The 71265-nt window shown below is 46.3% G+C and overlaps 3 protein-coding genes and 2 pseudogenes across 3 annotated transcripts; 3 read left to right on the forward strand and 2 right to left on the reverse strand.

The window, feature by feature from the left end:
- The first annotated feature begins 45 nt into the window (after positions 1 to 45).
- On the forward strand, positions 46 to 1474 carry LOC148805259 (fish-egg lectin-like). The gene is made up of 4 exons (XM_088909748.1): positions 46 to 94; positions 480 to 725; positions 903 to 1245; positions 1333 to 1474. Exons 1-4 carry the CDS (start codon positions 46 to 48, stop codon positions 1472 to 1474), a joined length of 780 nt encoding a protein of 259 aa, XP_088765874.1.
- Positions 1475 to 29698: 28224 nt separating this feature from the next.
- LOC148805260 (maestro heat-like repeat-containing protein family member 1) lies at positions 29699 to 31656 on the forward strand. Its single transcript, XM_088909749.1, has 5 exons — positions 29699 to 29719; positions 29935 to 30054; positions 30842 to 30964; positions 31194 to 31273; positions 31620 to 31656. The coding sequence occupies exons 1-5, from the start codon at positions 29699 to 29701 to the stop codon at positions 31654 to 31656; spliced, it is 381 nt and encodes a 126-aa protein (XP_088765875.1).
- Positions 31657 to 41968: 10312 nt separating this feature from the next.
- LOC148805261 (uncharacterized) lies at positions 41969 to 43947 on the reverse strand (annotated as a pseudogene).
- Positions 43948 to 43990: 43 nt separating this feature from the next.
- LOC148805262 (uncharacterized) lies at positions 43991 to 46265 on the reverse strand (annotated as a pseudogene).
- A 20060-nt stretch (positions 46266 to 66325) lies between these two features.
- On the forward strand, positions 66326 to 70895 carry LOC148805263 (fish-egg lectin-like). The gene is made up of 6 exons (XM_088909747.1): positions 66326 to 66346; positions 66408 to 66480; positions 69894 to 70139; positions 70314 to 70447; positions 70489 to 70631; positions 70832 to 70895. The coding sequence occupies exons 1-6, from the start codon at positions 66326 to 66328 to the stop codon at positions 70893 to 70895; spliced, it is 681 nt and encodes a 226-aa protein (XP_088765873.1).
- The last annotated feature ends 370 nt before the right edge of the window (positions 70896 to 71265 follow it).

Raw genomic sequence — 71265 nt, forward strand, 5'->3', positions numbered from 1 at the left:
GGGCTGCTTATACTATACATAAGGTTTGTGTGATCATTCATCAACATGGAAGGGAGAAGCTGTGTGTTGTGTTTGCTTGTGGGATTCTTTCTAGGTAAGGTTTGGGTTTATTGCTTTGACTAAAAGGGGCAGCACAAAGGCAGATGGGAGGATTAACTGCATGCTGCTAGTATTTAAGGATTTCAGTATAGTTATTTGATCTTGAGTAGAGATGTTGCCTGAGTGTTAAATCCATGACTTGGATGTTTGTGTGCTCTTGAAATTCTGCAAGCCTTTGATTCTCTGTGCATTGAGCTCTGTTCACTTGTGGCTGTTGCTGATTCATTAATGCCCTATTGGCTTGTTACTTCTGTCCTCGTATATTGACTTAGTCCCTCAGTGTCAGATGCTTATGATCCCTTAAATGTTGCCTTAATGCTGCCTTAAACCCAGGCTGCTTCCACGTGATCATTGACCCAGTGGTGTCCTCTCCTCCCCAGTGTCTGTAGCTGAAGCCCTGCAGTGTCGGGCTGTGCCTGGCAGTCTGAAGCAGATAGATGCTGGTGCTGGAAGAGTGTGTGGAGTCGACAATGCAGACAACCTGGTCAGCTACCAGGGCAACAGCTGGGTCTCTCTGGCCATGAAGGGGAAACATGTGAGTGTGGGGCCAGCAGGACTCTGGAGTGTGAGTCTCTCAAGCCTTGTGTTCAAGTGGCTTCGGGTAAGGTGGATCCAAGTGCAACCAGGTGAGGCTGCAGCTGATCTATATAGGTTAGAAATGATAGCTTTCATGTTTATCCATGGATAGTGGCTGCTTTCAGCCAGAACATCTTTCACTCCTCAAGTGTTCATGACCTCATACTGAGGAATGAGCACTGCACTACCCCCTGCTGAGAACAGCTGTTTCTTGCTCTCCTCTGCAGGCTCCCTCATCCAGATTGATGCTGGTGGAGACAAGTTTGTGGTTGGTGTCAATGCTGCCAATTCCATCTTCTGCCTGAACAGTGGGCCTGTGCTGCAGTATGCTGGCCAGGGCAACATCCCCTGGATTCCTGTTGTGGGCTCCCTCAAGTACTATTCCTGTGGGCCTTTTGGCTGCTGGGGAGTGAACAGGTTGGACCAGATCTTTGTCAAGCTGGATGTGAGTGGGGATTCCTGCAAAGGCTCCGACAGGTGGTACCCCATCCAGGGCTCCCTGTCCCTGGTGGAGGTGGGCTCAGATGGCAGTGTGTATGGGGTGGACAGGAATGGAGTGGTCTTCAAGAGGTGAGCTGGGGGAGGGGTTAATGCACATGGTTGCATGAACGACTGTCCTAATTCTAGGCTGCTCTAACCCTGTTCCTTTTCCTGCAGGGTTGGTATTGATGCCTGTAACCCCTTTGGCAGGAGGTGGTGGGCTCTAAGGGCAGCTGGTGTGGCCAGGCATGTGTCCTATGACCGAGGAATCCTCTGGGTTGTGTGCAAAGATGGCCGAGTCCAGAGGTGCCAGGTCTGAGCAGCCTGGGTGGTCTGGTCCTGAGTGGGAAGTGACAGACATGACTAGGCTGCATGAAGGATTCCGAGTGGAATGAGGCATTAATGCCCGTCTTGTTATTCTGTGCTGCAATAAAAATGCCTGGAAAACCCTGTTCTTCTGTGGTGTCTAATTCATTAACTTCAAATTGGTTAATGAACTTAAAACCAGTCCTCCTGATTTTATGAGGAGGACTACCTGGGATGTCACATTAAGCTCTTATCCCACATGGCCCTTTGCCTGTAATAAGCTAATAATGAAACATATCTAGTCTCTTTCCACAGTAGCTTAGTCCCACTTTTGTGCATGAATGGATTAGCTAAAATGCTACTATGTTTCTTGGGGAGCATCACTGATTGGTCTTTTCCAGTGGCCCTAAACAGGGATGTAAGTTGAGGCTGTGACTGGAGTCTTCAAGGCCTTTCACTCTCTTAACCCTAAACCACTCCAGTGTAATGTTTGTTTCCATAATGTGTTGGTGCAAAGCACTTGGTCTTAACTTTCTATTACATCCCTAACCATGTTGACTGGGTGCTTTCAGTTTTTTTTTTCACACAGCTGAGTTCATCTTCATGGTTGAATCCTCACCTGAGGTTTAGCTCAAGTTCAGGTGTAATACTTCATTGCTGTAACTAGTTGAGTGGGATGTGGTTTGGTGAACTTGTACAATTTCAAATGCAGTTGCCATCTGAATACCTGCAACACATGCCACAAAAATAACACCTATTAGTACTTTACTGAGTTGTGTGTGTATTTGTAATCATGTGAACCAGTATTGCGTACAATCATCTCAACTGTGACTTTTTTTCAGCTGATTATATTTTTATTTCTGTACTTGTGAGCAGTTTTTCCATTTATCTTTCCTAATGTAAATTTAAACTTTTAAAGTAGGCTGAGTATGTAACAATTGCTGATACAATGTCATTAAGACATTTGTTTTTGCAAAAGATCATTACCAACTGCAACAATATGGTTAGATAGATACTTTATTGATCCCGTGAGGGAAATTGCAGTGCAACAGCAGCTTAACACACACAACACAGCCACAGTGTAACGAATTATATAATAATAGTACAATACAAGAGTTACTCACAGTCCGGACACACAAGAACAAACTAGAACAGAACAGTACACAGAAAATCGTATCACACATATGAATATAAATATAGATGTAACTATAGATATAAATATAACTGTATTGCACAGGTCCCTGGCATATATTGCACAAAAAGTGGTTGTAAATGGGAAAAAGAAAAAGAAAGAGAACAGATGTAGCAGTAGATGCGTTTAGTCCAGAAACAGGTCACTGTCGATGTTGCCTCTGCCAAGACGCAAGGTGGATGCGTTATACAGTCTAATGGCAGAAGGCAAGAATGACCTCCTGTAGCGCTCCCTGTCGCACCGTGGATGAATCAGTCTATTGCTGAACGTGCTCTTCATTCCTGCAAGCCTGTTATAGAGGGGATGGGAGAAGTTGTCCATGATGGCCTCTAGTTTGGACATCATTCTCCTCTCAGCCACTACCTCCAAGGACATACAGTACATACAGTACTTTTGACCACACGTTGTGCACAGAAGTGACTCCTGTTTCCATACACGAAGGTAAAGGTCATACAGTAGATTTGTTGTTGCCCTTTAGGATTTTCAGTACTTAAATTGGGCCCCTGAACAGTGCAGGACAATCACTTGAACCTGAGAATGTATCTGGTCACTCTTTACGGTTTGGGCTGATTCCAGAGCAAAATCTTTGTTGTAACAGACGGCACATTTGAAATGAAGCATTACTAGTGGTACAGTCTTTATATAGCATCTCCTGATTTAAATGTTACTTAACTATATATCCTAACATTTGCTTTATAATTTTTCCCACATTATCTTATCTCGTTCTAGTCCTACCCGTCTGTGCTCAGCTTTCTGACCACTAGGTGGCACTGCTGCTTGGCTGACTGGCCTCTTGATAGACTTATCAGGGATCTTCAAAAAAGCTTTGATATTTTTAATGAGAAACATGAAAAACAGACAATAGATTAAAAATCCTCAAATTTGCTGCTGCCTTTTTAACAGTTTTCTTGTTAAGTCAAAATTTGTGACAACCATAATCACACAATTAATGGTTGTATAAAACTATCAGGGATATTTAACAAAGCTCTATGTTTTTAAATATATTGAGGAAAAGGGCCCCAGATCTCATGGAATGGCTCCAGATTGCTTGTGCTATAGAGGCAATTTTGTTCAGCCACAATTATTCCAAACGCCAGTGCTGATGGTTAATGTGAACATTGTCTCTGAACAACCAGAGAGTGCTAATTCAGGGTCTGGGGTATATTCTTCCCAAACACCTTTGAGTACCACTGAAATATTTCTACCCAAAGTTTATAGAACTTGGGGCAGAGCCTTCAGAAGATCTGCACCTGTCACATAAAGGAGAAACAGATATATCTTCAATTTAATTTGAGATTTTAGTCAAATTAGTTTTAAAATAATGCAGTTGACCTATGACCTTCTGTTGCAATATCTGGTGTCTAACATTATTAGAGCACCAGTGGATATTGTTCTAACCCTCGTTAGTTCCTGACATCAGGTGTCCTTCCGGAGATTAACAGACAGCTCTGTGTGCCTTGAAAAGCAGGAAACAAACTGTGATATTAGTTGTCTAGAGATGTGAGGTCATTGCACAAGATTGTAGAACAGATCAGCTCTTGTAAATCGATCATAGAACAGCTCAGATTTTCACATTGAGAACATCTTGCTTAACAACGTGTCTGACCTGTAAATAAAAAAGCATGTTTGTGAGAGGTCAACACGGTGGGATATTCTGCCTGAACCTCAGCAGTGAGCTAGTGAAGTCTCTGTTGATCCCATTTGAGAGCTGGTCCACAGTTCTACTGGACTGATGTCAGGAGAAAAGGTCTTGTCTCATCCCAGCAGCTCCCCAAATAAGCTCACAAATATAGAATTGACTGTGGCTTTGAACTGCATATAGAACTAATGGTGGCTTACAATGAGCTGAACAGCTGTACAAGTCACTGACCAAGTCACTAAAAGGAAATATCTTGGGTAAATAATATTACAATTTTTATTTTTTAATTAAATATTTTGCTTTCTTGTTCCATGTTAACAGACAATATGTGACAATGTTACTGCAGCAGAAAAAAAATGCAGATCAGGGGGAATTTCAAGCTTTTCAAGAATGATGAACAGCAATGGCACTTTGTGGCAAATCTCTGTGTCCTTTGTGCGAACACTCTTACCGAAAGAGTGCAATGTGAAAAGCTTTTGCATGTGTAAAGTATAGAAAGTGCCTGTGTATGTTGACTTTCTCTTTTGCAATACTTTAAATGGGATTATTATATGGTATTTTAGCCTATAAAATAACTCGACCTACAGTGTATATGTGCATGTATAAGACTCTTGTAAAACACATTGTGCGAAAGAATTAATTGATATTGATACTCTCCATGGTTACACAAACAAAAGGTGGTGTCAGAAGTTATATCAGTTTGAATGGAAAGAGCCTCTCTGGAGTATGTATCAGTAAGACACTGTGTTCAAGCAGCAGCCAGGTAAGACTACAGCAGACGTGTATCATTCAGCTGGTGAGCATAAAGCATGTTAGATGAGTGACACCTGCAGGAAAAGGAAACCTGTTTGCAAGAGGGAATTCTTTTCCTTTCTACAAAAAGGCGCCCTGGAAGACATACTATTCTGTACAGTTGTTGAACACATTCCATTCTGAAGCACAGGTGAGCTGTGTATTGGGCCGAGTGCAGTTTAGTTTCTGCCATAAACCCTCAGATGGAGGAGATGGATAGAAATGTCCAAGTTACAACACCCAGCTCTACTTGGGAGCCTCCTTTACTAACTCCCGAGTAACAGGGCTCTATGCAGCTGATGTTTGAAAAAAATGCTCCTTTGCTACAGTACTTGTTATGATCCCCGCTTCCCTGTTGCCTAGACCACGCTGAATTAGGCAACCTACCGGATCACTAATTCACCACCACACCACCATCTCATTATACACTGAAGCACAGTCTTCCCTGACCTCCTCGCTCGGTGTCCATGTGAGCTTTATTATTGCTTTTCGCTCGTCTCGTTTACACCTCTTCGGCTTGGAACTGCTTGTCTTTGTTGGACCTGCGGCTTCTGGATTGCGGAAAGTACACTCCTCGGTTTCGGACTCCCGGCTTTCTGCTTTGAACGACGGCTCTCGGTCCCGGCTTTGATTTAGGATTACTGGCTTCCCCGTCTGATTTCGTTTTTTCGAATTGCGGAAAAGATTGGTTGCAGGATTATTTTCCAGCTCCCGCATTTATATTTTATAATGTAAAATATTATATTAATTTTATATTTTAGTATTTTATAGTTTATATTTTAGTTTCGGTTTTATTAGCTGGACTCGTAACACTACTTTGAATTGAAATTGAATGAACTGAGTCTTTATTACATCTGTTGTTAAGTAGGATTCTTTAATGGTCTTCATCCTCCCTCTGCCTAATTAATTCAGACTGAGACTGGTGAGGTGTCTGCTGTAGATGAGGCTGCAGTTACATGGGGGATGGGAGATGGGTGTGACTTTATTAATGAACAAGTAATAGGTTTATTCCATACTGAAAAAAGAAGAAAGAGAACACAATGTTTCGGCCGTGGAGCCTTCTTCAGGTGAGTCTTTATTAATTATCAATCACATGGGAGACTCCTGGGAAAAAAACTATAGTTGCTGCTGGAAGAGGTGTTAGTGGGGCCAGTAGGGGGCGCTCACCCTGCGGTCTGTGTGGGTCCTAATGCCCCAGAATAGTGACAGAGGTGCCGTCCTTCGGATGAGACATAAAAGTGAGATCCTGACTCTCTGTGGTCATTAAAAATCCCAGGGTGTTTCTCGAAAAGAGAAGGGGTGTTACCCCTGTGTCCTGGCCAAATTTCCCCCTGGCCTTTACCCATCATGGGCTCCTAATAATCCCCATCTCTGAACTGGCTTCATCACTCTGTTCTCCTCCCCACTGAGAGCTGGTGTGTGGGGAGGACTGGCGCATCATCCAGGTGGGGCTGCACACTGGTGGTGGTGGAGGGGATCCCCATTACCTGTAAAGCGCTTTGAGTGGAGTGTCCAGAAATATATATATTTATTTATAAGTGTAAGCAATTATTACTATTATTATTATTATTATTATTATTATTATAGGCTAGGCTGAAGTAGTAGGTCTTCAGTCTGGATATGAATCCTGACATATGGGGTGAGAGACTGTTCCATAAGCTAGGGGCCCTGTAACTAAAGTCTTTACAGCCAACTGTTATTTTATTAATATGTGAAGAAGACCTGCGTTCTGTGAACTAAGCAGGCGATTTGGATGGTATACATTAATAAGTCCATTAGATAGACAGGTGTCTGACCTCTGAGAGACTTGTAAGTACGTAGAAGGATTTTGAAGTCCACCCTGTACCTGACAGGAAGCCAATGAAGAGAGCTAAGTATGGGGGTTATATAGTCGTACTTTCTGCTCCTAGTAACAATTCTAGCTGCTGCATTCTGAATTCGCTGTAAGGTGTTGAAAGATTGGAGGGTGCTCCCTGATAGTAGGGCATTGCAGTAGTCTAACCTGCTGTTACAAGAACATGTATTAATTTCTCTGTGTCTTGAGTGGAGAGAAACTGCCTTAGTTTTGCAATATTTCTTAACTATAGGAAGCATGTTTTAGATACTGTTTTAACATGAGAGTTAAACGAGACCCTTGTGTCTACTATGATGCCCAGGTTACGTGCAGAGTCTTGCAGGCAAATTTTTAAATCCTCTGAGTTCAGTGCTGAAGTTATAGTAGTCCTGTCAGTATTGTTGCCTCCAAACAATAGAACCTCAGTTGAGTAACAAAAGGTTTTCACACATCCTAGTCTTTATTTCATTAGTGCAATTAACTAAAGTGATAATAGAAGAGTTGCCATTTGAGTGTCACCAGAATATGAATGAAAGTTAATATTATGTTTTCGTATTTTCCGACCTAGCGGCAGCATGCAAAGAGAGAACCATACTGGTCCCAGCACTGATCTCTGTGGTACCCCAAATTGAACTTGTGACATTGACGAAGCAGTACAATTATTAGACATTTGAACATAGTGAAAACGCCGAGTTAAATATGAAGTAAACCAATTAAGGATGTTTCCACATAAGCCAACCTCAGACTCAAGCCTGTGTATCAAAAGTTTGAGACAGGCCTGTAGTTGTTAAGAACTTGTCGGTCCAAATTTGGCTTCTTAAGGAGCAGTCTAACAACCGCTACCTTAAATTGATCAGGTACAACGCCTGATGCGAGGGACATGTTCATCATACTAATTATAGGTCCTGCCAGTACTTCGAGGGAATCTTTGACTAGCTGAGTGGGGATGGGATCTACCGGGGGGTCTGTACACTAAAAGAATGTATGTAGATGATTCAGGAGCTATTTTAAGGAGCATTGCTTCAAATGTGTGAAAGTCATTAAATAGTTTTTAATTCATTTCTTAGAGACTCACTGAAGATGACTGCTAGGCCACCTCCATGCCCTGAGCAACAAGCTTTCTACAAAAACGTTTCGCCATTAGGTGAGACTTCAACTACAGGAATAGTGTCAGTGGGTCAAAGCCAGGTTTCCGTTAGTAGGCACAGGTCAGAGTTGGTGTCAAGCACCATATCATTAACCAGAACTGATTTGTTGCCTAGTGAGCGAACATTTAACAGGGAGCATTTTATGGTAGTTTCATGTTTTAACTGATTTAGGTTTACCAGTGGAATGGAGATTAAATTGTCAACACAGGAGCCCCTAAAGGAACGTCTGAATTCTAATCTAGGTCTAGTGATAGTTGCAATACTCTGTCTATTCACACTCCTATCTGGTTCTGGATAGTAATGTGATTGATGGGATGCCGTGTGGTAGAGAACCTGGGTCGGTACAGGAGGTGAACTAGAGCTGGGAGTACAGACAGCACACGATTTTAGATCACATGGCTGAGGCCTGGTTGGTGCTCTTAGTAGTCAAGCAAGCAGCTTCTCTGCTATATTTTGGGATAGAATTAATGATCCCTTCTGGTTAAGCTGGAGACCATCCCGTTTATAAAAGCCATTCCCAAAAAATGTCCCAACTATTAATTAAGGTTATTCTATTGTATGCACACCAAGTCTCTATCCAGCGATTTAGGGAGTACAGCCTACTATAGGGCACGTCCCCTCTGTATAGGATTGGTAAGGGACCAGACACAATTAAATTCCGACATTTTTCTTTGTGCTCTTTTGCACATAGAAATGAAGCTGCTCTTATACCCCTCGGATTGTTGGTACTTTATATCATTAGTTCCAGTGTGAACAACCAAGGTGGAGACTTAATTGCTGGAAAATGTCTAGTTTTGCCTCAATGTCAGAAACTCAGGCCCCAGGGAGGCATTTTACAGAGACCACTGCATTGTGATGGTTAGGATTTCTAACATTCCTGATTATCGAGTTGTCAATTATGAGCACCTTATCTGCATCAACAGACGCGCTGCCTAAAGCAGAGAACCCATTGCTCAGTCAGATTGGTGACTGGTGTGCAGGGGGTCTAGTCCTTGAGCTCTTAGACCCCTGTCTGCGACCCAGGGCTCGCGTGTGGTTGCTGCTGGTGCCGGCGCTGACCTGGAGACAGCTGGGCCAGGAGGGACTGCAGCCAATTCTGAAATGACTGAGTGCTCTGAAGGAGCTGAGTCTATCCATCCCTCAATCTGGTTAACATCTAGTGTGCTAATGCGCTCCTCCAAAACATGAATTCTGTCCTCCAACTCTACTATAACAAACATTTCTGGCATTTAAAATTATCAACACAGTGAAGACGTGAGCTGGACATGGCTTCACACTCAAGACAAGTCAATGTACTGCTCACAGGCCAGCAGCGACACTCACTAGGTACCACAGAACTCTCTTTTACCAACTTGTCGTGCTGGAATACAATCCACCTCTGCTAACTGGCAGAAAGGGGAAATAAAAGACGCAAGGAAATCCTGCACTTCATTAACAATTCATTTCTCCTGAGATCTGCACTCTGTACATAGTCTTCTAGTGAATACAAAACACCCCAAACCTAAGAGGCTTGAACTCCTTCCTGCTCAGACCGTCATGTTCACACAGTAATAACTCGATCTGCCCAGGAGAAACAGCACTAGAACAATCCGATCCGTGTGACCGAGCCTCAGCACGTCCCTGCCTAGTCCAGTAAACAGCCATGACTCTTGAATCAGCAGTGAAAAAAGAAGCTCAGGTGAGATGTTTTCTTTGCTTCATACTTGAGCTCTGAGCAAGTCAGTAAAATTGGAACGCGCTCCTGACCGCCAAATGTTACGTCACAAACTTGCTGCCACTACGTGACACATGCGCATAATCAGTGATTATAATCATTAATATTATTGATTGAAAGTTATTATACAACTTTGTATTCTTTCTGCTCTCCCCACAAGCAAATGGTTCTCTTATTCCCAGTGTCAGTTGGAAAGTGTGTGAAGACACAGAGCAGCGCTTCTTCTGTATGACATGACCTCAGACATGCGTCTCCCCACGATCACTTCAGACTACGGCTTCCTCCCACTTTCCACAGACCTGCTACCTTGTCTTTCACACAACACCATAACTGTGGCTTTTCCTGATCATAAAAATCTGCAACCAAACCAATCTAAGACAATTCATGTTCATTTGCAGCACCGATTGTATGAAAGAATGATCTAGATTTGCAACAGGCAGATCTGTCTGCTATACTGTGCATTATAATGTTCCTACTTGATTCCCAGAGCAGCTCGACTCCCAGCACACTGCAGCAGGGCTGCGGTGTGAGAAACCCCTGTGGGCCAGGAGAGCCAGAGACCTGCTGCTGTGCCGCAGGAGGTCAGCAGACTGATGGGTGGACAGACTCGCCGGTTTGGGCTGAAGCTGAATCACCTGAGCTCTCCTGCGCCCCTCTGTCTCTCAAGTGTTATTCTCTCTCCTGCACTTCACTGCTCTGTATTCTGTACTTCTGTGTGAAACAGCTGGTTTCCAGCTCCTCCTGTCTGAACACTTGCAGACTGAAGACAGGAAAGCGCTTCATACACTTCAGTGTTGGTTCAGCACCATTCATACATTCTGGAATGAAAACCAGCTTCTGTACACGTTGTGTAATTTATTTAAACACAAATGTGTGTGTGGAGGAGAGAGAGAGGTGTGCTGTCCGGTCCAGAGTGAGCTGGGGCGCCCAGGTGTCTCTGCAGTGGCTGGGGAGGGGCGCCCCGACTCCAGAGTGCTGCTCAGGGCCGGGTGAAGAGCCCCATGGCTTCAGCAGCCCTCTCCCGCACCTGCAGCTCTGGGTCCTGCAGCAGGATCCTCAGGGCTGCGGAAGGAAAGAGACGAGGCTGTTACTCGGGGTCCTGCAGTCCTGCTCAGCTCCTGACACACAGCTGCAGTGCTGATCCAGCTCTTGTGAGTTAGGAGACACTGTGCAGAGCAGCAGGTCTGGACCTCATGCAGTGGGGTTAAAGAAGGAGTGTGAGATCCTTTCTGTGTGACATCTGTGTTCTCTTCACTGTCAGAAGGAACAGTAGTCAAAAATGTCATGAAGTATTAAGCTGGAAGAAACGGCCACACTGTAATTCACAGACTGAACAAGTCTCTAAAAAGAATAAAATAAAGCAGCGCTACTACAGATGTGCAATTCCACAGAAATCTGCTAAACAGGCCAACTATACATTTTTCATCTCCATGCTCTGACCTTCTCAAAACTTTGTACACTGGGTATCTATGGTGTGAGAGGCTACAGCCAGAATTTCTGGTGAAACAGACTCTAAAATACTAGAGTCTGTATATACTGTACAAGAACAACTGGTCAACATACTGGACACAAAAGACAAGCATCGTTACCTCGCTGAGCTCTTCTCAGAGCGAAACAAGAGCAGAGTCTCCTCTGCAGCTGCTGCACTTGGAGGCCTGAAACACAGAGGGGTTGAACAGCAGAGCTCCTGCACACACAGCACCACACGGGATACTGCACCAGCGCACACTGCCAACACTCGGAATGGGGAGCAGCTCATGGAAATGTGTTTCTTGGTGACATTGGTAAGTCTGATTAACCTGCCTCACTACTGACAGAAAAGTGCATTTCAAACACTAGACAGACGAGGCTCAAAGTGGTGCCCAGTGTCCTGCTGCCGAAATGAGACTACTGTAGCTAGACATACTAGAGCCATCTTACTAGAGGCCTTTTACTAGCGTAACATATCAGAGCCTGAGTCCTTTGAGAAAACCCCAGTGATCAAACACCTTCAGACTCAAAGCTTTCAAGGGAAACCTACAGAGTATCCTTTTAATGCTTGAATTCCCATCCCGGCAAAACCCCATCACTAACCACAGCACAACTCACTTTTACCAGTGGAGCATCACCTCTACACTGAGTCTCAATCACTCTTCTCATTGTCTCTGAGCTCTTACCAATGAAGATGGCAGCACTTTCCCGAACCCAGGCCCTTCTGCTCTGTGCACCCTGGAGCGCAAGCCTCTGGGCCAGGCTGATCTGCCCACTCGTTATCTGGACACAGGGAATATTGCAGGGCAGTGTGAGACAGCACGCTACTACTGTACAGGAGCCCCCATATGAGAGACAGTCCTCCATTACAGAGAAGCACCTCTAATCCATCTAATGAGAGTGTATGAACTCATCAGCACTACTGCGATTATAATCTGGCACTTTCAGCTCTTACTCACTGTAATTAGTGCTCAGTGTAAGCCTGGTTTAGCACAAATATATTTCCTAAATCTGAGACAAGTCTTTGTGTGTTTGTGTCCCAAAAGCAGGGTGTGCTCCCCTCTCTCACCAGCAGCCCAGAAGCCAGCCCTAGGAGAACCTCACTCACCAGGATCCTGCACATCTCCTTCATGGACAGCACACATTCCAGGGTGAAGTGCTGTAGGACTGTCCAGCAGACCTGGGGAAATCCACATCGTCAAAACCAGTTTATCTTCACACAGAGCCCAAATTAAACAGAAACTACACAAATGTCACAAAATAGCAGCCAGCCCTGAAACCCTTTGACACATCCTTGATAGTAACCCTCTGAATGTTTAGATTTCCAGGCTACAAGTTCATACTGACTGTAGGGTTGTTTTTCTTCACCGATTGCAAAGCTGGTCAAACACTGGAAAGGTGACAAGTATCATTATCAAAGAAGGACGTGAGAAGACCCACAGTCCCACAGGCTGGGCCCAGCCAGCGGCAGCTCTGTGTCTTTACCTGGATGACCTCTGGGCTAGGGTCAGTCAGGTTCAGCAGCACGCTGACCAGGGAGCTGTGGACCTCTTTGTTGAGCCCAGCCTGACCAGCTGCCCCAGCAGAACCACTGTGGCTCTGCGGACCTCCGGGCTCTCCTGTAACACAGACACAGGACAAGAGGGAAACTTTACACAGACACGCACAAACTGTCACCACTTATTTTCTCCTCTCAGGGCTGGAGTCTGAGCCCACTGTCACTGTAGCTCAAAGGGCAAACACTGTAATCATGGATATCCAATTGATTACAATTAAAAATGTTATATTTAAATTTAATACACAAAAACAAATGACACAATATTTGAATAAAGAACATCCTAAAAAACTTACACTTTCCAAGCAGGGCCTGGCTCTACAGTACACAAAGGGCACCAGTGCTTTGGCTTGACTCTTGTCTGCGATGGACAGGACAGTGATCAAGCCCAGTAGAGCCCGCAGAACAACTGGCTCAGCTGGGGTCGCCTGCTCTGTCAGGGCTGAGCTCTGAGCTGCCAGCTGCTCCTCCGTGTGTCTTTGGATCTGAAGACAGGAGGACACCAGTCGGCCTTCATTCCCAGTACTGCTGGGACAAGGGTTACACTGAGGGAGGGTCATGCTGGTCGCTGCTGGTCAGCAGAAGGGACAGCTAAAACTGACGTGCTAGCCAGCCACATCTGAAGATAATTGTCCACCACGCCCGCCTCAGGGGGTTCAAGCTACACAAGCCCTTGGTCTGTCAGCGCTCAGGAACTTGGTCCTAAACTCTCGAGCTTCTCCCTGACTTCCGAGTTTGCTCCTCGGATACTGGCCCCTAGCTTAACCCTGTCTTTGTTGTCTAGATAACCCTTTTGTGCTTGTGTGCTGTGTCTGTCTGTTTACAGACTGTGCTTATTACCATCAGCTCTGAGTTTGGAGTTTTGCTGTGTGCTGAGCCTCTGTGTTCACCCAGCTTTGATCTGGCCTGTTCTGGATGTGGTTTTGGGCTGCTGGTCTGCACCACGCTTTTCTGTGCTCGCCAGCCTGTCCCCGTGCTGCAAACAGGGAGCTATTTGCTCACACAGCCGCTTGCCTGCTTACTGGTGTCTCTCTGCCTGCTATTGGGCTGCGACATATTACAGGGAGACAGTACCTCCGTGCTGTAGCTGTCAGCTGCCTGACTATCTGTCCTCTGCTCAGTTAGAAACACCAGCAGATGGGCTCTATAGTCACTTACATCCAGTGCTGGATCATCCACCTTCATGTCCATCATCAGGTCGAGATGATCAGCCAGGTGCTTCACGGTCTCCGAGACCACCTGGCTCGTACTGAGGACCTGCCACAGCTCCGGGAGTGAGCTGCAAAACACACCCCCGAGTCAGCCTCACACCCCCCAGCTGTGAGTGCAGGGCTCTGCATTCAAACCCATTCTCAGAGCTAAAATACAAAAACACTGACGCCACAACACAGTGCAGTTGTTGTGATGCTTTTATCATTGCAAAGAGCCTCTCACTGCTAGAATTGTGCTCTACCTCTCAGAGGGAGATGTGAGGGTCACTAGGGACTGGATGGTCTGTCTGAGGTCCTGTGAAGCCAGATATAATATCCCCTCCCTCAAGCTCTCTTTCAAGCTGTCATCCAGAGTGTAACTACTGCCGAAAAATTGCAGAAGGTCAAGAGCCTACAGGGAACAAGAACAGCAGGTCAATCCCAGACAGATCACATGAGCTCTGTTACACTGACTGTTGAAGTTGTCCACTACTGCCCCTTTGTTGCAGTTCTCAGTGCTGTCTTCAGAGACAGGACACAGGATAATGTCACTAAGTGTGAACAAAGGCGTCATTTTTCTGAATACTTCTGGAACAGTGTTTCCCAAAAGCTAAAAACACAACTGTATTGATCAATAGCAAAACAGTTTCCCTTCCAATCACTTCTCACAAACTATCTGTTCTTCGATTCACAGTGACAGGATACAGCTTGTCCAGAGCATCCGTGTGGGAAAACAGCAGACAGGCGGCTGCGTCAGACACACTGACCATCATTGTCGCCAGGAGCTTGGCCTTGGCAGGGAAGCTGGGAGCTCCGGTGGGACTGGCGCTGTGCACTGCCTGTGCAATCATGCAAACACTGCGGCACAGGCTCAGTCTGACACTGGGCTCCTGCAGGGGGACACACAGCAGCTCACTCACTGACAGCCCAGACGCCACCTCACCACCTCACCTCCACCAGCCCTGGACTGTGATGGACACTCACAGCCTGGACAGCCACGGACACTGTATCCCTGTGTCCTCCTCCCCATAACAATCCCATCAGGTTCAAGTATAATTAACAATTTCTACCCAGACACTGCAGGAAAGTAGCAGAACAAATAAGGAAGAACTTTTGCCTGAGGGTTGTTACGAATACCTCCCTGCGTTACAGATGCACATTACAGAATGTAGCAGTGGTTGAATACACTCTTCAGACAGGAGCTGTGAGGTTCACTCTGTCAGGTCTCTTGTTCTCAAAGGAGGACATGTTGCCTACCTTAGTGGTGACATGGGGTCTCAGTCTCTCCATAAAGTCAGTGTCCATTCTCTGCAGTAGATCCTCTGCAGGTGCTTTAAGTGCAACGTGCCCATAGCACAGAATCAGGGCACAGGTGAAATCACTCTGTAGTAACAAGCATGACAATCCACATCAAGGTGCTGAAACTTGTACGTAGAAGCTGACATTAAGAGCAGCTTCTGTTTGTCTGTCAGGACTCTGATGCAGTACACCTACCCCAGAGCCCTGCTCATTGCAGGGGAAGGCTGGGTCAGTCAGCTGGGTCTCCAGTCTCTTCAGCACAGACAGCACCACATCCAGGTGCACACTGGCACACAGCCCCATCAGCACTGCCAGATCCTGGGACACCAGACAGGCACCAGAGCACTCTTATAACACCCACAAGGGCATCATGCACACTCTCTCATGGACTGCTGTTCTAATGCCATGATAAAATGAGCTGAGTCACCAATATCCGTTCAACTGAATGAATAAGGGCTTCAGCAGTCAGATACACGGCACTTCAGTGTTGCCATGAGCTGTGGAGAGGGGTAGATCACAGCACTGAGCTGCTGTCATTGATGAGGCTCCTGAGGGCTTCACCCCTCAGACAGACACTCTTACTGACTACTGTAACGTCTTTCTGTGCAGGTGAGCGGGCTGTTGTCCCCATTACCTGGACGTGCACCATGGTCAGCAGCTGCTCCAGCTGGGATTCCAGCACTGGTCTGGCCTTCGGCACTGCTGCCTCCACAAGCACACTCAGACTCTGAAAGAAGAGCACGTTGGAGTCAATCTGGAGAGGCACTGCTGCTTCATCAAGAGGCCTAACTCTCTCACTGTATGCAATAACACATTAGCATTAGGATTTTGGTAGTGTGATCACACAGAAAAATCTGACAGAGCAGGATAACACCTCCCCTGGACTCTACTCCTGGCAGATCCACCTTGTTCACACCCTTCCACAATCACATGGGGCAGCACAGACCATAATCCTCTTCTGCACTGGGCCTCACCGGTACATCACTGGAGCTAGTGGACAAAGGAACACTGGGAAAGTGCTACTAGTGATTGTTTGAATCAAAATCCATTCTCTAAAAGAAACGGCCCTCGCAATCCACAACCTGTACACCTAAAGGCCCATCATCGGTCACAGGCCTACCTTGTTGATTCTGGAGTAGCTGACGTCCAGCTCAGCTGCATACAGTGGCTGGAAGGCCTGTAAAACTGCTGGCAGCTCACACTGAAACTTCTCCTCAGGGAGCAGGCAGCACATAGCTGCCAGGGCCAAGACAATGGAAGCCGTCACCTTCAGACAGAGCAAAACACAAACACCATCATCCTCAAGGAAAGGATTCAGTCACAGGAAAGCAAACTTGTCTAAAACCACAGACAGTTAAAACAGCTTTGAGCAATGAATAAAACCTGCTTCATAAATGCACCCTATTCAGCTTTGCTTACTGTGATCTGAACCCTGGACCTTGATACCCTTCCCTAATGCCTGCATGGACACATCTTTTCTTTGCATTCAAGTCCATTCTTTTCTCCAGAACATCTGAGAATTCAGGACGATTAATAAGATGTCAAATAACCTACACTGTATTAAAGATCCCATACCTTTGGCTCAGAAGACGGCAGCCATCTGTGCACTACATCAAAACTTATCATGACCTGGGTTGAACAGTCCTGAACACACTGCCTGGGACCCTGGAATTTCGCCCAGCTCTCATACAGGCCTTCCAATGCTGACAACACAAGAGAGGAACAGCCTGCTACACTCCTCAGCTACATCAAAGCAGTCCTGTAGCTCAGTGGGAAGCGGTCTGAACAGGCCTTGTCAGTGGATTGCCAGTGGAACCAAGCATTAATAACAGCTGTCCCCCTAAATGAGACAGCTTGAACACTTACCAAAAGCCATCATTGCCTTCATTTTATTAGTCACAGCAAGGGGGAGAACAGGCACCAGCAGGTCCAGAAGTCTCACTATATCCCTTGCTATGTCACGACCTTCAAAGAAAACACATTTCACAGTGGGTAGGGACCAAGGCTCATGATAACACTGGAGACTCAGCAGCGGGATGAGTAACAAACACTGAGCCTTCATAATAAGCTCATGTATCAGGGCTTGAATGGACAGATACGAGCAGTATCATGAAGTTTGAAATACAGCACAGTAAAAAATCCGGAATATATCTGAGCAGATCACACCCCATTAGCAGCACAGAACTTACTGCAGTTCCGGGAGATATCTCCTAAAGCATTAAGCAGCGCGTGGTGAGGGAGCACTCCGGGCTGGAAGTAGGACAGCACCATATCCATGGTACTGTCGTAGTGGTCTCTCACCACACAAACAACAATGTTGCTGGCTGGCTGTTGCCAGTCAGGCAGCCATTTCTGAAACAACAGTAAAAAGAGATCAGAGCGTCTTGGGAGTCGATGGTATTGGAGATGAAGCAACAGCTTGGATCAAGCCAATGAGCACACAAGTTAACACACAACGATTTGCTTCCATTAGATGCATCAATGTGTGCTACAGGCAAGGAAACAGACCACAGCACTGCAGCAAGACAACAGTTCGATAGGCAGGAATTAAAGGGGTTTACATACCGGTGACATAGTCATCTCACTCAAGGCCATTGAGACGGTGCTCTTGGCCAAGGACTCATCCAGATGCTGCGCAGATGTTTTGCGCAGCAGCTTCTCCACTGCCTGGAGGACAGCAGAGCGATGGGCAGTTGTCACCTAGAGCAGGGAAGAACCAAAGCCAGGGGTGAGACTGCTGCTCTCATCACAGCACCAAGAGTGTCTGTTCAAAGGCTTCTCCTTCAGGGCCAGTCAGCCTGGCCAACGGGCACTGAGTGTGAAACAGCAGAACCACCCCAGCTCACCACACGAGGGAGTGGAAACGCACACAGAGAAACCCCAGGCTTCCACTCAAGCACATCTGTCAAGATAACAACACGGTAGGGCTTATCTTCTGACCTCTAGTTGTAAGAAACAGCACAGACAGTATCTTGGGGCACACTGGGCTCCTGATTAGAGTGCGTTTGCAACGAGTATGTCAGGAGGTGTGTAGGGAGCTCCTTCATGTTACCTGGGGGCTCTCGAGGAATCCCAGGATGACTGGCAGTGTCCCCTTGGTGTTCCTCTGCAGGAGGGAGAGAGCTCTTCTACCAGGTTCTTCCCAAATTCCTCATCAGCGCTGCTCATTCCCTCCAGAACAGCCAGGACCTCATCTACAGCAGACACACAGACAGGGGAAACACTGGTGTCGCCGCAGCACAGACTTCTAGGGAGAAAACTCTGAAACCGACCTGTTGTCTGAGGGACCTAAAACCCTACTGACACATGTCTGAGAATTATAGAGATCAAAAAGATTATTGATGCACAGCCCATAAAAGCTGGGACTCTTTCACCCCGGACAGTTTTCCAGTAGAGAGGAATACAGATCTGCTCTAAGGGCAGGAGGCTTCAGAGTGCAGGGTTTTGTTTTCATGGTCCTGAATAACAGCTGCAGCCACTGGGACTTCTTAACCCTTTAGAGCCCACAAAGAGAGCTGCTCTCTGGGTCACATCAGTCCTGTTAGCAGCTGCTCCTCAGCAAACAGAGGATCTCAGTGTTGAAGAAGAATCAGGGCAGCAGCTCTGCTCCCAGGTGGAGAACCTCCTTCTGCTGCTCTAAGGGGATTAGAGCCTCTAATTCAGCTTCTCTCACACCCAGTCAAAACGACTTGGACAGATCTTCATAAATATACATTTGCTTTTCCCAAATTTACAATTATATATAAATGAAAGAATAATTGCAGTACATCACTCAGACACAGCTCATTTCATAACCACTGTGAATTACGCATTTTCAACACTTTCAATAGTTTCATACCTTACATGGATGTTAGTCTTCTTAAACATACTCTCACGCACTAAATTATATTATTTTATATCTTATTATTATATTATATAATATAATATATTATTATATTTTATGTTATATCTTTTATTTATTTTTGCTCAAATCATCATTTAGTTGAAAAGATGAAGAGACTGCTGTTGCTTTCCCTGCCTCGAGCTGAGGAGACCTGCAGGGTGACAGTGAGGAGCCCCTCAGGTCAGTCAGAGCTGAGCCCAGGGATGGGGTCCCAGTGGAAAGGGAAGCCAGGAGTCAGTGTGTGGGGGGGACTGGCTTCAGGGGGCACTGGTCTAGATCCAGCTGTGTCATACCTGGCCCGGGGCACTGGCAGCCTGTGCGCTGCACACAGGAGGAGAACCACTTCACCCTGCTGGGCTCACAGCTGCACTCCTTCGGGCTCATCTTGGACCTGTCAGTCAGCCAGTAGAACAGCACAGTGAAGCAGGGAGCTGGGCGGCGCTTCTCACACACTGGGAGTCAAGGTACTGCTGACAGGCCAGCAGCAGACCCACTAGACACCACAGAACTCTCTCTAACCAGCTGGTCCTACTGGAATACAACCCAACAGGCTGAAGGGCAGACACGGGATATTGAGAACACAAGCAAATTCTTCACATCAGTGAAAGCAGAGACAGGAACAGAAGCAGCAATGAATTCCTGTTCAGATCTGCACTCTGGGCTTTTATAAAACTCCAGCAGCTTAAGAGCTTTTAACCCCCTCTCACTGAACACCGTGTTAACACAATAACAGCTCGATCTGCCCAGGAGAAACAGGTCAATAACAATCGGATCCGCGATACCGAGCCTCGGCAGGTCCCTACCTAGTCCGTAAACCGCCAGGATCTTCAGTGAAAAGACAGAAGATTGACAAGCCGTGTCGAGCTCAAGTGTTTTCTTCGCTATGAGCATCAGCGCTGAGCGACTCAGCAGCACCGGAGCGCTTTCCCGGACCGGAATTGTTGCGTCACAATCCCGATGTGACGACGTCACGCTCATGTTTAATAAGTCATTATAATCACTATATTTAATTGTAAAATTACAATTTTATATGCTTTCTGATTTTTCCCAACTCTATCAACAGAAGTACTGATTGTCTGATTTCCAAAGTGTCAGCCGGAAAGTTTCAGAAAACACGGAGCGTAGCGTCTTGCTCACGTTATGATGTCAGACACCACTTCCTCCCTCCATCCAGACTCGCCTCTCCCTCCTCTCTCACACGACTCGCTCATCAGGGCTTTTACTGTCACTCCAGTCTCCTGCCAGACCTCTCCCAGACACAGCCTGCTCATTAGTCCTCCTGTGATCTAGACTCGCCCTGCAGATCTGCTCTCCGGCTCCTCCTCATGTTCACTCCGCTCGCTCACGCACAGACCTTGTGCTCTAAACAGTCCGCAACAACACATCTGGTCTTGAAGCAGCTCGTCTTGCAGCGCCCTGCAGCAGCGCCACGGTGTGTGAAGCCCTGCGGCCGGGAGCAGCAGAGACCCGTCGCTGGGCCGCAGGAGGTCCGAGACTGACGGTCCTGCAGACCCGCTGGTTCGGGACAGCTGGAGCCCCTGATCTCTCTCCCTGCGCCCCTCTTCCTCTGAGGAGGCGCTCTCTCTCTCTCTCTCTCTCTCTCTCTCTCTCTCTCTCTCCGCCTGTCCCTGGCGCTGTGCTGCACTGGGCTCTGCTCCAGGCCGCGGGGATGAGCAGGGTCCCGGGGCTCAGCAGCGCCTCCCGGCTGCAGACGAGGCTGGCGGGACTCCCGGGCTGAGCTCGGTCCAGTTACCCGCTCCCTCTCATAGGTCTGCCCTCGGCTCTTCTCCGCAGTGTGACAGGAGGCAGAGAGCCGCGCCTCAGGAGCCCCACACGCCTCCACAGGGATCAGCCGCAGGGAGACGATCGCTCCTCCGACACACAGCCGCTCACAAATAACGGCTGCGCTCCTCTCGCGCCCTCAGCGGAGCGGGCAGCCGCGAGCCGGAGCCGGAGGAGGCGGAGACGCCGAGCGCTCGGAGCTGCGACTCAGCCAATCAGAAGCCGCGATCAGCAGGGGGCGGGGCCTGAATGAAGAACAAGATACAGTAGGAATATTTTATATTATTAATATAATAATAAAACAGTTGCCTATGAAAATACTTGTCAGATACACCTCAGTTCAGCTGGAGCCATTTCTGCGTGAAACAGCTTGTTTCCTGTCTTCATGACAACTTGTCCACGACATTCTGGATGAAATGAAAAAAACTGAAGTTTAAACGGTTTTTTCCTCATTTGACTGAAACCCAAATGGCTGGAGGTTTAACAGCAGGATATGCAACGTGTTTCTTCCAAGTGGTCATTTTCCTTCTGCTTCTAAAACCAGCTGAACTCTGAGAATTTTTCTTCTCAGTACATTCATTTCACCAGAAGAGTAGTATCAAAAATCGGCTGCACATAAAATGAGCATTTCTGTCAGAACTCACCAGTTTAACCTACTGCTGAACAGGCAAAGTAAGCTTTCCTGCAGGCAGTCACTTTCAAGATTCAAGATGTTTTATTGGCCATATACAACAAGTGTGTTGGAATGCCTACTCGTTCAGCTGTACCCAGTAACAGTGGAGAAAAAAGAAATAAACAGACATGGACAATACATTTAGACACTAGACGTTATAACACAGCCAAGACAGGACATAGTGCAAACAGTGCAGTACCTTAAAGTGCAGGTGCTAATTTGAGGTGTTTATGATGCGGACTGCTTGGGGGAAGAAATTGTTTTTGAATCTACTGGTCAGTGTTCTGACACTGCGATACCTCCTACCAGAACCCAGGGGTGAAACCAGATCGTGGCCAGTTTAGGTCCCAGTTTCTGTGAGACACCCCCAGACTGTCCTGATCTGAGTCTCCTGTGGGACGGGTGGTGACTCGAGTTCGGCAGCAGAGCAGCTGTGTGCTGGGCTGATTCCTTACCTTGGCCTCGGTCTGGCTCAAAGAATTCAAGCCCAGAACAGACACACTGACGGTCACACGCAGCTGGAGATCCACAAACACTATCAGACCGATATCCAGTCCCTGCAAAAGCATCTGGAGACAAAGCAAAGGAGACCGTGAGTGAAGCTGAGGCCAGCCTCACACACTGTGAGCTGCAGGTGAGGCTCTCCAGTCCTGCTTCTGGTGAGCCCTGCTGTAGCTCAGCCCCAGTCCTGCTCCTGGATACCCAGGGCGTCGGTGAGGTTTCCAGGGGTCTTCGAAGCAGCAGCTCCTGAAGAGCTGGAAGAAGCTGTAAAACTGGTCCAATTAAGCCAATAATGAGCTAATTGAGGTCACTGAAAGTCCAGCTGGACTGAAATCCTGCAGACACACAGGACTGGGGACCCTGGTCACAGGCTTTCATTCCTGCTGAGCTCTTAGTGTATCGATGGAGCCGTTTGCTGAGCTGATCAGCTGAGACTCCAAGTTAGCTCTTCGATCGAACATCTACAGCCCTTTAAGCACATGAAAAGGGGAGTAAAACACCAAATGAAATAACAAAGACAGACAGAGAGAAGCAGCGAAAGGCAGGTGGATTTTGTCCTGATCAGTTTTGGGGACCAGATTCTGGCTGAGAAACTTGATCCTTTGTTATATCAATGTTGTAACAGAGCTTGCAGTTCCGTTATTTTAGGAAACTCTGATTATGGAAACGTCTGTCCATTTTCACTTCATCCAAATTAGGGTCACAGGGAGCTTGAACCTGTCCCAGCAAGCAAGACGCTTGTCAGGATACACCCTGGACAGGACACTAGTCCACTGCAGGGCAGACTCACACAAACACAAACACAGACACACACACTGGTGGTAGATTTCAGGAGGAACAAGGTCAAACCTACTCCTGTCTACATCCTTGGGAGTGACGTGGAGATGGTGGACTCGTACAAGTACCTGGGAGTGCACATCGACGATAGACTGGAATGGTCTAAAAACATCCAGGCCATCTACAAGAAGGGACAGAGCCGACTTTACTTCTTGAGGTGGCTCAGGTCCTTCAATGTGTGTAGTAAGATGCTACATATGTTCTATCAGTCAGTGGTAGCGAGTGCCATTTTCTACGCAGTGGTACTGTATGCTGGGGCCCTGGGATTAGAGCAGGGGATTCTAAAAGGCTGAACAAGCTCATCAGGAGAGCAAGCTCCGTCATTGGGTCTGACCTGGACCCCTTGGAGGTAGTGGCTGAGAGGAGAATGGTGTCCAAACTAGAGGCCATCATGGACAACATCTCCCATCCCCTCTATGACAGGCTTTCAGAAATGAAGAGCACGTTCAACAATAGACTGATTCATCCACGGTGCGACAGGGAACGCTACAGGAGGTCATTCTTGCCTTCTGCCATAAGACTGTACAACGCATCCACCTTGCGTCTGGGCAGAGGCAACATTGACAGTGACCTGTTTCTGGACAGAACACATCTACACATCTACTGCTACATCTGTTCTCTTTCTTTTCATGTTCACAACCGTTTTTTGAGCAATATATACCATGGACCCGTGCAATACATTTATATTTATATCTATTGTAACATGACCAGGGGAAGGGTCATTCATAACAGGTATTTTCAGAATGACCTACTTAAAATACTAGATATGGACCTTAGCAAAATGGCTGCCAAAAAGAATCAGCTGACCTTTAAATGGAAAGGGTCTACCCTGAGAAACAATGAGACACAGCTGAGCCGCAACAGGAACCGAAATATAAGTGCCCCGGAGGCAGTGAACAGGGCAGAAGCCGATAAGGTGAATGCGGTTTGGAGGAAAAGAGAGGAAAGAGGTGTATGTTGAAGATCGGGCTAAAGAATAACGGACTACTGAAAGGAGAAAAGGTTTATGGTTTTTGGATTATGGACACTGGATAAGGATACATCGCGGATTGGCTTTATTACGGACTTTTGGAACTCGGATCGGATCAGGAATAAGGGAACGGATTACGGACTGTATTTGGAAGATAGTTGGAGGAAGAAACCCACGAAACTCAGGAAAGAAAAGTGTGTTGTGAGTACTACTTTCATTGACATAAACTTTCCCCCGGAGACACCACACTATATTTACATCTATAATTATATTCATATATGTGTTATACGATTTTTCTGGGTACTGTTCTGTTCTAGTTTGTTCTTTGTGTGTCCGGACTGTGAGTAACTCTTTTAGTGCACCCTCACTGTACTGATTGTATTGTACGTATTGTATTATTATGATTGTATCATTCGTTACACTGTGGCTGTGTTGTCTGTGTAAAGCTGCTGTTGCACCGCAATTTCCTTCACGGGATCAATAAAATATCTATCTATCACACGCTCAAACACACACACTCAAACACATACTCACAGACACACACACTCACACACAGAGACACGCACACGCTCAAACACACACTCACAGACACGCACATGCTCAGACACACACTCTCACACACACACTCAGAGACACACACAGACATGCACACACTCAAACATGTCACAGACGTCAATTAACCTACCTGTACATTTTAGGACTGTGGGGGGGGGGTGGGGGGTGGGAATGGAGCACCTTGAGGAAACCCACACAAACACCGGGAGAACATGCAAACTCCACCCAGACCACAGCTCCAGAGTTGAACCCAGGGCCCCAGCACTGTGAGGCAGCAAAGCTGTATTTAATTTAAAATCATTTCAGCATTTTGAACAGTAAAGGTGAATATACATCCACACCCACGCACACAGTACTCACTTGTATCTGTATCCAGGGAGCTGTGCTGCAGACAGTATTTACAGTCTTTCCTCACAACTAATGAGACATGAGACACAGTAATGTTTAGTGCACATGCCAGAAACAGATTCATGTCAATGATGGGCTCTTGAAACATCAATCTGAGCAATCTGGGATCAGATTTAGTGACAATCCAATGTGTTTTATACAACCAAACTGACCTAATCATTGAATGAACAGCTCAAATTCCAGGGCTGTTTGACACGGGACCGAGAGAGAGGAAACACTCTGGTGGAGAAGCTGTCCTCACCTCCAGATATAATGAACATCCTCAGCTGAGAAATCAAGCTGAGACACTGTGCGGGTGTGGAAACTCTCATGGCACTGATCGCAAGAGTGGGAGCGCTCCCCTTGGTGCCCCTGTTTGGCTGCTGTGTGTCTCTCAGGCTGGTCTCCAGTCCCTGGTGGCAGCACTGGGCCCCACCCTTCCTGTGAAGCGCTTGCTGAAAATGTGAGGCAGGTGAAAAGAGTTCTTCCCATTCACACGATTCTTATCATTTGTGCAGCAATAACACAGAGAGGGACAGGAGCTGTGCTGCACCAGATTCTTCTAGGAGGAAAACACTCAGCCGAGGTATTGTACCAGTCAGAGGGACTGAACTGCTCGCACTACTAGTTCCGTCATTCTCACCAGGATCTGCTCCTGGGGACTGCTCACCCACACGCTGCCTGACACTGTTCCACTGGGGCTGGGGGTCCTAACAATGTCAATGTAGTTTACAGGCATGTTCTTGCAGATGAGAACCCCTCCATCACCTCATGCATCAGGTCACCTGTGTCTTAAGCAAGACATCCCAGTGATTCTCTCAACGTTAGTGTGCCAGTCCAGATTTAAAAGAGACGAGCACCTGAGGTTTAATCTGGAGCTCATACAGGACTGTGCCACAGTCATGTGATTTACAGTCTGTCTTGGATCCGATTTACTGATCTGAGTAGATCTCACAGATCTTGATTTACTGATCTGGCCTCACTTGTGAGTTTCGGCTCAGTGCTGTAGAGGTTCAGGCAAAGACCTTCAAGCTTGTGGTGGTGGAACTTCTGTTCCAGTGTGGGCTGACCATGAAAGACCTGCTTTGATACAATTGGAGACATAAGACTTCAAATCAGCTTTCTAGATGAAGTGAAAAACAACTGAGCCGCCCTGCAGTGAATGGAACCTTTCTGAGCTGCTGTACATATCAGAAAGCACTCTGGATTCTTCTGGATTCTCTCAGAGGTTGACAGCTCAGGGGCTTCATTTTGTGTTGAATGTTGTTGAAGAAAAGTTTAGAAATTGTTGAAGAAAAGTCTTCACTCAGGTTAGGTGTGGTCAAGCAAAGTCCTTTATTCATGCGCATGGGGAGAATATAATCATGCAGATCTGAGAGCAGCCTCTCATACAGATCTGTGAGTAACCTCTCCACCGAGATGGTAAATGCAATTAGTTTTATCCAGCAGATTCACACAGGAAAGCTCATTCTAAGTTTCCATATTGGGAGTTTTTTTATCTCTACAAACATTTCTTTGTAATTGACCACATTCTTCTTAAAGAGCAATTTTACCTTGTATACAGACAAAAGGAAGTATATAAATAAAAGGTGTGAAATGAGCTAGACATTCTGCTATTGTAGCATTAATATCAAAAAGTCAAATAATATGCCTGCAATTGTTCTTTCATACTGTTGCTGGGTAAAAGGCATTTTTCAAAGCCAACTAGTCACTATCTTTTAAACTTTAAAAAAGGTAAATGCTAAAATTCTTCCTTAATGCAGAGTTAGCCTTCTCATAATGACCTGATGCTATACCTGATTTCAAATCACAGCTATTGATTGCACATGGGGTAATAAATTGCCTACCATTTATTTTAATGATGGTGCTCGTTTTCCAATAAAACCGAAAAAAAAATCAATGAACAAAACATCTGATTCAGCATAATCATGTCCGATGTAATAAAGTTTATGATGTGTTTATAAGTGTTAGAGATGAGGCAAGAAGATTTCAAATAGGATCCTGAACAGTGGTCCCAGGAGAAACAAATACAACTCAAATCTCCCTAAATGGGACGAGCCTGCCTTTCACTGCAAACATGAATTGCCGGCGTGTTAAAACTGGAAAGGAAGTTACAGGAGTCTCTCAAGAAACTGTCCCAGTACATGGAAATGTTATTGTTGGAGTGTGGAACAAGCTGCCCAACACTGGCGTCTTTCAGGAAACAGCTGGACATGACTCACCAGTCAGGACAGGAGTGAGTTCTTTACACAAAGTATTGTAGGAGTGTGGAACAAGCTACCCAGCCATGTTACTGAAACCTCTTTTAGGGAATGGAAGGATGATGAACTGAGGTGCATCTGACAAGCATTTTCACTGGCGCCTGTGTTATTACTCTGTGAATAATTAATCTAAAATATTCCTACTGTACTATTGTTTATCATTCAGGCCCCGCCCCCTGCTGATCGCGGCTTCTGATTGGCTGAGTCGCAGCTCCGCGCGCTCGGCGTCTCCGCCTCCTCCGGCTCCGGCTCGCGGCTGCCCGCTCCGCTGAGGGCGCGAGAGGAGCGCAGCCGTTATTTGTGAGCGGCTGTGTGTCGGAGGAGCGATCGTCTCCCTGCGGCTGATCCCTGTGGAGGCGTGTGGGGCTCCTGAGGCGCGGCTCTCTGCCTCCTGTCACACTGCGGAGAAGAGCCGAGGGCAGACCTGCAGCCCCGCTCCGCGACGGGTCTCTGCTGCTCCCGGGCGCAGGTATTTCCCGCAGCAGTGTGTCAGTCTCACACTCTGACAGCGAAGCTCTCAAGAGAGGTTTTGCCTTCAGACTCAGCGAGTCCGGGTTGCAGCGGCGATGTGCTTCAGTTCCGCAAAGCACTCTGGGAGGGTTTGCTCCGGCCGCAGCAGTGACGTCACGGAGGAAGGAGAGTTCCGGCGTGTCTGCTCCTGAGAGGGTGTGCTGGCTCTCCTGAAGCGTGTGGAGTGGGGACTGATAACACACATAGTGAGAAGGAGGGGGCACAGACAGGGAAAGTGATCTTCTTCCTCTGTGTTAGGTAATGTCATGTCATTCAGATGCAGTGACATCTGTCTTGTGCTTCCTCTCCTGGGTTGCTGTGGATTCAAGAGAATAATCTCTCTTCTCTTGTTGAGGTGGTCCTGTCGTGCTGTAGTTTGAGAGAGTCGTTGACAGTCCTCATAGCTGTGCAGTAATTTCAGCTGCCCAGTGTGGTGTGTTGGTGTGTTTGCTCACTCTGCTGTGGACCTGATTGCCTCCCCTGTGTGTCTGCAGCTGCTCTCTAACACACTGAGCGCAGTGGCGGATGAGGTGTGGGCCTGTAGGCTCACTCAGGCCACAGTCAGAGTGCTCTGCTCTCTCAGCTCCACCTCTGAGGAGAAGGTGAGTCTGACAGAAGGCTGAGCTACATGAGAAGCTGGGACTTTTACTCTCTAAAAGTCTTATTCCTCACCTAGTGTTGTGACGTAGTGACATAGCAGGTGTGTCTGTAATTTGCTGTGTATTAGATGTTGGAAGGTGTGTGTCTGTTCAGGCTAGGTTCATACGTGTGTGCTGTTGTGTTGATGTGAGCTGTGAGCAGTGTTTGATTGTGCAGTAGAGGGGAGAGCCCCTTCAGGGTTCTGCGCTCTGTGCTCTACTTCAGTGTGTCGTTTCCACAGCTAGGGATGCTCCCATCAGGCTGTTGAGGGCCGATTCCCTGTCATTAGAATCGGACGCTTTTTTCTGTTAAAATCATTACAATAAGCCATGTACATGCCTCATGTCCCATGGCTAAGTGTTACCCTGGTTATTTTTTCCCATTAAAATGAACTAGACCACAGGTATAATTTGTTTATTTTTATTAACAAAATGTAGTGGGCTTATTGTTCAATTACCATAAAATAAACACTACTGACTAAAAGAAATAAAATAATCACTTAAAATAAAATAAAGACTTTTTACTCATCAAACATGCACACAAAAACTTTTATAAATATTACATATACAGTACATTTGGCACATACAGTATATAGCAATAACAAAAAAACAGCTAAAACAACATTAAAGGCTTGTCTTAATCACAACCCATAATTCTAATAAAATAAATAAAATGTTCAATAAGATTTTTAACAAGAAGATAGTAGCCAACTTCAACCAAAAGGAAAGAAGTCAGAATCATTTGGCTCTTTAGCTACTGAGCCTCTTGTATACTAATCATCGAGGGCAGATTCTTGTTTATGAATGGGAGCAGCTGTGCGTGTGTTGAAGACAATCTGTTCCTCATCTCATGCAAAATGTGCGCTGCTGTGCTGAATAGACGCTCGCTGTCCACACTCGTACAAGCAGCGCAAAGGTAGACCTGAGCTGCTTCTGCCAAGGCAGGGAAACGCCAAGGCTTCCAGAAAGCCACTGGCTCTGTGCTTCTTGGGATGAGTTGCTGACTGAGGTGGAGATTAATCTCTGATGCTGTCGAGTCATTCCTGTCCCGACCATCGCTTTTATCTTCATTCAGAATCTCCTCATACGTCGCCTGCAGAGATCCTGCCCGTAGTTCTTTCGGCTGTCTTGCTGTGCCTGCTGTAAGGCTCCAGTGTTTTAAGTGTTGCCGTTATTGATGGCTGAGCGAGAGTCGGTTTGCAAGTCGCCGCAGCTCTTGCACTTGCTAATTGTTCACACTCTGCATATTCTTTTTGGTGTTGAGTTCTCAAATCTCTGATGAGGTTCATGGTGTTGAACGTTCTAGCCGGTGATCTCCCACGAGCGACTTCTTTTGCACATGTATTGCAAACTGTAAATTCTTCGTTTTTTGTAGAAGTGTGGAAAAACTGCCAGACTGGCGAGGACATGTTGCTACTGTATGTTCAGGTAATGTCGGAAATGTAGTCATCGCAAAATTGGTTTTTGAGATTGGTCAGTTTAGAGACCACCGATCGAGTCATTTGGAATGAAAATCGGCTGATATCGATCAGCGGCTGATCGATGGGAGCATTGCTATCCACAGCTAACATGTCCTCTCAGTGCAGCTGTACAGAGCAGCCTCCTGAGCTCAGTGCTCACTGTTCTCTTCTCCAGTGTCACAGGCCTTCCTGTACCAGTGTGTCGGTGCGGCTGCCCAGCACCTCTCTCAGCAGGAGACTGTGAAACAAGCGCTTCAGGACAGTGTGAAAGAAGCAGGATTTGAGAATCCTGTGGAGAGAGAGGTGAGGTGATCTGTTCCCACTCCTCACACACAGACTCAGGGCTTCTACTGCTGTTGACGACAGCCATGAAAACCGGAAGTCTCTGAGCGATTCCTTTCTACACGACTGATGGACAGACGCGGAGCATCTTAAAGTATGAAGACAGATGGAGAGATTTTCAAAGCACTTTTCTGTAGAGAAGCATTTTCTACCTTTTTCAGAAAGTCACTGATTATAGAGATTTGACATTCTAGAAACTGACAACATATGAATGGAAGTAAACATTAAACCAGTGTTCAAACTGCTTTATTGAGTGTAGGTTGTGTACTGCCTGAGCCTATCCCAGCAAGCTACAGCACAAGGCGGGGTACACCCCGGGCGGGACGCTAGACCTTCACAGGGCACACAGACACTCACACCAGGCTAATGTTACCACAGGCCAATTAACCTACCAGTATGTTGCTGGATTGTGGGAGTAAACTGGAGCACCTGGAGGAAACCCAGGGAGAACACGCAAACTCCACACAGCAATCACCCCAGGACTTGAGCTAAAACTAGTTTACTGGTCATTTTATCACCAGAGAGGAAGGAAATTTAACGATCACAGTTAAGATTTTTATTTTTAAATTTGCTATTAAGAGCAGAAGACCTCATAGTGTGAACTTCATAACTGCTTTCTGCAGACTTGACTAACCTGCTGGTACATTCTGTAAGGTGTGTGCAGTCAGGATTTATTCCAGTGAGTTTTTCACTCCTTTCAGGGTCTGCCTGGGCTTCAGTGAGTGAGCTGCTGTGTGTCCCCCTGTAGGAGCCCAGCGTCAGACTGAGCCTGTGCCGCAGTGTGGGCATGATGGCACAGGCAGTGCGCAGCGCCAGTCCCTCCGGAGCTCCCAGCTTCCCTGCCAAGGCCGAGCTCCTGGCGACAATGATGGTCAGTGTGTCTGACGCAGCCGCCTGTCTGCTGTTTTCCCACACGGATGCTCTGACAGTCCTTACTGTCAGTAGAAATCAGAGGGGAGAGAGGTGCCCTCGCTCTCTTCCTCACTGCAGCTGCACAGTCTCTGGATTCTCAGCTGTGCCTCTAGATGAGCACAGGCCCTGTCCTGGTGTCTTTTGATGGAGGGAAGTGGGGTTTACATTTCTCTCCCGTCTCTTCACAGGCGTTTGTTAAAAAGCAGCCCAGTGAAGCCCTGAGCCGAGCTGTCTGTCTGCAGGCCCTGCGCGCCTGTTCCACACTGAGGTACTGTTTCCTGATGAAACTGCCTTCACTGCTTCCATTTCTTCACAATTACATTTTTAAGTGTGCTTGAGGCAGATGGGCATTATGTTTGATGCAGTAAGTGCCATTTCCTAACATCAATATGTGGTGCATCAACTGCAGTACTCCTACGTCTAAAACAATACATTCAAAATATATGATATGATGTAATGTCAGACCTTGATAATGGCTTCCATAGGACTGGCCTGTGTCATGCTTTTTCTGAAAGAGCTATAGTGACAGGTTGTATAGTTCCATCTGTTTACATCATGATGAGTCTTGAGGAAGAGCTGCTAACAGTGTCCTGTTGTTCCTTGTCCCACTGTAGCTGCAGCCCAGAGCTCCCTGCAGTACAGAGCACCTGACTCATGTGCTTGTGGAGGATGTGCTGCTACTGCCTCTGCAGGATCGCAGGGGCCCTGAGCTCCAGATAGGACTGCTAGACTCAGCTGCTGGTGTTGGGTACAGGTGGCAGACGGTGTCTTAAGAATACCTGCTCTTGCACTGTGGAACCTGTGAAAATTCACGATGGCTGTACATCCTTTTGCAGAGCACAATCCCTGACACATGTGCTGTATCCTTTTCTTAAAAATGACTGATTTCCAAGGTTTGGAAAAGGAGACATTAAGTTGGAAAACGTATGGAAATCTTAGTGTCAAAATAATGCTGACCCAGTGAAGTTCATTGCACACAAATATATTGGTGTTAAACAAAAATACACTCAAGCTGACCTCCGAAATCATCCTCCCGAGAAACGCCGGGCTGTTACTCATGTTGGTCTGAGACAGCAGTTGGCTGGGGGTCAGAAAGTGGCTCAGCCAGTCACGCTGAAATCTACCTGTGTCAAGATAACAGAAGGAGGCAGAGTTCATTTCCAATTTGTGATTTCAGTTACATTGAAGTTCATATGTATTTAATATTTAAATGAATGATTAAAGATTTGCCATTCGTGCCCGATCACTCACACGTGAACACAGTTGACTGATTCCTGCAGCTCACCTTCACCAACAGAGTGTGATGAGACTGTCAGCAGCGGAGAGCTCTCATGATGGTGTAATATTTCCATCCAGTCCTCAGTGTTGTCTGTTGAGTTGAGCTAATATGGACGTGATTTGGACTCATGAACAATAAGTCTTCACAACTGTCTTGTCTTTTAAATTCGACAGTTCATTGCAGGGCATCAATGTCGATAACCAGGCGAACATAAAAACAGAATTACAGAACCTCTTCAGAACCAAACTAAGCTGTTCTCTGAGAGTCAGACTAAGCAATTGCTATTTTAAACATTTGTATTTGAAATCAGTGATCAGTATGAGTTTTAAACTTACGAGACATCTAGCCAACAGTAATGTTTACAATTTGACAGCGACACGTTGATGACACAAAGGGTTCAAACGATATTTATAGTTACAGTCAAACCTCAATCCTGCTGGGCAAGCTGATCAGAATTCGCCAGATAAGTTTGATAAAAATGTTGGAAAAAATAATACTACCTAACAGAAAAATGTCGTAATTAGCCAGATATTTTTTTTGCTAGAAATCATTTGAGTAATCTAGTTTCTGGGAAAATATATTTAGCCACAGCTAAAAATATGAGTAAATTAGAAAAATGTAAACAATGTAAAATACAGACTAGCTATTGCTGTATTATAGCTTTAGTCATCAGTTCAATACATCTGAGGAACAAAAGCAGCACAAATACTACTTTCTGTGGCGTTAAAAGAAACTCACAGTCTGTTCACAGGTAGGGCTGCGATTCCTTGTGGCTGGAGCGGTTTTTTACTGTGTAGGCTACTCGGAGTGCTTGCAATAAGGAAAGTGGTGTCTGAAGTGTGTGAATCGTTACTTTCAGTAACTGGCACCTCCTCAAACAGAAATGACTTAGACAAAAGCTGTCCTATATTCAATTTCAATTCAGTTTAATTTATTTTTACATAGCGCCTTTCACAACAAGGTTGCCTCCAGGCACTTAACAAAGCTGTGTGACAACACATGATGTTACAGCAGGGTGCGAATTATATCTTGGCATCAGGGGGAGCTCACCCCTGGTTTGGTGGGGGACGCATCACGCGTGAAAGGCCAGTCAACTAGCGCATACAAAGTGAGCACTGGATTATATAGTTATAGTTTAACAGGAGTTACTCTTACCTTACAATAGAAGTGACCACAGAGGCCTGGGCTCAGCTGTCTGTGGTGTCCGTCCTGTTGCCCATGAAGTGGACGAGCGGTGGCCTGCTTTACTCCAAGATGATACAAAAGGCAGGGATCGAATCTCTCCAAAGGAGGTCCATTCAGATCAACAAAAAGAAGTGAGGAGAGGCTTCGTTTTCTCTTAGTGTCACTCAGGGCAGAGAACCCCCGCTCGCAGTCGGCTGAGGTGGCGAGGCACGTCCGGCCTGCTGTGGAGTTTTCCCAGCGTCTGTCCTGATGCTTTGCCTTATAATTTCCAGTCGCGGAATTCCTCCCCTGCCTCTCTGACGGGTTCGCCCAGTGCTTTAGCAAGCGCACCAACTTCACCTTCCCCGTAAAGAATTAAGACCTCACGATCCTGTGGCCAGAAGCCCTTATCCAGCGGTTTCAGCATCTGGACTAATTCAGATTCCGAGTCGCTTTGTAAGGCTATTGATCACAGACTGATAGAACTGGAGCCGGTTTATCTTTCCTGTACCCTCTGAGATGTCAACATCTTTAAACATGTCCAGTGACGAGCGCTGCTTGGCCTTCACTGCGGATTGACCGCCGGTGTCTTTCCTGGCTGTCAAGATATCGAAGGTCTGCTGAATGTGGCAACTGGACTCCACCAGAGATGTGTCTCTGTTTCGGAGTTTCAGGGAGAGGCCCAGCAGCTCACGGAGAGCGTCTTTCATAGATGCCAAATCAGCAACAGATGAGGAGTTAGTGAGGCGTTTGTGTAGTCCCTTGTGTTTCTGTCTCTCAGTGGCACTGCGTGATGCATCCTCCCTCGCTTGCTGTTTTAAAATGGTGTGCTAATGCAGGGAAATCTTTCCATACTGCTTTTACATTATTAAAACTGCTTGCCACCCATCTAATATTCGAATCTGGCCAATTTTCAAAATCTGCACATTTAGATCTGCGGCTGCTTTCTCGAGCATCCGAGCGTTCTTAGTCGATTGGTAATAAAGTGAATATAGTTTTGCGATAAAGAATTCAAAATGGTTACACCCAGCCACTTCTTTGAGAGCATCTTGGACTGCCAGTTCACGGCAATGTGCCAGACAGTGTATGGACTGCACTTTAGGAAAGTCATGCTTTAGACTAGCAGTCAGTCCAGAGGATTTGCCAGTGAGCACTGCAGCCCCGTCAGTGGCTATGCTGATGAGATATTTCTTCATGAACTCATCATCAAAACCCACGTTACTAAGGCTCCCTCTCAGGCAACTGTAGATGGATTCTGTGTCTGTGCCATCCGTCAGCTCTGTGGTGTCCAAATATACATTGTCCACATCCCCTTTCCCACTCTCATCGCATCTCATGTATATGATGAGATGAGCATGCCCGTTCACTGTGCTTTCATCAATAGTGAGGCTATTTTGTGACTTAAGTTCTTTTATACTCGACACAAGCTTGTTCTGCATTTGCTTTGCAATATGACCTATAATTTCAGCACAGGAACGGTCTGACTTATGTACAGTGCCTACTTTGGCACCATTAAGCTCCGGTTACATTATTGTGGGCAGATCTGAATGAAACTGCAGTTTCTTGAATTAAATTCAAGTACCTTGTTTGGGAGAATTTCTTTTTGCTTTGTCTCTTCAATATCAACAGCCCTTTTATGTGATAAGCTATCATGGTGTTTATATATTTTTTTCCGCTTCTGGTTCTGCAAAGGCCTACTCACATCTCCATGAATCCACTCCTCAGATAAATGCATGCCAAGTGCTTTTTCTGACAGCAGAAGACTCTTTGCATCTCTGCACAGTGTGCATCCCAAGTTTCCATTCTTAACGAAAAGCCATGGGTTACGTTTTTCCACTCTGTCCACTGCTGGCTGGTCCAGTTAGCCGGTAGATCGGTGCCGACTGGGGTCACAGAGGGACCAGCCTCTTCCTCTGGGGAGCCAGTGCTGCTGGTTGACGTATTCGGAGGGGCAGGCCAGGCAGGCGGGTCAGCAGCTGAACTGTCTGACGAGCAACCACTAGCAGCAACAGTCAGATCGCCCATTTTGGGTTGTTTTGTGAACCCAAAATTAGCGAGTACAGTTCCTTGTCTTCTCTTGGGCATTATCGTCGTTTTTCAGAAATATGTATTGAAAACTGAATGTCATTGGAAAGTTTCTCTGCAAATTTACTGTGCACCTTTTTTTTTTGAGAAGACGTAACCAAGAGTGACTTGTTAGCTTGTCCGTTTGTCACGTGAAAAGCAACGTTGCCTACTTTTGTAACAGCACCACCATGCCTTGATCGGTAATAGTATTCAATTGCTTAGCTATTTCTATGGCAGCAACACGCTGAAAACAGAAACGCAAATGTAGTCTATACTGGAAAAAAGCGACACATACTGTAGAAATAGGAATTTTTTTAATTGACAGTTTCCATATTTTAGAGACCCCCCCAAAATTTTGCAAATGGTCTCTTCAGGGGAGCTCGTGCCTTATTCAGGGGAGGTAAGCTCCCCCTAGCTCCTCCGTAATTCGCACTACGTGTTACAGTACAGAAAGAGAAGAGGCCAAAACAGAGGAGAGGAACCCAAAACTCCTCAGTAAGGAGAAGAAAAACCTCTGGGGGTCCAAGGTCAACTGGCTGCCCAACCCCTCTGGGCATGTTAACATTATACAATTCAAAAAAAGTACTAAGTGTGGAGTATTAAACCTTCCATCATGTCCTTCTGTGTGACAGTACTCCATGCAGATCCCTGTAGACCAGCAAATTCTCCCTAAACGATGGCTATATTCGTGATGTCCCCCTTGGATCCGTGGCACCAACCGGACATGTGGGGAGAAGAATAGGATAGTTTGGTCAGAACAGATGTATCTACCTGGCAGGCCAACACAGAGACACACAATGGCATGTACAGCAGCACCAGCAGCCATAACTGCAGCAGGCTATGATGTAAGGTGTGAGTAGGCTAGGCTGAAGTAATAGGTTTTCAGTCAGGATTTAAGTCCTGAGATTGACTTGGCATCCCGTACGTAGGCTGGCAGATTGTTCCATAAACTAGGGGCCCTGTAGCTGAAGGCTTTACTTCCAGCTGTTATTTTATTAATACAGTACATGGACTAAGAAGAAGACCTGCATTCTGTGATCTAAGTGGGCGACTTGGATTGTATACATTAATCAGCTCCATTAAACAGACAGGCACCTGACCTCTGAGAGCCTTATAAGTAAAAGAACTTTGAAGTCTACCCTGTACCTGACAGGAAGGCAATGGAGAGAGCTAACTATACAGTAGGTGTGTTTGTACTTTCTACTCCTAGTAACAAATACACAAAACCGCGTTTTGAATTCGCTGTAAGGTGTTGAAAGTGCGATAGGTGCTCCCTGATAGTAGGGCATTATAGTAATCTAATCTGCTGTATACAAAGGCATGTATTAGTTTCTCTGTATCTTGAGTGGAGAGAAGATGCCTTAGTTTTGCAATGTTTCTTAACTGTAGGAAGCACACCTTCGATACTGCATTAACATGAGAGTTAAATGAGAGTCTTGTATCTAAGATGACGCCTAGATTACATGCCGAATCTTGGAGGCAAAAGAGTTGAGTGACAAAAGGTTTTCAAATAGTCTTTAATTCATTAATGCAATTAGCTAAAGTTACAATTGACGAGTTGGGTGATTAGTTACCTAACTCTTAGTAACCATTAGTCTAGTTACAATGACTCACCTAATCCAAACGTGGATTTGTGAGAGATCAGTGAAATATTGTAAAAAGGTGGAGATGAGCGGTTTGCTCTGTTTCCATTGGTGTCTGTGGTGACTTGGTCGAGGCATGACTGCGCACAGTATCTAAAGAGGGGGAGGGGCCATGGGGAGGTCAGTCTTGCTGGGATTCACTTTCGGGATTTATATTGCACTCAAGCCAGAGGGCTAAATCTCTCCGTGCACTCCAGTCATCTTCTTACAATTATTACTTATTTTATTGTATTTGAAGTATTATATATTTAAGTCGGTGAAAATTTTGTTTGAAGTATTACATATTTACTTATTTAATTCATGTTCATAACTTTATTTTATTGTTTAAGTTCTGCAAAATAAAAATGTGCTTAAAATGTTCGACATGCACTTCAGTTCAATGTGAACAACACAGTAGCCAACCAACAGTTAATAATAACCTAATAGTTAACTCCAGGCAATAAAAAAGTTGTACTCCTTTTAAACCATGTTCTATTGAAATTATGAGAAAACTATCTATATCGTGATATATATCGTTACTGTGCAAAATTAAAATTATGCTGGGCAAACAATTTTTTTAAGTTTAAAAAAAGAAATTGAAAATATGATACTGTAGCGTTTTGGAGTTCACACAGGATAAAGGACAAGTGCGGAAGAGATGGCGAAACAAGCAACTGCTTTTATTCTCTCGTCAAAACAAAGACCAACACAGGATTTACACACACACATAAGGGGACCAATGGAACAGATACACAGTTTAGGGTGGTAACTCGTTAACAGAAGACTACACACTTACAAAGCTACACAGGACACTTAAACTAATATAACACTCTTTACATAAGCAGCGTCAGCTGCTGGTCATCGTGCTGACCCTCAGACTCTCCCCGGCTACAACTCCCAGCCTGCTTCGCGGTACCCTGAGTGCCTAGGTGCGCTTCCTCCTCACCATCGGGAGAGGGCGCTACACTGCCCCCACCTGAAGTGTCTGGTGTCCCGCCGACATCGAACACCCCCCTCAGGCTGTCCTCATACTCGGCTAAAGGCTGTGGAACTCTGCGTGAGCGGCCGCTGCGCCGCGGTGGCGGCTGGCGGCCCACGGACGCCCCATTGTCAGCCGACTCCGACCCCGGCTGCTCCTCCGGATCCTCCCCGCGGGGCTCTTCCTCCCGAACCCGGTAGGGTGCCAGGCGGTCTCGGTGCAGGACCACCACTCTCCCCCGTGTTCGCAACCGGACCCGGTAGCAGACCTCGGCCACCGCCCCGAGGACCTCAGCCTCTCTGAGGCCTTTGCGGCGGCGCGGGCTATACCCCCAAACCTAGTCCCCGGGCTGGAAGGCAGGCTCCCTGCAGCGCAGGTCATAGTACCGTTTCTGCCAGACTCCCGCCTGAATCAGGTGGGTCCGGGCAAAGCTGTGCACCTGCCGCAGGTCCCACTTGTAGTCCGGTCCAGCCGGCGGTGCCGAATCGTCTCTGGGCACCGGGCCGAAGACCAGGTCCACCGGGGTTCGCATTTCCTGGCCCAGCATGAGCAAGGCCGGGGTGCACCCAGTAGATTCCTGGACCGTGGTCCGATACGCCCAGAGCGCAAGGTGGAGGTGGCCCCCACCCGCTTCATAGGAGCCCCCACCTGGTGTTGTTGGAGGGGGGCCCGAGAGCGCTTGGGGGGACCCTTCTGCGCCATGCACACTGCACACATTCGGCAGTACCGCTCCACGTCCCGGTGGCAGAGACCCCAATAAAAGTGGCCTCGGAAACACTGCAGGGTTTTCTTACAGCCGAAATGCCCCATGCCTGGCTGGCCGTGCACCGCTCGGAGCACAGCCCCGCGGAGCGACTGTGGTACCACCAGCTGCCACCGGATCTCGCCACTGGAGGGTACCCGCCACCCCTGGCGCAGCACCCCGTCCCTTACCTCCAAGGCCTCCCACAGGGAGCAGAGGGCCTTGAGGGACTTTGGGTGCGGGGCAAGCTCCTCCAGCACAGGCCGCGCTCCTGCTGCCTTCCAGCGGAGCACCGGCCCCACATCAGGATCAGCTGCCTGTTGCTGCGCCAGGTCTGACAGGCCCACCCCCAGCGGCCCCTCCATGGCCATGGCCGCAGCGCTCACCTCCGCCACGGTGTGGACGGCCCCTTCACGCTGCTCCCGCCGGGTGCAGTAGCGGCAGTCCGCGGCCTCACGGTGTGCCGCGAGAGAGCGTCGGCATTGAGATGGCGAGATCCCGCACGGTGCGCGACAGTGAAGTCATACTCCTGCAGGACCTCTATCCATCGCGCCATCTGCCCCTCCGGCTCCTTAAAGTGGAGCAGCCAGGTGAGGGACACTTCATCGGTCCTCAACCAGAACTGGGTCCCGAACAGGTACGGCCTGAAGTGGCGGACCGCCGCCATCAACGCCAGCAGCTCGCGACGGGCAACTACACGCTCCCCATCTGGCCCCTCCTGCGCCAACAACACGCCCACCCTCAAGTCACTCACGTTGGTATCCAGGATATACAGTAACCGCGGATCGGGGTAGGCCAGCACGGGGGCCCCCCCCAGGGCTTTGCGTAACCGGCCGAAAGCCGTCTCAAAGCCTGAGTCCCAGTCGAAATGGCGGCCCTTGTTAGTGAGGCGGTGCAGCGGGGCAGCGGGGCAGCGATGCTGGCAAAGTCCCGGACGAACCTCCAGTAGTACGAGGCCAACCCCAGAAAGCTCCGCAGCTCCGCGGCGGTGTGGGGAGTCGGCCAACCTCTCACTGCGGCGACCTTACCTGGGTCTGTAGCCACCCCTCGCGGTCCAACAACATGTCCCAGGAAGGTCACCTCCCGCCGCAGGAGCTCGCACTTGCGGGGGTTTGGCCTCAGGCCAGCACGGCGGATGCAGGCAAGCACTGTCTGGAGGTTTGTCAAGGCCTGGTTGAAACCCCAGGCATGAACCAGCAGGTCGTCCAGGTACAGCACACGCTGGTTCCGGGGGACCGATGCCAGCACCCTCTCCATCAGCCTCTCGAACGTCGACGGGGCATTGCACAGGCCAAAGGGCATGACAGTAAACTGCCAGGGGCCCTGTCCGATGGAAAAGGCCGTCTTCGGGCGAGCATCGGGAGCGAGCGGCACCTGCCAGTAGCCGCAGCGGATGTCAAGGGAGCTGAACCAGGTCGACCCAGTGATGTATCCTCGGCAGGGGGCAGAAGTCTTTCAGGGTGACCTCGTTCAGCTTGCAGTAGTTCACCCAGAACCTCCACGAGCCATCTTTTTTTCGGACCAGTACAGCTGGCGCCGACCACGGGTTCGCGGAGGGCTAAGTCACCCCCACTGCGGACATCTCCTGGATCTTTTCCTCGGCGGCGGTCCCCGGTGGGACATCGTGTTGGATGAGGGCAGTGCAGGTGCAGTCCTCACCTCTCGCTGCAAAGAGGTCCTCGTTCTGGGCGAGTACCGCCTGGAGCCGCTGCCGCTGGTCCCGATCGAGGCCCTCGCAGCTTCGCTGGTAGAGGTTCTCAACGGCGCGCCTCGCTTCCACTCAACGCTTGGCCCCTGCCGCCACCGCCGCCTTGTCTGTTCCCCTGGTGACTCAGGGGCAGGATCCTGCACTCTCGCTCCCCGGCTCCAAGGCCTGGTCCGCCCCGGCACCACTGCCTCTTTTCCGCCAGCTCCGGCAAACCCGCGTCCCTCGGCCTTCGCCGGGCCTGCCCTCCACCAGGTGAAGTCGCTCTCCCTGCCACACCAACTCCTGCTGGGCCAAGTCCAAACTGGCCCCTGCCCGATGCAGCATGTCCAGCCCCAGGATGCAGTCCTCCTGGATGGGTGTGAGGTAGCAGGGGTGGCGCACCATCGCTGCACCCAGACAGATGGCAAGCTGTCCCGTCACGGTCCTCATCCGCAGGCCGGAGGCCTCCCATCCTGGGGGGTTGGTACCCTCAGTGTCGGGGAGGACACCCGGCCGGAGTGGGGTTACCGATGAGCCGGTGTCGAGCAGGGCCAGGCAGGGTTGGTCCTCGATTCGGTAGTGGAGGTACAGGCCCCGGCTACAGCGGGTATCCCCGGTGGGGGAGGAACACGACATCAGTGGCGACCGGGCCCAGTCGCTCTCCTGGTCGGCGCCGCCGCAGGGCCAGCCTTTCCCGCATCAGGTCTGGCGCCTCCTCCACGCCGAAGCGCAGCCGGAGAGCTGCTGCCAGCGCCGCGTATTCGCCTCGGTCCTCCTCCGGGACATCCAGGAGCAACTGGCAGGCCGCTCCTTCCAGCGCCGCCGCCAGGAGGCCGGCCATCTCCCGGCTCCAGCCATTCGTCCGGGCCGCGAGCTGGAACTACGCCTTGTATGTCTCCCAAGGCGCTTCCCCATCGTAGTGACCGGGTCGCTACCACGCAGCGGGTGTAGGAACAGCTGGCTGGCTCCGGCAGGGAGGGCATCTCCTCTCTTGGGCACCCGCTGGGCGGCAATAGTGGGCAGTCGCCCCAATTCTACCGACGGGACCACTACTGAGTAGCCCTGGTAAGGGCTGTGGCCACCTGTCACACCCAGGAGTTGCTCAGGCTCTGTGTGTGCTGCCGGTGGGCTCAGTCTCTTTTAGGGTCAGCCAGCGCTTGACAGAATCAGCTAGTGTCTGCCACAGGTTGTCCATCCTGCCTGCTTCTGACACCAATGTAGTGTATACAGGTTCTCTCAGGACAAAGGACTAGTGGAGACGTGATAAGTAAACCAAAAACCGAACGCAGGATATGCATACACATGAGGAGACTGACGGAACACGTACACATCATTAGGGTCATCCTTACTTAACAACAGGCTATACACTTATATAGCTACACAGGACACTAAAACTACTATGACACTATTTACATATGCAGGGTCAGCTGCTGGTCATCGTGCCTGGAATAATCACAGAATAAGTCCGACTCACAACCCTCGCGCTCCCAGTGGACGACCTTCAGTGATGCATGCCTTCCCCATGTTTATATGGCGCACAGAACTACTTGCAAGCAGTTGACCAAATCAAAGTTGATATCTGTCGAGAGACTGATAGAGAAAATAGAGTACAAATAATATTCACTAAACGCAAGGCATTTGAACTCATCGAATTTGAACTCATCTGCACGTTTCATAAAAATGTCGGATAAAATCTACAAATAACCAAACAATTCAAACACAAATAAAAAAAAATCAGGTTCTGCAAAGTTACCGCTACCCCAAGAAACATTTAACTGAAGAGTTAATGACAAAGATTAATTCTAAATCAAGTGCTGACCAAAGTGAGCACTTAGAATTCATCTTCGTCATGAACTGTCCAGTTGTTGTGCAAATAAACTCTGCCGCCATATTGTGACTAAATAACATACAACGCAAAAGTTGTAACATTATTAGACACTAGATAGCAGCAGAGTTCATTGGCACAAGTGCTTGGTAGAGAATGCACATGGCTCAAAAAAAGAACGTGTTTATTAAACTGCATCACCATACTTTAGGTGAAAAAACATCCATTAGTTTCTCACTCAATATATGAACAATCAGTCTAAAAGATATTCTTGTACCAAAATGACAAAAATAAAAGTGCAATTTAACCTGGGACTTTTTAATTTCTTAAGTGAAATGGTGAACATTCTATCATAAGTACACTCAAAACTCATATTATCATCTTATATGCTTATATACAGTGTATAAAGGTACAGACTTGGTCAGATGGCCTTTAAATGCGTACTGTGAATAAGTATACCTTACCAAAAGTTTTGAATGGTGAAATATGCACATATTTCTTATCTGGGTAGTCTGTAGGTTGACAGACTAAAATACTAAATTATGTCCATTACCCATATTATATTACATATTACTTTCCAAAATTTTGTTCATTTCACACCTGAAGTCAGAATAGCTATCATAATGAATAGACACTCTCAAATACCAGCCACATGTATGTGCCATAAGTCTTCTCTCAAATCCTTGCATATCAGTGAAGTCAACAGTTACAGTCTTGCCAAGAAAGAGATCTGAGCCTGTGTTTCCTTCCATCACACTCTCGCAGGTATGTTGTAATATGCTTTGATATTTCCTTTTCCTGTGCATTCATTGTGCAGGGAAACTTCAGTGACCACATGCTTTTCCTTGCCGTTGGCTGCAAGTTTTCATACACAGCTTCCATTTTCTCAAGGGCTTTGCTGAGGGGAGTGAGTACACTTTCCCACTGTTCGATAACATAGTGTAAGCAGGCTCTTGAGTAAGGGTTTTGTGAGCCAGTTCTTGCAGAATTTGTTCAATGTTGTGTGCACTTGGCATTCTTCAGCAGCTGTAGTTGTCCAAGATTTCCAGTAATTCATCTTGGCCAGAACTGTTGAAGTCTCTGCGACAACATTCCAAGGTATAACGGTCAGATTCTGAGACATACTTTAGAAAATTGTCAACAAGATCACTCTTCACATATCCAAGAGCTGCCTGTTCCAAGATTACAGGAGCAAGCTTGATGAGCAAATACTTCTCTTTCTGCCAACCAAAAGAAATAATTCTACCTATACTCTGCCACTTTTTCTTGCCATAGTCATGTCGGAGAAATGGTATCTTGAAAGTGGTACCTGTTGTACATTGTTAATAGAATTCATGCCAGAATTCAGAGAGGGAATCTCTGAGAACGCCTCCCTCATCATATCCATTCTCATATTGCCCATTTGATAGTAGAAGCTTTACTTGAATTTCTGATTGAGTATATGAAAGGTGTTCCTCAGTGAAATGTTCAATAAGCTCAGATAGTATTTGGCTGCGATGGACAACAAGAATTTTTTTGTCTGGTTCCCTGAGTTCTTGTGCCAGAGGCAAAGTGTCTTCTAGACTTTGTTCTCCCATCTCAGAGAGGTCTCCATTGAAAATTGTAATGATATTGCTATCCTCAACATTTTCCCCAGTAGTAGAACTTTGCAGAGCTAAACCGGAATCGTCTGTGACATCTGCAGGATAAAATTGTGCCACGTCATCACTGCCTAAGTTTAAATCATTTCCAGTATTTCCAACATAGATGACATCTAATGTTTCTAATTCCAATGGTGGATCAATTTGTGAGTCTGTAGAGGGAAACTCCTGTGTGTTTTCCTGTGAGGGACCTGCAGTGTTTGATTCTTGCTGTGTCTCCACACCACCATTGTCATGTTTCTTTTTGGTTGACTGATAGAACCTCATGACAGTTAACTTTGAGGCTTCATATAGAGCTCCCACTGTACTGTCCTCATCTAAGGAAACTTCTTGGTCATTTGTCAGATCCACCTCAAACCCAGAAATATTTCCATGTGCATTCTTTCCATCTGGGAAAAACAAACTTATTGCCTCCGCTATGAGGTCTTTTTTTTCCAGTGCTTTGAAACACTTAACTTTCGTGTTCCACCACCCTTTTTGGTTCACACCTGGATAAAGCCTCCTTTTCCTTCCTCATACAGCATCCAGCCCTACTCCACTTTCCTTACTTTCCTCTCTGTGTTCACCTCTTGATGAGGAGTGATATTTTCTGGGTGCTTATGCTTTTTTCTTTTATTCAGTTTTGACTTCAGTCTATCAAAAAGCTTTGATTTCCTACTGTTGGGCTGTTTTTCGTGTCTCCTACAATATCCCATCACTGCCAATCTGTCTCCATAAGACGGCAAATAATTCCTCATCTGTTCATCTGTCATTAACATCAGGACACTGGCATCAATCTAAAAATGAATAGTGTGTTACCAATTTTCAGTTTCAAAATACCATACTTAAAGCATCATTTTATGTGGATCAATATGCTGATACTGGTTTAAGGAAAAAGTCCATTCGGGATTGTTGAGGTATAAAGTGAAAATATCTACTATACATGAAAATATCAATATACTGTACAGTACTGTGCAGAAGTCAGAGACCACCCTTGCATTTATTTAATTTCCAGTTAAAACAGCCATTCAGTGCAAATTATTTAGTTTTTGGTGTCAGAAAATAATGCAAGAAACATATTTGACAGAAAAGTACACTAAATATAACATCAAATCAAACAGTATTTAGTTTGTCCACTCTTTACTTTTGTGCACCCTTTTGGCACTTTAAGTCTTCCATCCTTCCACTCAAACAAGTTACAGCTGTGTCCTCCCAACACAAGTTGATCCCAAAACTGTCACTGACATTATATTAGAACACTTTCCATTAAAAGTGACACTAACATTGGGTAGACACTAACATTGGACACTAACTACCCAAACACACCACAGCTGCCTTGCACATATCTTTGTCATGTGCATCTGAAATGGCTAGAGGCGATATTTCTGATAATATTAAGATAATTCACTTGCGTTAGGAAAATATAAGTCAAAGGAAAATAAGTGAAAAACAAGAGTTTCCAAAACTGGAGTTAAAAATTACTACAATATATAGAGAAAATGGGACTCGTGCAAGGCCTGGTAGACATCACCATCACATAGACAGAAGTGAACGTTTTTATCACTCCTGCATCAATTCTGAAAAAAATCCACAAGTGTTTCTGTCAATACTTCCTTTGTAAGAAGACAACACAATGCAATGGGTCTGAAGGGGTGTGTAGCTGTCAAAAAGTCACTATTTGAAAAGGAAATAGACAGAAGAGAAGAAAATTTGCCCTAGAACACCAAAACTGGACACTTGAGGTAAGTAAGGCTTTATGGACGATGAGTCATTGAGTGGATTTGGATTTGGATCGGCAGAAGCAGAAAATACAACCAACTTCTAAGACTGAACTTTGGAGGTGTTTACAAGAAGCATGAACGAATATCCCAGTGGATTTATTTGAAAAACTCAAAGAAGGTCTCCTGTAAATAATGGAAGCTGTAATAAAGGCAGAAGGTGGACACACTAAACAATGAAAGATCTGACATTATATTTAGATGTGGATGCTTTTGTGTAATTTTGTGTTAAATATGTTTCCTGGAATAATTTCTGACATTGAAAAATAAATTAATTGCACTTAATGGCCGTTTTGACGGGAAATTAAATAAACGAAAGGGTGGTCTCTGACTTTTCACAGTACTGAAAGTGCTGTTAATATCTACAGTAGGTCAGTGGGAGTTAGTTACAATAAACATGAACACATCCATTCTGTTAACTACCTTTACTTCCTTCATTTTTCCGATAGTGGACTCTGGAATGTCCCTCTCCCTGAGGAAATCAATAAGATCCTCCATCCTGCAATTGTGGCCTAGGAAGCACACATGGGACAGTGGTGCAGCATTGATTAGTTAGCATAGTGTAATTACCTAGCCTCCTGTTTGCCCAGACTCCAACAGTATGCATTATAGTACATTTAGAAGTAGTCCAGGACAGGCAATGATGACCAACACTCCCCACAAATTTGCATTCATGTTACTGTGCTGAAATAGCTGCTGGTAAAGTGTTTGCAGGAGCTGCCTTGTACACACAGACGAAACCCCCACAAGAGTACAGGCCTACTGTTAGTTTTGACTCATTAATTAGGTCGCACTTGAAAAGGTTAAATTGCTCAACCAAAGTAGCTCTTGCATATGTTTTTTTTAAACTTAGCTACGTTAGTCTATGTACAGTTTACGCAGATGTTATTTAAGTCTGTGAAATGTATGAAGATATCAGTAGAATGTGGCACTGTACCTGGACTGAATTGTGAACAGTGGATTTCCTATGCCAGATGAGCAACCTACTGTACTTTCATTGCTGGCGCCAGAATTGACGTCAAAACTGTGAGACTTGAAGTCGGAATTCTGAGATACCATAGCTCGTTTTTTTTTACTCCCTGGCGGAAACGGGCTTCCTGTGGTGTAAAACAGATCAGCGGGTCCGTGTTCCCAGTCAGGCTGGAGAACAGCGCCCCGCCCACTGCGCTCCGTCACGGAGGGGGCGGAGCCTAGCAGCACAGACTGAGCGCTAATGGCACCGATCGCATCTGCATTCATAACTTAGTGTTTAAAATGAATCTTCTTCATCCTAGCGTTAATACCGCATCGGCAGGGTCCGCTTGTCGGCACGCCCGTCTCCATTTGGCGCGGTCATAGGTGTCCTCCGGGGTGACGTTCACTTTCCGCATGTCTTCAGTGATCTGATCCATCCAGCCAGCTCTCACAAGCAATGGAGGCCGTATGCGTTACAATACGCTTTTAATCGTCTTTAATGATTTATACATTTTGGAAAGGTTTCATCTATACAAAACAGTTAAAATAAATTATAAATTTAATCATTATTATACATAATATGAGGTATGAACGATAAATATAGTCATGAATATTAAAATTGCGTTGGAGTCAATTGTTGCTCTTTTTTCCATATCTTGTAAAAAGTGATAATTTACAAGACTTTGGTCAAATGTGCATTTGATCTGACAAACTAAAATCAAAATATCACAAAATGAAAGTAAACAAGTAAATTATAAAAAATAAATTTGGCGCTAGTAAAATAAAATATATCAAATTAAAGTTCTAAAATAATGAGAAATGAAATGTAAAATATACTAAGAAATGTTCCTTTTCCTATCAGCAGCAAAGGCCTGAGCAACGGGCTGCTGGTTCTGCAGAAGCACTCTGTTGCTCCTGAGGAGCTGCACATGGTCCATGTGAGAGGGGAGCTGTGAAAGAGCCCGGGGAGCTTCTTTCACAGCTCCAGCAGTAAAGAGGCATCGCAGAGCCGTGGCAGAACTGAGCAAATTGCCATATGAACCTTACAAGGAGATGCTCTTACTGCCACAGTATGTTCTTTCCTAGCTCTAAGGATGTCATAGGAGGAGTCACCCTGGGCTCTGTTATAGGTCCCTATGTTAATGATCAGTAATATATCCTCATTCAGGGCCTGGAGGTGGTACAGGTGCTGGTGGGCACTGCGTGTTGTGCCAGGGTGCAGCCACACCTGTTATGCTGGCATCAGTGTTTCCAGGCCCCACAACATAGAGTCGCTGAGGACATGCACTTTCTTTGGACCTGATGGGCATTATCACAGGCATTGCATGGCTACATCATAAGATAAATCTTAAAAGTATATAAACTGTACCTGAACAACATACATATCCAACGAATAACAATGAACAACAGTGTAAAAATCATAACTCACAAGTAACTATAGACAGTGCTGGAAACCAGTTATCACAAGGCACGGGGAAGTTATTTGCATCAGCAGTTATATATAGAGCAGTAATTTCGTATTGCTGGGTCCAGGGATCAACTTTTCTCCAGCCTCCCTGGCGCATCAGCATCAGCTACAAGATGTTTTCCATTTCGTATTCCTCAAAGTTATCTGCATCTGATACACAACATTAGCAACTGCTCGAACTTAAGAAACCTAAGCAACAATCCTCACCTCATTATCCATGTGATCATCTAACAGTGGATAATCAATTAAAGCCACTAACGTCATCATCACCCTCCTCTACACAATCCACAACAAACAAGTCTCCTGTTCTATTTACACAGACTGCCCTGCCTGGCCACCAACATTCACTCCCATCTTCACTGCTCACAAATGTGCTCCATTTTCTTGCCTACAAAGTCCTCTGCACTAACAGGAAGCAATTCTAAATAACTATTCATATAATCTTTCCACAAAGCAAACCACCACATTTTTCTAAATCCATCATCATCTTCTTCTTCTTCTTCTTCACAGCCTTAGTCCCAGACTGTCCTGGGGTCAGCTGCTTTGGTTGCTCTTCTCCACTTGTCTCTGTCGAGCACATCTTCCTCACTCACTTCACATACCTCCATATCTTTTCTCACACAATCTATCCATCTCTTTCTAGGCCTGCCTCTTCCCCTGTTACCTTCCACCTCAAATTCCATTACCCTCTTTGTTACTTCCTCAACGTCCCTCCTCATGATATGTCCATACCACCGTAACCTCGCCTCTCGCATCTTCTCAACTACATCCACCACCCTACATCGTCTACGGATTTCTTCATTTCTGATCTTATCCTTCATTGAAATCTGCAGAATCCATCTCAACATCCTCATTTCAGTTCTTCTCATCAAGTTCTCTTCCCTCTTTCCAACTGCCAAGTATTCAGCTCCATATAGTAGTACAGGTCTAATCACAGTCTTGTACATTTTGCACTTTCTAGGAATTTTCCTGTCACAGATTATTCCAATTATTTCCCTCCACTTGTTCCATCCAGCTTTCACTCTTTGTTTTACTGCCTCCAGTGTTTCTCCTCCCTTTACCAGTTTTGATCCAAGGTATTTAAAGCCATCAACCTGTTTCAGTTTTCCTCCATTTGTCTCCTCAACATTGGACATAGTATCTCCTCTTCTCTCCATTACCATTATTTCTGATTTTTCTGCATTCATTTTCAGTCCACCCTTTTCCAGACTCCCCTGCCATTTGAACACTTTCTCCTGTAGTTCTACTTCTGAATCTGCCATCAGTGCCACATCATCAGCAAAGATGAGTTCCCAAGGCACCTCTGTTCTTACCTCCTCTGTCAGTGTGTCAATAATGTTTATAAAAAGGAAAGGACTTAGTGCTGATCCTTGGTGTACTCCAACTGTGATTTCAAACTATTTTGTCTCTCCCCGTTGTGTGACCACCTTCGTAGTTGCATCTCTATAGGTTGCTTGAACTAACTTCACCATGCTTTCTGGTACTCCTTTCTTCCTCAAGCACCAATACACCACCTCTCTGGGCACACAGTCATATGCCTTCTCCAAGTCCAGAAAGGCCACATACAGCTTTTTCCCTTTCTCAAGTGTCTTCTCCTGTAACTGTCTCATCACAAAAATGGCATCTGTTGTGCTTTTCCCCGCTGAGAATCCAAATTGTGAGTTGTGGATCCTGACTATCTTCCTGAGTCTCTCGTCCAGACTTTTTTCCAGGATTTTCAATCCACGTTCCAGAAGTTGTATTCCTCTATAGTTTTTACACTCCATTGGGTCTCCTTTCTCCTTGTAGATGGTAACCATACTGCTTTTTGTCCATTCTTCTGGAATTCTCTCTTCCTTTGCAATATTGTTTAGCAATCTCGTCAGCCACTGAATCCCCTCTTCATCGAGGTTCTTAAAGTGTTCTGCTGCTATTCCTGATGGTCCAGTTGCTTTGCCCACTTTCATCTCTTTGATAGCTTCTGTCACTTCCTTTACTGAAATTTCTTGGATTGGTCCACACACTACGTCTGCCTCCACTAGGTTCTCCCTCTCATTTTCTACATTTAACAGATTTTTGAAGTACTCCAGCCATCTTTGCTTGATCTGTTCTTCTTTAATCAAGACTCTGCCTTCTCCATCCTTGAGTACTGCCACCCGGATAATATCTTTTTTCTGTCTCGCTCTATGTTTAGCAATCTTGTAGATTTGGTCCTCTCCTTCCTTTGTTTCAAGTTTCTCATACCATTCTTTCCAGGCTCTTTCCTTTGGTCTTGCTACACTTCTTTTTGCTACCTTCTTTAGTCTCTTATATTCTTGTAATTCTCCAGTGCCATCTTTCAGTGCCTTGTGTGCTTTTTTCTTTTCCTTCGGTGTTTCCTGAACTTCCATATCCCACCACCACTCTTCATTTTCCCTCGGTCTGCCTCCTCTTGTCTTTCCACAAGCCCTGGTAGCAGCCTCTTCTAGGATGTGGCTCATCTCAGTCCACTCTTCTTCAACTGAAGGCTCCTCTGTTTCCTCTGTGTTGTTTTTCATTTCTCTCACCAGCTTGTTGAAATCTACTTTGTTTTCTCTCAGTTTCCACACTTTTGTTCGTGCTGGGTGTTTTCCCTGCTTTATTCTTCGCTCCTTCAATATTGTGATTTCCATCACCAGTAGCCTGTGTTGTCTGGTAACAGCCTCATAGGGCAGGACTTTAGCATCTTGGACTTTCGCTCTATCAATTCTTCTCACTAATATGTAGTCTATTTGGGTATGGCCTCCACTCCTGTATGTCACCTTTTGCTCATAATTCTTCGTGAACCCTGTGTTCACTGCAAACAATTCAAGAGCTTGGAGTGTTTCTAGTAGCCTTCCTCCTTCTTCATTTCTCTCTCCTAGCCCTCTCTGACCATGTTCATCTGGATAATCTGGGCATTTCTCTCCTAAATGCGCATTGAAGTCTCCTTCAATTACCACCATTTCATTTCCTGGGATTCTGCTAACCACTTCTTCGAGATCTTCCAAGAAGCTATCCTTTTCCTCCTGTGGTCTTCCTACCTGTGGTGCATATACAGAGATGATATTCCACAACCCGCTCTCAAAAGCCACCTGTACATTGATAATCCTGTCTGAGTGTCTAACCACCCTCACTATCTTGTCTGCTAGGTCTTTGCACACTATCACACCCACTCCATTCATTTTTGTACTCTTTCCAGCGTATAGAATCTTGTATCCCGCTCCTAGGTGTCTTGAGCTGTTTCCTTTCCACTTGGTTTCTTGCACACACAAGATCTCCACTTTTCTCCTTGCCATAGTTTCAACCAATTCTCTCCCTCTCCCTGTCATGGTACCAACATTCCAACTCCCCACTCTCATTGACTTAACATTCCTTCCATGCCCCTTCACCTTGTTTCTTTTCTGTAGCCCCCACTCTACAGTTTTCCCCACAGTAGCATAATTTCCATTAGTACCCTGTTGGGACACAGCACTAATGGCGGCCGTTGTTAACCCGGGCCCCGAACGATCCACTATGTACTTTGTGTTCTTTGCAACCATGGTTTTGGCAAGATGGTTTTACGTCGGATGCCCTTCCTGACACAACCCTTTTAGTCGCCTCTTACGACAGGCAGGGATACCCAGGAGGTATTCTGATCCCCCTCCCGAGGGAATTCTAAATCCATCATATTTATTTAAAAACATACTCCTGGCCATCTAGTCTCATTTCAACGACTGTGCCCTTGTACCACACCTTCCTGTCTTTCTCATCAAAAGCAGGTCTAACTCTCTTTCCTAACAAGTGTTCTGGTTTAATTAACATAAGAATTCTTAATCTTTTCTTTGTAGAAACTTGTCTCGCTTCTACCACAAGATATTTACAAAAACTTTCCCCTGGCAATCTGTCGACCTGAATACCTACAGTACCAATTTATCCAAAACTATTCTGACTATCTTAGAAGCCTTTCGTGCACGAACGCCCATGTTTGCTACTAAATCCATATAAGCCTCTCTTACAGCATCACTATACTTTCCTTTTTCACACGTGCTAATATTGTGACTCACTCTCCTGTCTGTCTCTGTTTTCAAGCCTTCATATTCTCCCTGCCAGAACTGCACCTGCTCATTCAGGTCCCTCTCCCCATGTGCTAAATCTGCTTCAGAATCGCATTTTCTCTTGTAATACGCAACCTTCTGTGATTCCTTTTTTTATATATATCTAATCTTTTGCAACTGTTCCTGCAATTCATCAGTACTCTTCTCTAGTTGTGCATTTTCCTTCTCTAACTCACTTCTCTGCAGTTCATTCAAAATGACTGCCTGCTCACATTCCACAACTTTTTGCTCAAACACAGTAATACAGTAAAGCAACAAAAATGTCAATTTATGCTTGAAAAAGAAATAGAAATTAGGAAGGTCGTAATAGAATGAAAACAATAAAACTGAATAAAAAAGAAAGATAAATAGAAAGAACAGAGAACCATTTTAACTAAAAGCTAAATTAAAAAGATGTTTTCAAGTGGTTTTTAAAACAATGTACCAAGCTTGACTACCTGATAAAAAGTGGTAGTGAGTTCCATAATTTAGAAACATAAAAATAAAAAGCAGCCTCTCCACTCTTTCTGTATTTCACATGTGGTATCTGCAGAAGGCCAGTATTTTCAGATCTCAGGTCATGTATAGGAACATATAAAGACAGACATTCAGTAAGATACATAGGTGCTAGGCCGTTTAGAGCTTTAAAAGCAAGTAAAAGAACTTAAAAATCTATCCTAGAAAATACAGTCAACCAGTGAGGATCTTTCAAAACAGGAGTGATATGTGTTCTCTTTCTTGTTTTTGTTAGGATCTGTGCTGCTGCATTTTGAACAAGTTGGGATTTCTTGTTTTCTTGGGAAGCCCACTAAACAGAGAATTACAATAATCGATTCTACTGGTAACAAATGCATGGACACATTTAACACGTGAAGCAAAAGAGCCCAATTTATCCTGCAAGAGTTCTTTCTGAATTTTAGTACCCAATATCAATATTTCAGTCTTGTCTTGATTAACTGTAGAAAATGTTGGGACATCTACTGAGAAATATCTAACACACAGCCGATTAGTCTGTTGACGGAGTTTTGATCTTCAGATGGAATAGAGATATACAGTTGTATATCATCGGCATAGCTATGAAATTGATCCCTTGGTTCCTAATTACATGACCTAAAGGTAACATATACAGTATAGTGAAAAGAGCAGAGGTCCTAAAATGGAACCCTGCGGAACTCCACAAGAAATGTCAAAATGTTTTGATGATTGATTTCCCAGAGCAACAAAAAACTGTCTATTCTTTAAATAAGATTTAAGGCATTCTAAAACCATCCCTGAAAGACCTACCCAGTTTTCAAGTCGGTTGATCAGAATCTTGTGATCAACTGTATCGAAAGCTACACTGAGATCAAGTAAAACCAAATTATGTTTATCGGCACTCAGTCTCAGGTCATTCACAACAAGGACCAATGTCGTCTCTGTACTATGGTTAGAACGAAAACCTGACTGAAATTTCTCAAAATAAAAAGTAAGAGACCAGATATTCTTTTAATCGAATAAAAACAACTTTCTCCAAAATTTTCTTAAAAAAAGGAAAATTTGAAATAGGTCTAAAATTGCTAACAACAGCAGTATCCATGTTAGTCTTTTTTAGTAGAGGCTTCACCAAGGCAGTCTTGAAACCTCCTGCTGACAGAGAGCAATTTACAATAGTAAAAACATTATCTTGCACACAATCAAAAACCTTCTTAAAAAGAGTTGTAGGAACAGGGTCAAGATCACATGTGGAAGATGTCTGTAATGGTTTTAAGTGTCTGAAGATTAATAACAGAAAAAGACGTCATAATAGAACTAGGTGGCTGATCAGGACAATCGCGGAGACTCGTCGTGGTTGTCTGAGCTATATTCTGTCTAATCAAAGTTATTTTATCTTGAAAATGAATTGCAAACATCTTCACATTTTGTAGAGGATACATCATAAGAAATATTACAAGAAAAAGTAGGGTTTATTAAACTGTCTATAGTGGAAAAGAAGTACTTTAGTATTATCTTTGTGTTTGTTAATTACATTAGAGAAGTACAGCTGTCTTGCCCTTTTTATGGAAGTATTGTCGGTGGAAATCTGTTCTCTCAGAATGTCATAATGAACCTGCAGTTTAGGTTTTCTCAATAAGCGCTCTGATTTGCGACAATTTCTCTTAAGCTGAAGTATCTCCTCATTCATCTTATGAGTGAGTGTGATTTTCTTAAGTTTCCTTAAGTTTCAGAGCATGAACCAGATCGTTGCAAGAGGGAGATGACACTGTGCATGAAACGTTATTTAAAATGTTTTTAAACTTCTCAGCTGTTGTTTAGTTTATGTAGCGTTTCTTAACATAAGATTCATATACTGTACATTCTTCCTGACTTGTAAATTAACTTGAAAGAATACACAAAGATGGTCACATATCAGTACATCAGATATTAGTAATAGACATTTAATTTTCATTATAAAAATAAGATTTACTGTGTGTTAGATACATGGCACATTAAGGACTCACTGTGCCACGTGGCATTTTAGCAGACTAATGCTGTCCTGCACCTGAACATCTGCAAATATGAAAAGGTGTTGGGCAATACCTTTCGATCTGCTGCAGTGCTCTTTGTGGCAGCCTAAGCATTCCGACTGGACCTGCAAGAGCTGATTATTAAAGGTGACGTCTTGGCAAGGTGACGGAAGCCTGTCAAAGGTTCTTCATGCGCCGCCCAGCTTTCCAATAGAATTTCAAAGGGGAACTGCAGTCCCAGTTTCTCAGACCGGTTAGTAAATCTCTGTAGCAAAATGAATAGATTATCGGCATAGAAAACATTGACAAATATCAAATTAACCACAAAATCATGAACGTTTTGAAAGTTCTGTAAGTCGCCATATTGTCACAAACCCCTGTTCTCTCTACGGGGAGAGCGAGAGTTCGTATGAATTGTGCCGTGAAGCGGCCCTTCCTGCTCACTAGTCACTAAAATGATACATGTATTGTGATGTACGAGTGAATACGTACAGGTTGTGCTGCAGGCATTTGACCACAGAAACTTTCCAGTATGATCTGCATTCAGAATTAACAAGTAACTTCAATTTATCAGCAAGACTGTCTTGATGTTGAGAGCAATATTTCTGTTGGATTAAAAGAGACATACTCACAAGCCTGCTATTTTGCAATGAATTGCAGACGTTGGGCATTCCTAGAAATTTTGTCTATTTTGTGATGTACACAGTAACTTGTAAAGCCTCCAGTTTACATCTGACATTTATTGTGGTTTGAAATACACTCATCAATGCTGATAGTTTCTAAGCTCTAAATATAAAAATGTGTTACTGTTCCCCTTTAAAGGAATACCAGAGATCGATGGTATAATGTTTACTTTCCATTCATATGTTGTCAGTTTCTAGAATAACATATCTCAGCAGTCAGTGACTTTCTGAAGAAGGTAGAACATGCTTCTCTTGGGAAAAGTACTTTGAAAATCTTCCCATCTGTCCTCATACTCCCTGTATGAGGACAGATGGGGAGATTTTCAAAGATACTCCTTGTCTGTCCATCAGTTGTGTAGAAAGAAATCGCTCAGAGAATTCTGGTTTTCATGGCTGTAGAAGCAGTAGAAGCCCTGAGTCTGTGTGCGGAGTGGGAACAGATCACCTCACCTCTCTCTCTGCAGGATTCTCAAATTGAACTTCCTGTAGACTGTCCTGAAGCGCATCTCTCACAGTCTCCTTTTGAGAGATGTTCTGGGCAACTGCACCAATACACTGGTACAGGAAGGCCTGTGACACCGGAGAAGAGGACAGTGAGCACTGAGCTCAGGAGGCTGCTCTGTACAGCTGCACTGAGAGGACATGTTAGCTCTGGAGACAGCACACTGAAGTAGAGCGCAGAGCGCACATTTCACAGTGAATGGGCTCTCCCTCTACTGGACAATCAAACACTGCTCACGGAAACATAGCTCACAGCTCACATGAATTAATCTAGCCTGAACAGCCACACACCTTACAACATCTAATATACAGCAAATTACAGACACACCTGCTATGTCCACTACGTCACAACACTAGGTGAGGAATAAGATGTTTAGTGAGTAAAAGTCCCAGCTTCTCATGTAGCTCAGCCTTCTGTCACACAGAGGTGGAGCCGAGAGGTCAGAGCACTCTGACTGTGCCCTGAGTGAGCCTACAGGCCCACACCACATCCGCCACTGCGCTCAGTGTGTTACAGAGCAGCTGCAGACACACAGGGGAGGCAATCAGGTCCACAGCAGAATGAGCAAACACACCCACACACGACACTGGGCAGCTAAAATTACTGCACAGCTACTGTATGAGGACTGACAACGATTCTCTCACACTACAGCATGACAGGACCACCTCAACAAGAGAAGATAGATTATTCTCTTGAATCCACAGCAACCCAGGAGAGGAAGCACAAGACAACTGTGTAAGAGGACCCGGGGAAGGGTCATTTATAACCTGTATTTCCGGAACGAAACGCTGAAAATACTCGATATAGACCTGGGCAAGATGGCCACCCAGGATAACCAGCTGACCCGCTATTGGGAAAAGCCTACGCAGCGAAACGGGGAGACGCAGCTGAATGACATTAGGAAACAGGGTATAAATGCCCCAGAAGCGATGAGCCGGTGCAGAAGCCGATAAGGTGAAAGCGTGTTGAAAGAAGGAGAGATTTAGGAGTGAACTGAAAGGAACTTAAGAATAACGGACTATTGGATACGGTTTTGACTACGATTACGGATTACGGCTTGGATACGGCGCAGAGTGGGGTGGACATACGGATTTAGGAATTTGGATCGTTCAAGGATACTGGCTACGGATTGCGGATCGGACTTGGAGAGACGTACCAGCGAAGAACAAAGAAGACCCGTGTGGTGTGAGTTAGATCTCTTTTACGCCTGTTTTCCCCCGGCGACACCACAGCTGTCACTGCATTTGAGTGACATGACATGACATTACCTAGCAGGGGAAGAAGATTACTTTCACTGTCTGTGCCCCCTCTCTCTCACTGTGTATGTTATCAATCCCCTCTCTCACTACATACCACAATCAGCCCATCCTGCCACTGCTTCAGGGGAATCTGTCCCTCTGGAAATTCTGAAACATAACACACAAAAAACTCAGCACTTAGATAGGGGCTGCAGCAGCTCAGAGCTTATTTAGGGCGAATAACTGTAATTGAGCATAAGAAAACACAGATGAGTGACATTAAAGACATCCTGGTGTTGATAAATGTAAATCCCCCATCTGATATGCTGTATCCTGTACAGTTCTGGACAATAGGATGGAGATCTGCTCAGGTACTGCTGCCATAAGGACAAAACCTGTGCTCTGCAGAAGATATGACACTGATTCTAATGCAACACTGAAAGATTCCAAATCTGATTAATCCTCTAAATGCACCTAAAACTCCCAGAGAGAAATCATATAATTCTGCTACAGACTTCTACACTTATCGTGGTGTACTCTCGGGAGCAGCTGAGTGCTCTTTCAGACATATCTCTTGGCAAATCTGTGCTGTTGTGCTGTGGGGTACCTGAGAGAGCCTGGCCAGGGGCGGGATGAGAGGCTCCCAGACGCTGGGCAGCTGGGGGTGGATCACTGGGCCCAGGGACTGCAGGAGGCTCAGGCACTCTCTCCCACCTCTGTGCGGCTGAGACGCTCCAAGCTGGCAAGCAGATGTCAGCCCAGAACTTCAGCTCGGACCTGCACATCACTGCTGGGTTTCAGAGTGCACAGCTCTCTAACTGCTGTCTACACTGAATGCTGAATCACTGGCTTCACTGATGCACTTTTTCCCCCAGTTCACACTGGATCAAGAAAGGAATCACCCCCACTGGCCCAGTCTTCCCACTGGCTGGCTGTGGGTGGAGAAGCTGTGCACTACTGTTCAAGTCTTACGTTAGGGGACCTTGTGTGCTCTGCTAGCTGAGGCCTCACTTACCAAGTCTCACCATGAAGATGTCCGGTGAGGCCAGGAAATCTGAAACACACTCCTTGACACAGTCTGAAAAGAAACACAACCCTGTGAGTGCAGCCCTGGTCCAAGCAGCTTGACCAGACGCAGCAGATGCAAGAGGACAAGGAAGTGACTAGGAATCGGGGTGCATCTCATGGCTACGGAGAACTACAGTCTCACACCCTATCAACTCTGATTAATAATTCTCCGCTGTTCCTAAATAACATTCCTAAATAAAATAGACACTCCTGTTAGGAAGGATGAGTCTCCCATTTGGGAAAAAAACAGTCAAAGACTGGTTAGAAATGAAAGTGGCTCAGTACCTTCACCCACAAGTTTAGCAAGGATGGTCAGGCTGCCTAGTAGGTCCTGCTCCTTCAAATTGTCCAGCTGGGACATGGAGAATTCCAGCACACTCCCTGGTAACTCCCCAGCAACAAAGAAGCAACAAAGCAGAAGAAAATCACGGCACTCAGGACAGCACACACTCTCCTCATTCACCTGCACCTAGAACCTACAGCCCCTTCCTACAAATAATCTTCATCATCTCATCTGTACACCCAGCACAGAGGACACACATCAAAACAGAACAACTTTTCATCAGCTGGTGACATAGCATGAAGCAGCCCTTCCTGCTCACTAGTCACTGTAATGACTGATTAATGCAACGTGCAAGCGACTAAGTTCAGGTTGTGCAGCAGACATTTCACCACAGAAATGTTCCACCGTAATCTGCAAGTGAATAGTATTGGTCGGCACAACTGTCTCCAAATGAAGAGCAATATTTAAAAGTCTTCACAAGCCTCCCTGATCACAACATAACAGGGCCCCTTAACCTCACCGGACGTTTTGTTGCCTCGTCCAGAATCGCAGACAATATCACCAGCATGGCGCTGCGCAAACCTGGAAATGCCATCTATTTTGTGATGTCAAATGGAGCTATAACACGTTACTGTATACATTTTATATTCATTGGGGTTTGAAATGTACCCATCAATGTTGATTCTTTCGAACCCCAAAATATAAAAAGTTCCCCTTTAACGACTGGTGCCTTCATTCTTAGTGAAGTGGTTCAAATTGGACATCTTGAGCACAAAAGAGTAGAGCCACTGACTGAAGCTGCTCTACCACTGGGACACAACTGAGCTCCCTGGCTTGTGACTGTTGGATGTGGCATCTAGTGATCCAAGTCACACTGGTATTGAAAAGGTTTCCACCTTTAATAAATAGGGAATTTCTCTCATGGAGACAATGCCCTCACGTCAAGTTGTCTTTGTCCCGGCCTGCAACACATGAAGGAATCATCTTTCTGTGTCTGACACATAAAAACAAAGCCCTTAGCCCTCACCTAAGACACAGAACGTCTGCACGAAGGATGCGCTCCTCTCCTCCTCGGTTTCCCAGGACATTTGAAAGAAGCACAAACCTGAGAGAGACAGAGGATTTCTGAAGCACATTTACTGTACAACCCAGCCACATCTTCTGCACGTGCTGACAAACTGGGTACTATTAATATAGAAGTGCTTTCAGTTGGGACAGTAACTGGGCATGGCAATATCTAATACTGTGGGCACTTCCTCAAAACACACATTAATCATTTACTGGCTACTGTGACGTCTTGTCTGTGCAGGTGAGCAGGCTGCTGTCCCCATTACCTGGGCGTGCACCATGGTCAGCAGCTGCTCCAGCTGGGACTCCAGCACTGGTCTGGCCTTCGGCACTGCTGCCTCCATAAGCACACTCAGACTCTGAAAGAAGAGCACGTTGGAGTCAATCTGGAGAGGCATTGCTACTTAATCAAGAGGCCTCACTCTCTCAGTGTATGCAATAACATGTTAGCATTAGGATTTTGGTAGTTTGATCACACACAAAAATCTGACAGAGCAGGATAATGCCTCCCTTGGACTCTACTCCTGGCAGATTAACCTTGTTCACACCCTTCCACAATCACATGGGGCACCACAGACCATAATCCTCTTCTGCACTGGGCCTTACCAGCACATCACTGGAGCTTGTGGACAAAGGGACTGGGAAAGTGCTACTAGTGATTGTTTGGATCAACAATTTAAGGAATCAAAATCCATTTTCTAAAAGAAACGGCCCTCGCAATCCACAACCTGTACACCTAAAGGCCCATCGTCGGTCACAGGCCTACCTTGTTGATTCTGGAGTAGCTGATGTCAAGCTCAGCTGCATACAGTGGCTGGAAGGCCTGTAAAACTTCTGGCAGCTCACTCTGAAACTTCTCCTCAGGGAGCAGGCAGCACATAGCTGCCAGGGCCAAGACAATGGCCTCCATCACCTTCAGACAGAGCAAAACACAAACACCATCATCCTCAAGGAAAGGATTTGGTCACAGTAAAGCAAACTTGTCTAAACCCACAGACAGTTAAAACAACTTTGAGCAATGAATAAAACCTGCTTCATAAGTGCACCCTATTCAACTTTGTTTACTGTGATCTGAACCCTGGACCCTGATACCCTTCCCTAATACCTGCATGGACACATCTTTTCTTTGCATTCAAGTCCATTCTTTCCTCCAGAACATCTGAGAATTCAAGATGATTAATAAGATGTCAAATAACCTACACTGGATTAAAGATCCCATACCTTTGGCTCAGAAGACGGCAGCCATCTGTGCACTTTATCAAAACTAATGATGACCTGGCTTGAACAGTCTTGAACACACTGCCCGGGACCCTGGAATTTCACCCAGCTCTCGTACAGGCCTTCTAATGCTGACAACACAAGAGAGGAACAGCCTGCTACACTACTCAGCTACATCAAAGCAGTCCTGTAGCTCAGTGGGAAGCGGTTTGAACAGGCCTTGTCAATGGATTACCAGTGGAACCAAGCATTGATAACAGCTGTCCCCCTAAATGAGACAGCTTGCACACTTACCAAAAGACATCATTGCCTTCATTTTCTTTGTCTCAGCAAGGGAGAGAACAGGCACCAGCAGGTCCAGCAGTCTCACAATATCCCTTGCAATGTCATGACCTTCAAAGAAAACACATTTCACACTGGGTAGGGACCAAGGCTCATGATTACACTGGAGACTCAGCAGCGGGATGAGTAACAAACACTGAGCCTTCATAATAAGCTCATGTATCAAGGCTTGAATGGACAGATACGAGCAGCATTATGAAATTTGAAACACAGCACAGTAAAACATCCGGAATATATCTGCGCAGATCACACCCCATTAGCAGCACAGAACTTACTGCAGTTGCGGGAGATATCTCCTACAGTATTCAGCAGCGTGTGGTGAGGGAGCACTCCGGGCTGGAAAAAGGACAGCACCATATCCATGGTACTGTTGTAGTGGTCTCTCACCACACAAACGACAATGTTGTTGGCTGGCTGTTGCCAGTCAGGCAGCCATTTCTGAAACAACAGTAAAAAGAGATCAGAGCATCTTGGGAGTCGATGGTATTGGAGTTGAAGCAACAGCTTGGATCAAGCCAATGAACACACAAGTTAACACACAACGATTTGCTTCCATTAGATGCAACAATGTGTGCTACAGGCAAGGAAACAGACCACAGCACTGCAGCAAGACATCAGCTCAATAGGCAGGAATTAAAGGGGTTTACATACTGGTGACATAGTCATTTCATTCAAGGCCATCTAGACGGTGCTCTTGGCCAAGGACTCATCCAGATGCTGCGCAGATGTTTTGCACAGCAGCTTCTCCACTGCCTGGAGGACAGCAGATCGATGGGCAGTTGTCACCTAGAGCAGGGAAGAACCAAAGCCAGGGGTGAGACTGCTGCTCTCATCACAGCACCAAGAGTGTCTGTTCAAAGGCTTCTCCTTCAGGGCCAGTCAGCCTGGCCAACGGGCACTGAGTGTGAAACAGCAGAACCACCCCAGCTCACCACAAGAGGGAGTGGAAAAGCATACAGAGAAACCCCAGGCTTCCACTTAAGCACATCTGTCAAGATGGCAACACGTTAGGGCTTATCTTCTGACCTCTAGTTGTAAGAAACAGCACAGACAGTATCTTGGAGCACACTGGGCTCCTGATTAGAGTGCGTTTGCAACGAGTATGTCAGGAGGTGTGTAGGGAGCTCCTTCATGTTACCTGGGGGCTCTCGAGGAATCCCAGGATGACTGGCAGTGTCCCCTTGGTGTTCCTCTGCAGGAGGGAGAGCAGCTCTTCTACCAGGTGCTTCCCAGATTCCTCATCAGCGCTGCTCATTCCCTCCAGAACAGCCAGGACGTCATCTACAGCAGACACACAGACAGGGGAAACACTGGTGTCGCCGCAGCACAGACTTCTAGGGAGAAATCTCTAAATCTCACCTGTTCTCTGAGGGACCTAAAACCCTACTGACACATCTCTGAGAAATAGAGAGATTAAAATGATTCTTGATGCACAGCCTGTAAAAGCTGGGACTCTTTCACCCCGGACAATTTTCCAGTAGAGAGGAATACAGATCTGCTCTAAGGGCAGGAGGCTTCAGAGTGCAGGGTTTTGTTTTCGTCTCATTTTCAGATCAGTGGTCCTGAATAACAGCTGCAGCCACTGGGACTTCTAAACCCTGAAGAACCCACAAAGAGAGCTGCTCTCTGGGTCACATCAGTCCTGTTAGCAGCTGCTCCTCAGCAAACAGAGGATCTCAGTGTTGAAGAAGAATCAGGGCAGCAGCTCTGCTCCCAGGTGGAGAACCTCCTTCTGCTGCTCTAAGGGGATTAGAGCCTCTAATTCAGCTTCTCTCACACCCAGTCAAAACGACTTGGACAGATCTTCATAAATATACATTTGCTTTTCCCAAATTTACACTTAAATGTAAATGAAAGAATAATTGCAGTACATCACTCAGACACAGCTCATTTCATGTGAGTTACTCATTTTGAACACTTTCAATAGTTTCATACCTCACATGGATGTTAGTCTTCTTACAAATACTCTTATACTAAATTATTTTATTTAAATCTTATTATTTTAGCTTATATCTTTTATTTATTTTTGCTCAAATCATCATTTAGTTGAAAAGATGAAGAGACTGCTGTTGCTTTCCCTGCCTCGAGCTGAGGAGACCTGCAGGGTGACAGTGAGGAGCCCCTCGGGTCAGTCAGAGCTGAGCCCAGGGATGGGGTCCCAGTGGAAAGGGAAGCCAGGAGTCAGTGTGTGGGGGGACTGGCTTCAGGGGGCACTGGTCTAGATCCAGCTGCGTCATACCTGGCCCGGGGCACTGGCAGCCTGTGCGCTGCACACAGGAGGAGAACCACTTCACCCTGCTGGGCTCACAGCTGCACTCCTTCAGGCTCATCTTGGACCTGTCAGTCAGCCAGTAGAACAGCACAGTGAAGCAGGGAGCTGGGCGGCGCTTCTCACACACTGGGAGTCAATGTACTGCTGACAGGCCAGCAGCAGACCCACTAGACACCACAGAACTCTCTCTAACCAGCTGGTCCTACTGGAATACAACCCAACAGGCTGAAGGGCAGACACGGGATATTGAGAACACAAGCAAATTCTTCACATCAGTGAAAGCAGAGACAGGAACAGAAGCAGCAATGAATTCCTGTTCAGATCTGCACTCTGGGCTTTAATAAAACTCCAGCAGGTTAAGAGCTTTTAACCCCCTCTCACTGAACACCGTGTTAACACAATAACAGCTCGATCTGCCCAGGAGAAACAGATCAAGAACAATCGGGTCCGCGATACTGAGCCTCGGCAGGTCCCTACCTAGTCCGTAAACCACCAGTGTCTTCAGTTAAAATACAGAATATTGACAAAGCCGTGTCGAGCTCAAGTGTTTTCTTCGCTACGAGCACCAGCGCTGAGCGACTCGGCAGCATCGGAGCGCTTTCCCGGACCGGAATTGTTGCGTCACAATCCCGATGTGTCGACGTCACGCTCACGTTTAATAAGTCATTATAATTACTATATTTAATTATAAAATTAAATTTCTTTTATATGCTTTCTGATTTTTCCCTACTCTACCAACAGAAGCACTGATTGTCTGATTTCCAAAGTGTCTGTCAGCCGGAAAGTTTCAGAAAACACGGAGCGGAGCGTCTTGCTCACGTTATGATGTCAGACACCACTTCCTCCCTCCATCCAGACTCGCCTCTCCCTCCTCTCTCACACAACTCGCTCATCAGGGCTTTTACTGTCACTCCAGTCTCCTGCCAGACCTCTCCCAGACACAGCCTGCTCATTAGTCCTCCTGTGATCTGGACTCGCCCTGCAGATCTGCTCTCCGGCTCCTCCTCATGTTCACTCCGCTCGCTCACGCACATGATTAACAACCCGGCGTTTTTCGGGAGGATGATTTCGGAAACACGGAGGAGATCCGCTCGAGTGTATGTTTGTTTAAAACCAATATATTTGTGTGTAGTGAACTTCACTGGGTCAGCGTTATTTTGATACTAAGATTTCCATATGTTTTCCAAATTAATGTCTCCTTTTCCAAACCTTGGAAATCAGTCATTTTTAAGAAAAGCATACAGCACATGTGTCAGGGATTGTGCTCTGCAAAAGAATGTACAGCCATTGTGAATTTTCACAGGTTCCACAATGCAGGAGCAGGTATTCTTAAGACACCGTCTGCCACCTGTACCCAACACCAGTGGCTGAGTCTAGCAGTCCTACCTGGAGCTCAGGGTCCCTGGGATCCTGCAGAGGCAGTAGCAGCACATCCTCCACAAGCACACGAGTCAGGTGCTCTGCACTGCAGGGAGCTCTGGGCTCCAGCTACAGTGGGACAAGGAGCAACAGGACACTGTTAGCAGCTCTTCCTCAAGACCCAGCATGATGTAAACAGAGATGGAACTCTGACAAAAACTCAGGGTTACATCCTGCCAATATATTAGTTTTAGAAAAATTAGTATAAGTTACATATGGCAATAAAGTTCAAGTTCAATTTGAGTTGTATTTGTTTCTCCTGGGAGCACTGTTCAGGATCCTATTTGAAATCTTCTTGCCTCATCTCTAATGATGTTGACACTTTATAAACTTTATTATATTGGACATGATTATGCTGAATCAGATGTTTTGTTAATTGTTTTTTTTTCAGTTTTATTGTAGAACAAGCACCATCATTAAAATAAATGGTAGGCAGTTTATGACCCCGTGTGAAATCAATAGCTGTGATTTGAAATCAGGTATAGAATCAAGTCATTATGAGAAGGCTCTGGAGAAGAATAACTCCACATTCAACACAAAATGAATCCACTGAGCTGTCAACCTCCGAGAGAATCCAGAAGAATCCAGAGTGCCTTCTAATACTGTATGTACAGCAGCTCAGATAGGTTCCATTCACGGCAGGGCGGCTCAGTTGTTTTTCACTTCATTTAGAAAGCTGATTTGAAGTCTTATGTCTCCAATCATATCAAAGCAGGTCTTTCATGGTCAGCCCACACTGGAACAGATGTTCCACCACCACAAGGTTGAAGGTCTTCGCCTGAACACCTGCAGCACTGAACCGAAACTGAACCGAACGGAGTAAATGGAGATCCAAGACAGACTGTGAATCCCATGACTGTGGCACAGTCCTGTATGAGCTCCAGATTAAACCTCACGCGCTCGTCTCTTTTCAATCTGGACTGGCAGATCAACGTTGAGAGAATCAGTGGGATGTCTTGCTTAAGACGGGTGACCTTCTACCTTAAACAGGGCAACAAGCAGCTACAACAACGCATCTAAGAAGATGGCGCCGTGTTAGTGGCAGCCTGCTCTTTGTTGTCTCTTTGTTGTCTTTTTGTTGTCTTTTTGTTTGTGTCAGTTAGTTAGTGCTAGTGTGTTAGTGTTTTTGTTTTGTTTCTTTCAGTTAGTTAGTGCTAGTGTGTTAGTGTTTTTTATTCATACCCTTGCCGGCAACTAGATTTGCGATCACAACATGATGGATGCTAGGAAAGTTGAGATACTTTTTCTTGTTTTTTCTGATACTCGGACCTCTGTTTCTATCGGGTTGCAATGCCGATAGCTACAGAGGCGTTGTCTACACGCGGGACCAGCTGATCGCACTAATGCGTCCGGCTCTACTCACTGGAGAGAAGCCATCAGTTCCAGAGTAGCTGAGTAGGAGAAGCCGAGGCTGTAGGGCTGGTGCGACGCAAAAGGCAAAGAGAAGGAGATTTAAACCCTATCTTCCTTCGATCATTATGGGAAATGTGAGGTCCTTAGTGAACAAGATGGACGAACTGGGAGCATTGGTGAGGAGCGAGGGAGTATAGAGAATGCAGTATCATGTGTTTCACCGAGACGTGGCTGCAGGAACTTATTCCGGTCTCGAATTTTGCCATCGGCGGCTTTCAGCCGGTGCGGGCGGACAGAAACACCGAGAGCGGTAAGAGGAAAGGAGGGGGCTCGCTCTGCTTGTCAACAACAGATGGTGTAATCCTGGGCATATTCATGTTAAGGAGCGCGTCTACTGTATAACCCGGACATTGAACTGGTTGCCATAGGACTGCGTCCATACTATCTGCCGCGGAAGTTTACATGCGCCATCTTTGTTGTTGTTTACATTCCACCCACGGCGAACGCAGAGGCAGCGTGTGACGTCATACACACAGTCACAGCCAGGCTACAAACAAAGCACCCTAGTGCTTTTATAGCTATTTCAGGGGACTTAAACCACGTCTCTATTTCCATCATTTTGCCTACTTTCCACCAGTTTGTTAAGTGCCCGACCAGAGAAAACAAAACACTGGACTTATTATATGCCAATGCTAAGGATGCATATAGTTCCACAGCCCTTCCCCCCCTTGGCAGATCAGATCACAACCTTAACTTGCTTACACCACTATACACGCCTATTGTCCAGCGCCAACCTGCAGGCATTAGGACTGTGAGGAGATGGTCTTAGGAGGCTATGGAGGATCTACGTGGTGGTCTGGAGGCTACCAACTGGGATGTGCTGTGCAAACCACATGGGGACGACATAGACAACATGGTGGACTGTGTCACTGACTACATTAACTTCTGCGTACACAACACCATCCCCACCAAAGACGTACACTACTTTTCCAATAACAAACACTGGATCACCAGCGACTTGAAGGCTCTTCTGAATGACAAGAAGAGAGCCTTTAGGAGGGGGGATAAGGAAGAGGTCAAGCGTGTACAGAGGGAACTAAAGCAGAAGTTTAGAGAGAACAAGGACGCCTACAGGAGGAAGGTAGAGGACAAGGTGCTAAGGAATAGGGTGAGGGATGTATGGAGCTGCATGAGAGAGATCACTGGCTTCAAACAGGCTGGGGGTGCAACGGAAGGGAACCTGGAGATGCCCAACGAGTTGAACCAGTTTTTAACAGGTTTGATTCAGGGCCCTCTGTGGCTCAACACCCATCCCCTCACAGCCACGCGCTCCCTAAGCCTTCACAGCTGCGACTGCCCAACACCTTCTCCATCCCCCCACAATCATGGCCGCCTACAGCTACAACCGCCAACAGCTGCTCACCCCCCCATCCCCCACAGCTGCCACTCTCCAACACCTCCGCCATTAACACCTGCAGCACCTACAGCGCTATGAGCACCATCCCCCAGGCAAGGCTGACCAGGTGAAGAGGGAGCTGTAGAGGTTGCACCAGGGTAAGGCTACAGGACCAGATGACGTCTGTCCCAGAGTTCTGAGGGCCTGTGCTGATCAGCTGAGCGGAGTGCTCCAGTGACTGTTCAACCTGAGACTGCGCTTGGAGAGAGTCCCTGTGCTCTGGAAGACATCATGCCTGGTCCCGGTACCAAAGAAAGGGTGCCCCTCTGTCCTCAATGACTACAGACCAGTAGAGCTGACTTCTCACGTCATGAAGGCACTGGAGAGGCTGGTCTTATCCCACCTGAGATCTCTAGTTAGTTTATCACTGGACACCCTACAGTTCGCCTACCAGCCCAGTTTTGGTGTGGAGGATGTAATCATCTACATGCTGCTAAGGGCCTACTCACACCTGGACAAGGCTGGCAGCACTGTAAGGATTATGTTTTTTGACTTCTCCAGTGCCTTCAATACTATCCAGCCCTTACTTCTAAGGAGGAAGCTGGAGGAGATACAAGTCGGTGCCTCCATGATCTTGTGGATCACTGACTATCTGACAGGCAGACCACAGTCGGTGAGACTTCAGAACTGTGTGTCTGAACAGGTAGTAAGTAACACAGGGGCTCCTCGGGGGACAGTTCTTTCTCCGTTCCTCTTCACCCTCTATACTTCGGACTTTAAATACAACTCAGAGTCATGCCACCTGCAGAAGTTCTCAGATGTGCTGCAATTGTGCAATTGTGGTGTAGGCATCCTCTCATGAGGCACCAATAAATGTAGGGGTTTTGTGCATTTACTGGGACAATTATTAATTGTAGCATTAAGTCACAAAATGATTCTTTGATGGCTATTAGAAGACCGACCCAGAGGGATACTCAGCAACGCACACACGGATACTAATACACAACAATACATTCAATAATACATAAAATGTGCATATATACATAACAGATCTTATCATGAGGGTTAGCAGAATACAAAAGGTATATATTCCTTCATACTGTATATATATGAAGAGTTACAAACCAAGAGGGACATACGTTCAGTATATCATTCATTTAGACCGTTTCGTAAATGAACTTGGATTACAACCTCTACACTAGATACTCAAAAGCAAGTACATCCTCATAGGAATTAAATTGATATAATCTCAGGTTGAGGTAACAATTGAATTCTCGAGCTGTAATGCAGAATGTTGAATACTCATCCAATTTGTGTGGATTCAGATCTCCCGCGGACACAAACAGCAGCAGGCTTGTTGCTGTGTCCGATCAGCGTTCTCTGGCCCGGTGCCAGGCAGTGCTGTTTCAGCGAGAGAGAAGTGGGAGAGATTTCTGCTGCGGTGCACTGCTGATGCTTTCTAGTTAGTGTTGGCTGAAACTAGCAGAGTTTGTGCACAGGAGAAAAGTGACTGTGGGTCCAAGCAGGTCACACTCTTTAGACAGGAAGAAGACCAGTTCGTTCCTGATGTAGCGCAAGTCCTGAATCCACAGATTCAACTGTCCACAGTTCCGACTGTAGTTCACTTGTTGATCAGGTGAGCTTTCACGGTGGGTTCACGAGGCTTGCTGCTGGGCTAACCTCGGGTGGATCCTTTGGTTACGCGCTGGCAACCTCCGTTCTCGACTCTTAGAACACAGTGAAGTTCTGACTCTCGGACACACTGGCCGTTACATGGTGGTCCGAGCTGAGTCTGAGGATGTCCAGGAGGTGCCCCGAGGAAGCCCTGTGCTGCCTGTTTTACCTGGAGGAACTACGGTCGTTCATTGGTCGAAAGTTCTGTGGGCATTCGAGACCCACGTGGGGTTAACCTGCCCTACCAGTTCCTGATTGGCTGAGGATGGGTAACAATGCACTCTGACCTTAGGGTTGTAAACAACTTTGAATAAGACTGTCCCAGACAGTAAGGCGCAAGAGATGACCATTTATTAGGGTTGCTGGAGAATCTCAGCTTTGGGAGTTGTTCCTTATCAGGACACTCTATCGGCTAGAAAAACACCTTAAATGTGAACCAGCTGGAATGGCCTCTCTGTATCCAGCACCACTGAGATGAAGGAGAGAGGGACTGGCAAGGGAGCAGCAAACTTAATTCCTGTATTTTAATAAGCCTTGCCGCTACAGTGGGATGTATCAAGAGTGGGCAGGAGGAAGAGTGCAGAGGAAGAGGTTAGCAGCATTAGTACTAGTATCACATGATCATTGACCCAGTGGTGTCCTCTCCTCCCCAGTGTCTGTAGCTGAAGCCCTGCAGTGTCGGGCTGTGCCTGGCAGTCTGAAGCAGATAGATGCTGGTGCTGGAAGAGTGTGTGGAGTTGACAATGCAGACAACCTGGCCAGCCATGAGGGCAACAGCTGGGTCTCTCTGGCCATGAAGGGGAAACATGTGAGTGTGGGGCCAGCAGGACTCTGGAGTGTGAGTCTCTCAAGCCTTGTGTTCAAGTGGCTTCGGGGAAGGTGGATCCAAGTGCAACCAGGTGAGGCTGCAGCTGATCTATATAGGTTAGAAATGATAGCTTTCATGTTTATCCATGGATAGTGGCTGCTTTCAGCCAGAACATCTTTCACTCAAATGTTCATGACCTCATACTGAGGAATGAGCACTGCACTACCCCCTGCTGAGAACAGCTGTTTTTTGCTCTCCTCTGCAGGCTCCCTCATCCAGATTGATGCTGGTGGAGACAAGTTTGTGGTTGGTGTCAATGCTGCCAATTCCATCTTCTGCCTGAACAGCGGGCCTGTGCTGCAGTATGCTGGCCAGGGCAACATCCCCTGGATTCCTGTCGTGGGCCTTTTGGCTGCTGGGGAGTGAACAGGTTGGACCAGATCTTTGTCAAGCTGGATGTGAGTGGGGATTCCTGCAAAGGCTCCGACAGGTGGTACCCCATCCAGGGCTCCCTGTCCCTGGTGGAGGTGGGCTCAGATGGCAGTGTGTATGGGGTGAACAGGAATGGAGTGGTCTTCAAGAGGTGAGCTGGGGGAGGGGTTAATGCACATGGTTGCATGAATGACTGTCCTAATTCTAGGCTGCTCTAACCCTGTTCCTTTTCCTGCAGGGTTGGTATTGATGCCTGTAACCCCTTTGGCAGGAGGTGGTGGGCTCTAAGGGCAGCTGGTGTGGCCAGGCATGTGTCCTATGACCGAGGAATCCTCTGGGTTGTGTGCAAAGATGGCCGAGTCCAGAGGTGCCAGGTCTGAGCAGCCTGGGTGGTCTGGCCCTGAGTGGGAAGTGACAGACATGACTAGGCTGCATGAAGGATTCCGAGTGGAATGAGGCATTAATGCCCGTCTTGTTTTTCTGTGCTGCAATAAAAATGCCTGGAAAACCCTGTTCTTCTGTGGTGTCTAATTCATTAACTTCAAATTGGTTAATGAACTTAAAACCAGTCCTCCTGATTTAATGAGGAGGACTACCTGGGATGTCACATTAAGCATTCTTATCCCACATGGCCTTTTGCCTGTAATAAGCTAATAATGAAACATATCTAGTCTCTTTCCACAGTAGCTTAGTCCCGCTTTTGTGCATGAATGGATTAGCTAAAATGCTACTATGTTTCTTGGGGAGCATCACTGATTGGTCTTTTCCAGTGGCCCTAAACAGGG

Source organism: Atractosteus spatula, unplaced genomic scaffold (genome assembly GCF_055471065.1).
Source record: "Atractosteus spatula isolate fAtrSpa1 unplaced genomic scaffold, fAtrSpa1.hap1 Scaffold_76, whole genome shotgun sequence".
Classification (NCBI taxonomy): Eukaryota; Metazoa; Chordata; class Actinopteri; order Semionotiformes; family Lepisosteidae; genus Atractosteus; species Atractosteus spatula.

What these genes read in the sequence shown, in the direction of transcription:
- LOC148805263 (XM_088909747.1), top strand. Translation starts at nt 66,326, where the DNA reads ATGGACGAACTGGGAGCATTG. An exon ending in TGGACGAACTGGGAGCATTG is followed by an intron (nt 66,347 to 66,407) that starts GTGAGGAGCGAG and finishes ACGTGGCTGCAG; the next exon opens with GAACTTATTCCGGTCTCGAA. An exon ending in GGACAGAAACACCGAGAGCG is followed by an intron (nt 66,481 to 69,893) that starts GTAAGAGGAAAG and finishes TCTCCTCCCCAG; the next exon opens with TGTCTGTAGCTGAAGCCCTG.
- LOC148805260 (XM_088909749.1), top strand. Translation starts at nt 29,699, where the DNA reads ATGTTGCTACTGTATGTTCAG. An exon ending in AGCTCCTGGCGACAATGATG is followed by an intron (nt 30,965 to 31,193) that starts GTCAGTGTGTCT and finishes GTCTCTTCACAG; the next exon opens with GCGTTTGTTAAAAAGCAGCC. An exon ending in CGCGCCTGTTCCACACTGAG is followed by an intron (nt 31,274 to 31,619) that starts GTACTGTTTCCT and finishes GTCCCACTGTAG; the next exon opens with CTGCAGCCCAGAGCTCCCTG.
- LOC148805259 (XM_088909748.1), top strand. Translation starts at nt 46, where the DNA reads ATGGAAGGGAGAAGCTGTGTGTTGTGTTTGCTTGTGGGATTCTTTCTA. An exon ending in GCTTGTGGGATTCTTTCTAG is followed by an intron (nt 95 to 479) that starts GTAAGGTTTGGG and finishes TCTCCTCCCCAG; the next exon opens with TGTCTGTAGCTGAAGCCCTG. An exon ending in GTGGATCCAAGTGCAACCAG is followed by an intron (nt 726 to 902) that starts GTGAGGCTGCAG and finishes TCTCCTCTGCAG; the next exon opens with GCTCCCTCATCCAGATTGAT.